Here is a 70,987-nt window from a genome sequence, read left to right as displayed (position 1 = left end):
ATTTAAAGAAGAATAAAAATGGAGAATTTGGGTTGAGATGGTGCTCCACCTTTCCATAATACTGATTCATGTTTGTTCTTTATCTTTTATGTATTGATGTCGTATGTCTATCGGCTTATTGTTTTCTTTATTTCTCCTCATCTCTATTGCCCTCTTAATATGGGTCTCTCTATTTGTTTTGAGTTTCATGATCAGACATAATCGAAGCTGTGTGTTCTTGCTTCCCGTCAACCATAAACACTACACACACACCTTTTTTTAAGTAATTGATGGTCAAAAACTAAAATGGATAAATCGTTCTCCCTTTTGTTTTCCTTTTAATTAGACAAACTAAAATAAGGAATATCACAATTTGAAATGCTTTTTCTTATTATTTCTTTTTTAAATCCGAAATTTCCAATAATAATATCACAAAAATTGTACTATTTCCTTTTAAACAAAACTTCAAAAATGGTCCATGTCATTTTCAAAAATATCAAGTATAGTCCCTAAGTTCAAAAAACCTCACAGATGGTCCCTGTGGTTTTAAAACTTTTAACATTTGGTCCTTCCGGCTCACTCCGTTACATTTTAGCTGTTAAATAAGGGGCATTTTTGTCATTTTACTATCCAGGGACCATTTATGAGGTTTTCTATTATTATTTTTAAATAAATAAAATTTAATATGTAAGGGTCCCACCCCATCTCTCTCTCTCTCTCTCTCTCACTCACTCACTCTCACACATCCAAACTGGTGGCTTAAACTTGCTGCTCAAATCAATGTAAGATTGTATTACAATTGTTGTTTTTTAGCTTCGATTTGCTGTATTGAAGAAAGAATTGGGAGCATTGAAGAGAGGCGAAGTGGTGTGTCTGCAACTTTGCATAGATATAAAACAAAACAATGCGACTGTTTCCGATGAATTCGTCCATAGAGCTTAGAAATGGAGGAAGTGATCATGCTTTATTGTATCTCAACTATATGATCTCACCCCTGTCAATAACTACCTCTACTGGTTGGGCTTTGGAATCATCCATTCCGGTATCGAAGGCAAACTAATCCCAAATTCCAAATTCAAAACGATTGAATATATAACATTTGAATTCGGCTTCTTCCAGATTCTTGAATTGATAAACTAGCCTAATTTCTATCAAAATCTAAGTTTTGATTTCAAGTTTTTACTACATCAAGTAGACATATGTTTCTAGATCTCCATAATCTACTCCTATCTGAGATTCAACATTTCCAGTTTCACTATATACTTATTATGATGAACAACTGTCGAATAATCGATACCATGTAGCTTACAAAAGAACTTTTATGAAAACAGGGAATGAAGAGTGAATCAGATTCATGTAGTTAGCAGCGATTTAACATAACAAAACCACACTAGGTTGCACTGCAGCAACAGTTTAGAGATAATGGGGCAAGGAAGATCACTGTAACAGCCCGGATCTCCAGGTATCTTTACTTTCATATTTTTGGTATTCTGTGAGGGGACTCGGCGAGTTGGAGGTCGAACTCACCGAGTCGGGTCGCGGTTTTGGACGGAGGTTCGCGTCCGGACTCGGCGAGTCCAAGGGATGGACTCGACGAGTCCGCGCTGTTTAATGAAACCCTAATTTCCCGGTCCTAAGCCCTATTTAAAGGACCTTATGGCCTTCATTTGTGGCCACCTTGAGCCCTGAGTGCACCCAAACGGCTGAGAGACTTTGTGAGTGAGATAAGAGGCTATTTGTTCATCATTTTGTGTGTTATTGCAAGAAAGGAAGGAGAAGATCAAGCTTGAAGAGTTGGGAGCTTGGATCTGCTTCTATTTCATCAAAGGAACCTTCTTGAGGTAACTTTCAGAGCTAAACTTCGTATTTTGGTTGATGTGTCAAATCTAGGGTTTCTTCTTGCCTTATTTGGCTTGAATTGGAAGTATGAAAGGTCCCATGGAGATATGGAACCTAGATCTGGACCTTAGCAGGTCCAGAAGGCCCCATATGACAAGCTTTTTGTCCATTCTTTTGAGTTGGAAGCTAGGGTTGCCATATTAGAGGTTATTTCTCCAAAATGAGCCTTGTATGCGTTGCATGGCGACCAAGACTGAGACTTTACGTGATAAATGAGCTTGGGAAGGCCGGATCTATGTATGTATGGAACGGATCTGACCGCAAAAGCCAGTTTTAGTTGATGCATGGCATGGACTCGACGAGTCGCTTGAAGATTGTCCTTGAGACCACCCAGTGTGTAGTCCTACCGAGTTGTGGGTGACTCAGTGAGTCACAGAGAGTTAGAAAGGTTTTTGACAGGTGGACCGAGTCGAGTTGGAACTCGTCGAGTTGTCCTTGCAACTCGGTGAGTTGAGTCGCGGTGGCCCCGTGATTCATGCCCAGGTGGAACTCGTCGAGTCAGGGGATTACTCGACGAGTCAAAGGGAAAATCCTTGCGAGTTGGAAAAAACGCGTAGACTCGCCGAGTCACTCTAGTGCGCTCGCCGAGTCCGGTCAATTTGACCAAAGACTGTTGACCAAGTTGACCAATGTTGACTTGATAAGGATGGTCAACCTTAGTGATACAAGTAATAGTTATAGATATATGATGTCATAGGAGGATTACAGCTCGGGGGTTCGAGCACGAGTGATTTCCAGGGTTCACGAGTTATCGAGACATACGAGGTGAGTCTTCTCACTATATTGTACCCGGAAGGGTTTGACTGTGTGACCGGAAGATCGAATATGATATGAGATATATGCTTTATGTGTAATAAGTTATTCGTTATATGTGCCATGTATGATATGCTTGATATGGGCCGGAAGGCAATATGTTATGGGCCGGAAGGCGTGGTAATATGGATCGTAAGGTTGATGTGCGTAGGACTGGAAGGTTTACCCAGGCGAGACGGAAGTCCCCTGAGACACATGGACCGGAAGGTCAGGGCCTGGAAAAGCGTATGTGCGTAGGTTGTATTTTGGGGAACTCACTAAGCATTTATGCTTACAGTTGTTGTGTTATGTGTTTCAGGTACTAGCGATGACCGTGGGAAGGCGCCGGCGTGATCGTACACACACTCGGGGAAACCATTTTGTGATCTTTGTTATGTAATCGGTCGTGACTATATTGTTTACATTGGAACCTAATTTATTACTCGATGTTTTTTATGATTGTAAAAATGAAAAAAATTGGTTTTGAAATTTATGTCGTTACAATCACAAGTGGTGATGAAGGTTTCTCGGTGGTGTTGGAGGTTTGGGTTGTCCACAGGAGGGAAGAAGTTAGAGGGGGGAGAGTGGTTGTGGTGGTGTTTATGCTCGAGTTGGTACCACCGAGATGAAGAAGAGAAGGCTTGGCCTTTGGCTGGTCAATAAGTAAAAGGGTGAAGACACAGGAGGGTGTTCGGTTTTTTTTTGTCCCGTCAGTTATAAAAGAAGAAGAAGAAGAAGAAGAAGAAGAAGAAGAAGAGAGAGAGAGAGAGAGAGAGAGAGAGAGAGAGAGAGATCCTTTGACATTGAATAATTATATTTTATTTTTAATTTTTTTTAAATAGAGAAAACCTCATAAATTGTCCCTAGGTATTGAAATGATGAAAATACATTCACTTAACGGTAGAAAGCTGACGGAGTTAGACGGAAGGACTAAACATTAAAAGTTTTGAAACCACAGGAACCATCTGTGAGGTTTTTGAACTTAGGGACTAAACTTGATATTTTTGAAAACCATAGGGACCATTTTTGAAGTTTTGTCTTCCTTTTATTATTGAACCCTTAAAAAAATCAACTACTTTTACATAAATAACCAATAACCTAAATAAATGTCTTTTGTAAAACAAAAACAAGCTAATAAATAAAAAAGAAAATTAATTTATTGTTTATTATATATCCAATAAATAATTAAAAATTAATTATTTTTAATTTATTATTTAATATTTTAAAACTTAATTCATAGGAATTAATTAATTATGCCTAAAAAATCATATTGATTATTTGAAATAACTAAGAGATAATTTTAAAAAGTATAACTACTAAAGATTAAAATAATACTACCATATGTTTTATACATTGAAATGATATAGTTCCCACTAGCATTAAGAAATCAACACTCCTTGAAACCCTAAAATTGGCCACCCTTAGTTCGAGTTCTCTTTTTCCCTCTTATTTGTCAATCTCATGCAGCCCATATGGTTCGTTTGGTCGAAAACATCATTGTAACACCTATTCCAGGTATGAGTTAATTTTTAAATATTAACTTTTATTTTTGGATGGTCATGACATGGAGGAGTTTCGACATGGCGTGGCTGGTGTTTTTAGAGGAAAACCATTATCTTTGGGTTTTGTGTCCTATTTAAAGAGCATTAAGGCTAGGGTTTCATGATCATTCAGCCTCCATCACCCTCTCAAGCTTAGAAACCCGAACACTAGCCTTCATTATAATTGTGAACATATTCTTGTTGTTTTTAGTGTTCTTTGAAGGAGAAGGAAGCCATTGGTGTGGTAGTTACCTTGCAATGTCACACCTTCAACCTAGCGGCGGAAACGTTGGGTGGCACGACGTTAGGATGTTGGCTCATAGATAAGGATTTCACCTGTCATTCATGACATAAATATCACTTTCATTCTATGATTAATAAACTACAAGAGAACTTTAGTATTATTACGTTAATTTTTGTCTTGGAAATCCTACACTTCGGTAGACTGAAATTCATTCATAACCTTTTGTTGAATGGTCTTCTATCTCCATTGATGACCTAGGAATACATGTGAGTTTTGAAAAGGGTCAACATAATGCTAGTGAGTTCACAGGTTTTTTTTACTTGTAAATACTTTATCAAGTTCTATTGATGTATTCTTATGTTACGTATTAATTGTTCCTTTAATGTTTTTAGTAGTGGGTTCAAATGGTTTAGTGACTAAATCTGAACCTTTATGGTAGATGGGTGTGTTGTATTACATTCGTTGATTTCGAAACCCATTGTTGGTACCAAGGTGATATTCCCCTAATATTCTTTTATCGTGTGGTATGTACTAATTTCTTATTCAAGGCATTTTAAGTTTGATAAGGGTAGTCTAAACTCGTTTCCTCGAGTTCGAGTGTACTATAACTATTTATTTAATTAGTAGTATTTGATAAATAGTTTCAGTTTAACAAAGTTATGATGAGTTCCTATAATCGAGCTATGACCGTTGGTCCCAAAAAACCATGATGCTTCATCGAACGTCATAAATGTGTTTAGAAAGTTATGCCTACTTCAACTTTCCATCAGGTTGTAGCTAGCAACCACGGGTGGGAATGTCAATATTGTATAGATCTATACATATCTCTCCCGCTCACTTATGATTTAACGTTTATAGGTCGGGAGCTAGCTGAAAATCTTTCAGCATGTTGATGGATCGTGTCTCATCTAACTCTTGTTGTGGGGGCCTCCCCTGGTCGGTTGTGTTGCTATTCTTGTTGTGTTTATACGGTTTTATTTATTATATATATGATTTATCTTATACATATGTATATAATAAGTGTGTTTTGCATAGCCGAGTATTTGGGCAGAGTAACCACTAGGTACTAAGCTTATCCAAAGGGAGGCTATAGTAGTGACTAGAATATCAGCATTTCCTGGCATCTGGCTAATAACTAGGTATGGTCTTATCTATCAATATGAATCAGTATAACAAGTAGGCATAATATTAGCTAAAGAGTTTGGGCAGAGTTTCTACCGGGCATAATATTTATCCTAATGTTATGAGAATATTATCTAACTATAGTTAGTAGGGAAAAATGACACAAATTCCCTACGAAGTTTCTAGGGTTGTTTCATTAAATCCCTAAACTATTTATGTGGTTTTATGAGGGAGCAAACACGCTTTTTTCGGGTCAATTATGTCAATTTTGAAGTTTTGAAGGGGTAAGTCGGTAATATTTTTGCCACCTCATTTAAGTGGGCCCCGTTCATCATTTCCCCATACCTCTCTTTCTCTATGATGTTTACCCCATAGTTATTGTTGATGAAGAAGAACACAAACATAAAATTGGACTTTTTTCAACTAAATGGAATCTATTTCTGAAATGTATTTCATCTTTTCTCAGCTTCATCCTCGCTGTTTCGAATTTGAAATCTATTTCATCTCCTCTCAACCATCTTTGCAAATCTGAGTCTGATGTTTTCTGATCACTGATGAGGCAACCTCATCATGATCTCAGAAGGCAACGAGTGTATTGACCGCCTCAGCTGCTCACTTGGCCTGAAGATGGAGATGAAACATCAAGCAAGTTGGTTAGACCAACTACTGCATCAACCATTGGATCCTACCCTTCCCGAAGACTTTGATTCGATTTCGTGAGGCAACGACCAAAACGCCTAGTCATCGAAAATTATAATCACTGCTATTGTGATTATTCCCTGTATGTTTGGAGAGGCTTTGAAGTGGCCTCATGAGGTTAAGATGAGACCTCTTGGTCTTTCACTTATGTCGATTTGAAGTCAATTTTAACATTAGGTTTACCTAATGTAACTCACAATCTAATCAATTCCACCTTTACTCAAGAATGTATATTTACGTTTGGCTGTATATACATCTGATTCTAAAAAGAGCCAATTTTGAAACCTTATTTTTCCAAAATTACACTTGTCATTTATGGTGATGAATCTAATCAACCGAATTGATGGATATGTGTTATAGTTGCTTGAAAATGCATGATTAATATCCATTTACCAAAACATATTGCAGAGTAGATACCTCTTCCATTATACTGAATTTTAGAAGCTTTGATTTCTATAGCAAATAAAGCCAAGCTATGTGAGTGGCTTGGCTTGCTCATTATAGTGTTATCTTTGATGTATGTTGGACAAAGGCACATAAAAATCTAAGCATTCAATCACAATTACATATATTTACTGTTCTTTTATTTTTGAAATAATGACTCGCACTGTAATCATACTACTTATATAAACACCCAAATTTGAAATGTGTTGAATTTATCAAGTGGTCATTCACTACGAAAAGAAGCAACAGAACACGCTTGAAGATAAACTAAAAAACGTAAACACAAAGCTTAGTGCGTTCCCTAAACTACCTCATATCATATATAAAATAATCATATAATGGGCCCTGCCCTGTCATCGGGCTCCGCCCGGCATCGGACCCCGTCTGGCGTCGGCCCTTGCCCAACATCAAGCCCCACTTGATAATGGATCGGGCCTCGACCATCATATATAACATATATCAAATAATCACATACATGTGCAATAATCACATAGATACATAGCATACAAACAGTCACCGAGCCCTAGCCATTCAAGCATATAAACACATACACATGCAAGAATCACGAAGACAACTAGCATATTAACATAACATAAGCATGGGCCGCCATTGGTTCCTTCGACTTGCTAAACCCAGTAAGGAAACTCACCTCGAAAAGCTAAATGAAACAAATGATCCCTCGCTGCTAATCCTACAGCTCTCCGAGCTATCAATTTCCACATTAAACAAATTATCATTTGGGATCTACGTTAACAAAAAATCTCTACTTGGGGTAAAAATGACCATTTACCCCTATCCTAGCTTGGTCCAAGAATGAAGTCCACAACGACAATCCAATGGGCCCAAAGCTAAACAATCCACCAAGGCCCGAAATATGGCCCAAATTCCAATTGGACTCAACTCCTTTACATGGGCCTTATCCCAAGGCCCAATCACATACTTGGCCCAAAAACCACTAGAATCAGACGGCCCAACAAACCCTAATCCCCCAAGCCCAAACCAAGGCCGAAACCGAAAGTCCAATAATGAAATGCCAACAGACTGAGTACGTTGGGCGTACTCATTTAGTACGCTAAGTGTACTGCATAGAGGGCTTATAACCATTTTAACCAACTTCAAGATCAATCTCCTAACCCGTTAAGACTTTTCTCCAGGATGTAGATCTGACCCCTTTTAGCTAAAATACTGCATAACTTTATGTCCATGCATGACCCTAAGAAGCTCTAAAGCTCAAAAATGACTTAATGGATGAATTACTCCCCTAAACTTAATAAAGTTAGTACCTTTATGCCAAAGGAGTCCACAAGGACCTTGGATTTGAAAGAATAAGCCTTTGGAATGTCATAATCCCAACATCCATACATACTATGGCTAAAAACACAACTATTTAACCAAAAAGGAGATATAAACATATAACAATCAAGATGAGAACTTGATACCTCACACTTCTTGCGAAAGGAGTAGAGGTTCTAGATCCAAGACCTCCTCTTCGGGCTAAACAATCTCAAGCTCCTTCAAAATGCATAAAGAAAAGTACCAAAAGATCACACACTCAACAGTGGAAAATAGGACTCAATTTTAGGGTTTTTGGACATAAGAGGCTGATAAGGAGGCCACCTCTTGGGACATAATGAAATTATATAGGGTGTACACCCTAAAAATTAGGGTTTTGGTCCCAACCACGTACGATGCGCGTACCACCCTGTACGTTAAGCGTATGTGCATTCCTCCCCGTTTCACTTGGGCTTGATTATCCCATGCGTACACCAGGCTTATGCCTAGCGTACGGCCTCAGCAAGCCCACACACACAATAAGGCCCAAATTCACTAAGTCCACACAACTTACACAATTAGTCCATTAAATAAATTATTAAATATATAATACCTTGAAACCATCGGGCGTTACAATTATCCCCCACTTGGATAACACTTCGTCCTCGAAGTCCTCTGCCCCGAAAAACTCTGGATGATGCTCTCTCATCTACTCTTCGGGCTCCAAAGTCCATTCCAACCCCTTGTGGTGCTGCTACTGCACCTTCACCAGCTCTACAACCTTGTTCCTTAATGTCTCCGTCCTCCGATCAAAAATTGCCATTGGTCTCTCGATATAATTCAGGCGGTCATCCACCTGAATATCCTCCAATGGTACAACTACGGAATCATCCACAAAACACTTCCGCAGCTGAGAGACATGAAATGTACTATGAACCTGACTGAGCTCGCTTGGAAGATCTAGATGACAAGCAACCTGTCCCACCCGAGCCAAACCCTGAAGGGACCAATATACATGGGGCCCAGCTTGCCCCGCTTCCTGAACCGGATGACACCTTTCTAAGGCGACACCTTCTGGAGAACCATATCTTCCACCCGGAACTGCAATTCTAACCGGCGCCTATCAGCATAACTCTTCTTCCGACTCTTAGATGTCTGGAGCCTGCTCCGAACCTGCTGAATTAGCTAAGTGGTTTTGAGCACCACCTTGGTACTCCCCGTGACTCGCTGACCGACCTCGCCCCAACAAATCGGGGACTTGCACTTCCTCCCGTAGAGCATCTCAAAAGGAGGTCGATCGATGATGGCATGATAACTGTTTTTATACTAAAATTCCACTAACAGAAGATACATATCCAAACTCCCACCAAAATCCAACATGCACACTCGCATCATATCCTCAAGAGTCTGAATCGTCCCCTCACTCTGCCCATCGGTCTGCGGATTAAATGCTATACTGAAATAGAGATGAGTGCCCATCTCATCATGAAACTGCTTCCAAAATATATAAGTAAAGTGAACATCTCGGTCTGAAACCACTAATATTGGCACTCCATGACATGTCACCACCTCCTGAACATAAATATCGGCTAACTTCTCCACATAAATACTCTCCTGGATCAGAATGAAATGTGCGCTTTTGGTCAACCGATCCATGATGACCCAGATAGAATCCACTTCGTGCGCAGTCCTGGCCCCAACAAATCGGGGACTTGCACTTCCTCCTGTAGAGCATCTCAAAAGGAGGTCGATCGATGATGGCATGATAACTGTTTTTATACTAAAATTCCACTAAAAGAAGATACATATCCAAACTCCCACCAAAATCAAACATGCACACTCACATCATATCCTCAAGAGTCTGAATCGTCCCCTCACTCTGCCCATCGGTCTGTGGATGAAATGCTATACTGAAATGGAGACGAGTGCCCATCTCATCATGAAACTGCTTCCAAAATATATAAGTCAAGTGAACATCTCAGTCTAAACCACTGATATTGGCACTCCATGACATGTCACCACCTCCTGAACATAAATATCGGCCAACTTCTCCACATAAATACTCTCCTGGATCAGAATGAAATGTGCGCTTTTGGTCAACCGATCCATGATGACCCAGATAGAATCCACTTCGTGCGCAGTCCTGGGAAGCTTCATGATAAAACCCATAGTGATGTCTTCCCATTTCCATAAACGGTTGCATCTTGTTGTGAGGTCACTGATGTTTAGCCTTGACCTTCCTACAGGTCAAGCACCACTCAACATACTAAGCTACGTCCTGCTTCATGCAGGGCCACCAATAATCAGGATGAAGATCCCTATACATCTTCGTCGCCCCGGAATGGATGGAGAACCTCGACTTGTGGGCCTCCTCCATCAGAACCTAGCGTACACTACCCCAATAAGGAACCAGGCCCACCGATGCAGGGTCAACAATTTACAGCTATCAAAATCGAAGGAAGCCACTTGTCCCATAATGTGCTCTTCCTTCATAGCCTCGACATGAGCCTCTCGGATATGCTCCAGCAATGGAGTAATCGTTGTCATCCTTAAGCATATATCTTGGATCGGAGTCGCGACCTCCTTGCGGCTGAGAGCATCAACCACCATATTGGCCTTCCGATGGTGGTACAGGATCTCACAATCATAATCCTTCACATCATCCAACCATCGACGCTATCTCATGTTCATGTTCGGCTGATCCATCAAGTACCTCAAGCTCATGTGATCCATGTAAATGGTACATCAAACCTTATAGAGGTAATGTCGCCAAATCTTGATGGCGAAAACCACAACCCTTAGCTCCAAATCATGCGTCGTATAATTTGCCTCATGAGGTCTCAACTGCCTCGAAGCGTAAGCGATCACGCGACTCTGCTACATCAATATTGCCCTCAAACCTGTGATCGAAGCATCACAATAAACCAAGAAGTCATCAACACCCTCCAGCAGGTTCAGAATCGGCACCTCACACAATCGCTACCTAAGAGTCTCAAAAGTTGTCTGCTGCTCAGGCCCCCAGCAAAAAGTCACCAACTTCTTGGTCAGTCGGGTCAATGGAATGATGATCTTGGAAAAAAACCTAGATGAATCTCTGATAGTAACCCCCTCGACCAAGAAAACTTCGAATCTCAGATGGATACCTCGGAACCTCCCACAGCATCACGGCCTCAACCTTGGCCGGATCGACTAGAATACCCTTCTAATTGACAAGGTGCCCCAGAAACTACACATCACGCAACCAAAACTCGCACTTGGAGAACTTTGCATAAAGTCTCTCCCTCCTTAAGGTCTCAAGCACCTCCCTCAAGTGTTCCGCGTGTTGCTCCTGAGTCTAGGAATATACCAAGATATCATCAATAAATACTATCACAGATCGATCTAGCATCGGTCTGCACACGCGGTTCATGATATCCATGAATGTGGTAGGAGAATTGGTGAGCCCAAATGGCATCATCAAGAACTCATAATGACCATACCGAGTCCGAAACATTATCTTTTGCACATCCTCATCCCGAACAACATCTAATGATAACCCGGTCGCAGATCAATCTTGGAGAACCAAGATGCACCCTGAAGCTAGTCGAAAAGATCATCAATCCTCGGGAGGGGATAAATGTCCCTCATCGTTACCTTATTCAACTCCCAGTAGTTGATACACATCCGATGAGACCCATCCTTCTTCGTCACAAATAGATTCGGTGCTCCCCAAGGCGAACTGATCGGCCTAATAAATCCCTTGTCGAATAGCTCCTGCAGCTGTATAGACAACTCCTGCATCTCAAGAGGAGCCAACCAATATGGTGCTTTGGTTTTCGGAGCCACACCTGGAACTAAATCAATCCTGAACTTCACCTACCTCTTTGTAGGTACCCTTGGAAAGTCCTCCGGGAACATATTTGTATAATCTCGCATTATCAGCATATCATCCATAGTCACCTTACCCCTATCCCGGGGGTCCATAGGAGACAAAACCCGAACAATCCTAATGAAGATAGCATTTGGCCCTCGCTGCAGAACACATAATTGGCCCATGTTGCGGTCTCTCACCCTGAATCACTAGTTATCCCCCGCTTGGGGTCTGAACCCGAACTAACTGCTGCTCATAGTCGATCACTACCCTATTAGGGGTCATCCAATCCATGCCCACGATGACCTTGTTCCTACACAGAGGAATGGGAACCAGATCAACCAGATACCGCTCGTTAAACAACTAGAGAGTACAATATCGATGAACTCTCACAACTCTAACTATCCTATCATCAGCAATCTTCACAACAACAGAATGATCCATCTCCCCCGGAGCTCTAGCAAATTTCCTGTTAAGCGCAAGCGACACCAAAGATTTGGTAGCCCCCTAATCAAATAATACCAAAGCAAAGATACCGTTCACAAGGAACGATCCTAAAATAAAACACATAAACATAAGCAACAATTCAATACAAATAAACAAATAATGAGAAGATACATACCCGTCACAACATCAGGAGATGCATGTGCATCCTCTGCTGCCAGTTGGAAAGCCCTGCCCTTCACCGTTGTTGCATCTTCTCTGCCCTGACGTCCGTCTGTAATCCTCAAAGTCACAGGGGCGGGTGCTGACACCGATCCTGCTACAGCCAAACTCGAACAATGGGCCTTCTTGTGTCCCCTATGATTAAACTGAAAGCAAATCAGATCAGATAACTAAGTGGTAGGGGTGATAGAAGTACAATCCCTGCTGATATAACCAGTTTGGCCACACTTGAAGCAACCAGAACCACCCACTATGCACGTCCCCTCATGCACCTTGTCGTACTTTCCATAGTGGCTACGGCCCTGCTGGCCTCTTAATCTAGCATCAGACGCCTTGGGCCTCTTACCTGAACCTTTAACACTTGACACCGAATATGTCTTCCTCTTCTTCTCCATCTCCAAGTCAATCTCCTTTTCCCTAGATCTCGTTATCATGTCCTCCAGCGTCTTGCAGCTGGATCGGTTAACAAACTGCCGAATATCACTCCTCGGCATCTCATGGTACCAGGAATTCTTTATCTCCTCGTCTGCCACATACTGCGGAACCATAAGTGCCCTCTCCCCGAACATAGTAGAAGTCTTAGCCACCGTCTCAATAGTCTGACGAAGATCCTGGAACTCTTGTGCCAGCTGCTACACCTCAATCATCGGTGCAAACTCAGTTGAGAACTTGGTCGATAAATCGCTCCAGGTCATCGAATCAATAGTAGCATCATCCCCTATAGCATGCCCTACCTCTTTCCACCAATCATGTGCCATGTCCTTCAAGGGGAAGGAAGCTACTCTGACCTTGTCCCCATCAGGACTTCGGCTGGTATATAAGGCATTAGCAACATCTGCTAACCAACTGTTGCTCTCAATGGGATCCCTCGCCCCATGATAATCTGGCACTCCACATGCCAAACACTCCCTCAAGGTCAGAGAGCATGTCCCGACCTAAGCCACAATATTAGCGCGAAAGGCGCTCAATCTCTCATCAAGAATCTCTAGATTACCCTCTTTGACCGTGCAAAAGATCACAAGGGTCTGCTTAGGGATACTGCGTGTAATCTTAGACGAGATGAACTCCATCGTTTGGTCATCAAGCTGTCTGGCTCCAGAACCTGAGCCTGAACCCTCCCCAATGTTGGAATTGCTAACTGGTCAGCCTCGCGATGCCACCATACTGAAAATAGACCATATAAACCATCAGAATACACATCAAATGGACAAAATTGCAAAAATGGCCCTTGCGGTTGTCAAATTTATTTGTTATTGGTCCAAAATGAAATGTTGGCGCACCACTAGTCCAAAGTTAGATCTCTTTATTGTTTTTGGTCCCTATCAACATAAAAAGACTATTATACCCTTATATTTGTTTTTTTTGTTTTTTATATTTATTCAAATATTTTCATTAATTGAAATTGAGAAGAAAGTCTCTCTCTCTCTTTATCTCTCTCTCTCTCTCTCTCTCTCTCTCTCTCTCGTTTCCATTCAACGAACATACCTAACAAATCAAATTAATAACATTCACCCCAAAATATCCCCTTGATCTTAACCTTTGTTGACATCTGAGTCAAATAGTTGGCAGTTCACAAATCCGTTTATGGGTATCTTCTCAAGTGTGTTCCCTTATTCCCCCTTCATCGGAAAGTTGTCACTGTTAAGAATCAAGCTAAAATTGATGTTTCTAAAGCCTGACAAGATTATTTTTCGTATTTATGGTAAAAAATCCAACATGAGGCTGCAAATCAAGCTAAGATTGATGTTTATGAATCCAAGATGAAGGTATTATGTTGCTTAGGTTTTGAATGGTAGATATTCAGTTTGTGATTCACGATTGATTGTTGTTTTAGGGTGAAATTGGATCCAAGCTTCGCCAAGGCCAGACACTTCAGAATGCAGCGAAGATAGACACATAAACGAAGATCATAGCAACACAGAGACAAGGATATGGGAGGAAGGAAGAGATAAATATGAAAACAGGGATGAAGGTGTTTGAGAACTAGAGGGAGGCTAAAGTGGCCGAAGCAAATGCAGAGTTTGCAATGAAGAAGGCAAAGTGGGCCAAGGATTCAAAGATTAATTTCTATCTGTTTGAACTAAACAAAGGTACAAGGTAATAAACATAACACAAATTAATCAAATGCGATTAATCACCTATGTTTCACGAAATTGAATTTCTATCTGTTTGACCTAAACAAAGGTACAAGAGGCAAATTGGGAGTTGTATAGAAAGCAGAAGGCAACTGAAGTAATTTTGTACGAGAAGGAGTAACAAGCGGAGGCTTAGAAGGCGATGGCAAGAAGTGCCTTAACTCAGTATTATGGATCCTCTGCTTCTAGTAGTATGAGCCCATACTACCTTCCACATATATCCATACTTTCCTCAAGAAGTGCCTTAACTCAGCCAAGTTACTTATATCCTATCAATTCCTCATAGATAAGGCTCCCAACACTAAATCTCATCCTAGGTTTTCCTAGGGTAAACTCCACACACTCTTCGTTATCAGTTACAAAAGGAATTCCTGCTAACTTCCTCTAACTAGCCCACGAATACAATTACATATTACAAAAACTACATAATTCTTCGAATGAGAGGTCCCACACTACAACGGTTGGACTCAAACAAGAATTGCGCAATAAAGTTAAAACCTACCCTCTAAAATTATTTAGTTCCCATAATATGTACTTAGCATATTCGTTTACCAATTAGTTGAAGCTAGTTAGAACTCTTAAAAGCACAAAGCAAGCAGCATTCGAGCATCGAGTAATCAGAACCAAACATAACCTAATCAGGTCATCCTATTACTAACTAATCAGTACTAGCATGCAAATCTATAGGCTCATATAGCAGGTATGCAAAGGCATCTCTCCTAGATCCTTAGCCCTAATCTAGCATGCGATTCACAGATTCATAATTCAAAACATATCATAAACATGTATGGGTATTTTGGGAAAACGTACTTGAGCTCGACTGATTGCATGCACCACACCCTTTTTCTCTTTTAGAAATCCTTTTTATAAAACGTTTTTCTTTTTAAAATTTCAACCAAGTCCTTAGTTTGAGTTCAGACACCCCCGAGAGTGTGCCTGAATCCATCAAACCAAGGCTCTGATACCAACTTGTAACATCCAAAAATAAGGTCCCCAAAATTTCGTTTTTATAATAGATACAATAGTATTTTCAAATATCATCCATACATCTCAACAAAACCAATGTATCAAATGTTACCAAAATCAGAGTAAATATCAAATATGGAATTTCAATGGTGTGTATGATGCAGTCAACTCGAGCTCTTCCCCTTGAAACATGAAGTACTTGAAACATAAACTAAAAATGTAAGCACAAAGTTTAGCGAGTTACCCAAACTACCTCATACCATACATACAATAATCATATAATGGTCCCCGTCCTATCATTGGGCTCCGCCCGGCATCGAACCTGGTCTGCCATCGGGCCTCGCCCAACATCAAGCCCTGCTCGGTAATGGATAGGGCCCCGCCCAGCATACATATAACATATATCAAATAATCACATACACATGCAATAATCACATAGATGCATAGCATACAAATAATCATCAGGCCCTATCCCGTCAAGCATATAAACACATACACATGCAAGAATCACGAAGACCACTAGCATACTAACATAGCATAAGCATGGGCTGCCATTGGTGCCTTCGACTCGCTAAACCCAGTAAGGAAACTCACCTCGAAAAGCTGAATGAAACAAATGATCCCTTGTTGCTGGTCCTACAGCTCCCCGAGCTATCAATTGTCACATAAAAACTAATTAACATTTAGGATCTACGTTAACCAAAAATCTATACTTGGGGTAAAAAGGACCATTTTACCCCTATCCTAGCTTGGTCCCAGAATGAAGTCCACAACCACAATCCAATGGGCCCAAAGCTGAACAATCCACCAAGGCACAAAATATAACCCAATTTCCAATTGGACCCAACTCCTTCACATGGGCCTTAGCCAAAGTCCTAATCATATACTTGGCCCAAAAACCACTAGAATCAGACAACCTAACAAACCCTAATCCCCCAAGCCCAAACCAAGGCCCAAACTGAAAGTCCAATTATGAAATGCCAACAGAGTGAGTACGTTGGGCATACTTGAAACATCCCAAAACTATAGTCCAAAATTTTCATTTTAAAATCATTAATAAAAAACCTGAATACCAATCATCGTATAAAAACCATAAGTCATGTAACTTAAAATAGCATAATATTTATCAATGTATCAAAATCATATCAAATATCAGAGTGAATCATCCCATGCTAATATTGTGGTGTGTGCCATGTAGTCATCCAAAGCTCTTCCCTTTGCTAGCTGAAGTACCTAAAACCAAAACTAAAAACTATAAGAACGGAGCTTAGTGAGTCTCCCCAACTACCACATACCATACACATATCACATAAGCATATCTTGGGCCCCGCCCCTATTATATCGAGTCAAGCTCTTCCCAGCATTGAACCCTATTCGGCATCGGACCTTAAGTCACCTCTCAAACTGGCTACTGATATCTCAAGTGAGGAAATCTCCGCTGCCTGCTCCAACGACTCCCTGACTATAAATTCACAAGGAACACTTAGTCAAAAACTGAAAATCCTTCTAAGGTTAAAATAACCATTTTACTCCTGGTTAAAGTCAATGTATTGGTCAAAGTCAAGGTCAAAGCCAACTTCCAGTTGACCCAACTCGTCAAGTTACCTCCTAACTCATCGAGTTCCTATGCTATTCAGACACTTCATATACTGAGCCAACTCGTCGAGTCCCTTTATAGACTCGTTGATTTCCAACTGATATGGAATCGGGACAAATCGAGTCAACTCGCCGAGTCCCCTTGTCTGTTTGGGCTATCTTGATGGATTCAGCCCCTACACTTCATATCCAAATTTCATACTTCACAAAAACCCCGTAAATGTCCTTTTGAGGGTAAAGTTTCCAACTTTACCCCTTAATACCTCTTCTTAATGGGTTTAGCTCAAACCCTAACTCCTTGGGATTTATAACTTGGTCCTGAATCCATCCATGCACTAAACTAAAGCTTAGAATCACAGATCTAACCCCTAACATTACTTGGACACGTGAAGCTCTTACCTTTTTCCTCATGCATGGTCTTTTGGGCTAAAAAGGCAAAAATGACACTCTAGGGCTTGCATGGGGGTTCTAATAGCATAAAGTTTGCACCTTTACGCCTTAGCAACCCTTAATGATCCCAGATATGAATGGATCCTTGCTTGGTGTGTCCAAATCCCAAATATCAAGCTCTTTGAGTCAAAATCCTCAAAAATGGAAGATAAGGAGATCTAAGAGATAAATGATCAAGTTATAGACTTGATTACCAGAAAACGAAAGGAATGAAATGTTGCTTCTAGATCTACAATATGCTCTTGGAGCCCTTAAGCTTCTTCTTTCTCTTCAAGCTTCAAAACACACAAAAACACTCAAAATGGCTCCCACACTCACACAATGCTCTAGGGTTTTGTGGATTAGGGTTTTGGACTTGAAGGATGGAAATGAGGCCATAAAGTGGGGATTAAGTTGCTTAAATAGGGTAAAAAAACCTCGAAATTAGGGTTTCATCATGTCAGGCCTACTCACAGAGTTGAGGGCTCTCAACTCGTCGAGTAGATGGCTTTAAACCGCGTCCAATCCCGCTTTTACTCAACGAGTCTGGGGCTCCTAACTCGTCGACTAGCTCTACTAAATAAACAAAATACAATTTAAATGTGTACCGGGAACGAGGGGTTATAATTTTCCCTCACTTATTTTATACTTCATCCTTAAAGTCTGCTTCATCTGGAAACAACTTTGGGTAGTGCTCTATCATCTCCTCTTTGGGATACCAAGTCCATTCTAAACCCTTGTGGTGATGCCACTGCACCTTCACTAGCTCAACCCTTTTGTTCCTCAGCTCAACCCTGTGGTGATGCCACTGCACCTTCTCTCGATGTAATTCAGGCTGTCATCAACCTGAATGTCTTCTAGACTCATAATTGTTGTGTCGTCCAATAAGCAATTCTATAACTGGGAAACGTGCAAAGTGTTGTGGATCTGATTGAGCTCTGCTGGAAGATCTAATCGGTACGCCACCTTGCCCACCCGCGTTATGACCCTGAAAGGGCCGATATACCTAGGGCCTATCTTGCCTCGCTTCCGGAACCGGATGACACCTTTCCAATGTGACACCTTCAGGAGGACCATGTCACCCAACTGAGACTCCAAGTCTGGTATCCGCTTGTTGGTGTAGTTTTTCCCCTGTGTGGTCTTGAGTACCACCTTATTACTCCCCATGACACTCTGACCAACCTCGCCCCAAAAGATTGGTGTCCTACACTTCCTCCCGTAGAGCATCTCGAAGGGAGGTCGATCTATGCTGGTGTGGTAACTGTTGTTATACAAATTTTTTGCTAACGGAAGATACATATCCCAACTGCCACCAAAATTCAAAACACATGCACGTAGCATGTCCTCAAGAGTCTGTATCATCCTCTCGCTCTGTCCGTCCGTATGGGGGTGGAAGGCAGTGCTAAAGTGGAGACGAGTACCCATCTCGTCATGAAACCGCTTCTAGAATCTAGAATTGAAACATACATCTCAGTCTAACACCACTGAAACAAGAACTCCATGTCATGCAACTATCTCCCGCACATAAATCTCGACCGATATACTCTCGTGGATCGGGATAAAATAAGCACTCTTGGTCAACCGATCCATTATGGCCCATATCGAATCAACCCCACGTGCAGTCCCGGGAAGCTTAGAGATAAAACCCATATTGATATCTTCTTATTTCCACACGGGAATGTCTAACAACTACATCTTTCCATGGGGGCGCTGATGTTCGGCCTTGACCTTCCTGCAGGTCAAACACCGCTCTACGTACCAAGCAATGTCCCACTACATGCAGGGCCACCGGTAATCAAGATTAAAATCTCTATACATATTTTTCGGCCCAAGATGGATGGAGAACCTAGACTTATGGGCCTAATCCATCAGAATCTGCTGTATTCTACCATATTACAGTACCCAAACCCTCCCATGCAGGGTCAACAGCCCACGGATGTCGTAATCAAAGGAGGCCACCTGGCCTATGATCCGCTCACACTTCCGACGCTCCTCCTTCAGGACCTCCGCCTACGCCTCTCGGATATTCTCTAACAATGGAGTAATCATTGTCATCCTCAGACATATGTCTCGAATCGGGGCCACTACCGCCTTGCAGCTTAGGGCATCAACCACCATGTTGGCCTTGCCCAGGTGGTAGAGGATCTCACAATCGTAGTCCTTCACCACATCTAACCACCGACGTTGCCTCATGTTCATATTTCGCTAATCCATGAGGTACCTCAAACTCTTGTGGTCCGTGTAAATGGTACAATGGACCCTATAGAGGTAATGCCGCAAAATCTTGAGGGCGAAAACCACAACCCCAACTCTAAATCATACGTCGGATAGTTAGCCTCTTGAGGCTTCAATTGCCTTGAAGCATAAACTATCACGTGACCCCGTTGCATTAAAACCGCACCCATGCCCGTGATAGAAGTGTCACAGTAAACCACAAAGTCATCGACTCCCACTAGCAATGTTAGAATTGGTGTCTCGCATAATCGTTGTCTGAGAGTCTCAAAAGTTTCCTGCTGCTTAGGCCCCCAACGAAAGGTCACCGACTTCTTGGTCAGTCGGGTCAAAGGAACTACAATCTTGGAGAAGTCCTGAATAAATATCCAGTAATAACCCGCTAGACCCAGGAAACTTCGAATCTCTGTTGGAGACTTCAGAATCTCCCACTGCATCACGACCTCTATCTTGGCCGGATCGACCAGAATACCCTTCTAGTTGACAAAGTGCCCAAGAAATTGCACTTCGCACAACCAGAACTCCCTTCTAGTTGACAAGGTGCTCCTCATGTTTCTCCTAAGTCTTGGAATAGACCAAGATATCATCGATGAAAACTATCACAGACCGATCTAACGTCGGTCTGCAAATGCGGTTCATAAGATCCATTAACGCAGTTCATGAGATACAATTTAAATGCGTACCAGGAATGAGGCGTGATAGTACTCATCTTGTATGCTAAATGTAATGCATAGAGGGCTTATATGTTTCACGTACAAGCTTGTACGCTCATCATACTCAACCATTTCAGCCAACTTCAAGATTAAGCTCCTAACCCGTTAAGACTTTGCTCCAAGATGTAGATTTGACTCCTTTTAGCTAAAATACCGCATAAAGTCGCTAACTTTATGTCCATGCATGCCCTAAGAAGCTCTAAAGCTCAAAAAGGACTTAATGGATGCATAAGGCCCCTAAACTCCATAAAGGTAGCACCTTTATGCCAAAGGAGTCCACAAGGACCTTAGATCTGAAAGAATAAGCCTTTGGGACGTCATAATCCCAACATCCATCCATACCATGGCTAAAAACATAAGTATTTAACCAAAAAGGAGATCTAAACAAGTAGCAATCAAGATAAGAACTTGATACTTCACGCTTCTTGCAAAAGGAGTAAAGGTTATGTATCCAATACCTCCTCTTCAGGCTAAGCAACCTCAAGCTCCTTCAACTCCTTCAAAATGCACAAATATAAGCACCAAAAGCTTTCCAAAAGCTCACACACTCAACAATGGAATATGGGACTTGATTTTAGGGTTTTTAGACATAAGAGGCTAATAAGGAGGCCACCTCTTGGGACATAATGACATTATATAGGGGTTGCACCCTAAAAGTTAGGGTTTTGGTCATGACCATGTATGCTGCATGCACCACCCTGTACGCTAAGCATATGTGCATGCCTCCGCATTTCACTTGGGTCTAATAATGCCCTGCGTACACCAGGCTTACCTCCAACATGCAGCCTCAACGAGCCCACACACACAATAAAGGCCCAAATTCACTAAGTCAACATAACTTACATAATTAGTCCATTAAATAAATGATTAAATAAATAAAACCTTGAAACCATTGGGCGTTACAATTTATGCCCTTATAAAGCATGGAAAAATGTTAAGGGATTAAATGAAACAACCCTAGAAACTTCGTAGGGTATTTGTATTATTTAGTAATAACTATGTAATAGTTGAAATTTAACATGTATTCCCCCGAAAAGGTTTGAAAAATGGGGTTGTGAACTCACTTGTAATTCATGAAACCGTTGATGTAGGGTGGAATGTGGGAGTTTAGAACTCTAGAGGCACTTCGGGAATGTGAGAAAGGATCATTCTGAGCTTGCTATTTGTATGATTTCTTGAGATGTGCGTCGTGCAGTACGCATGAACCACCAGGTGTTGACACATGTCCTCTTCTTATGGTGCCACATCATCCGTATCTTGACGAATCGGGGTGTCAGAACGCACACAGTGCGCTGCATGCGGGTGTGCGCGAGGATGTTTTATAATCTTTTAAAATTCGTGACTCTTGCATACGGACTCTATTTTCAACGATTCTTATATATCTATGTAGGTTTCGACGTGCTTTACAACTTTCCTTTTGATTGTTTTGGTTAGTTTTGACTTTCGTTTTACGACTAGTTTTTATTATCGTTATGATTTTACAAAAATCATAACGCTCTCATACGGTTTCCTTTTTATGCGTTCCTTGTTTCTTAATCCCTACTTTAAGTAGTACTATGATTGCCTAGTTGGTGACTTTTTCCAAAAGTCAATCAGTTTCCTTGTAGTTTTATTCGTTGTAACTTCTTACGTACAATAGATATTTATTTGTTATAACAGTCATGCTTCACTTATACTGAGTTGGATTGTTGCGAAATTTATTTTTCTGGGATTGCGGTAGCTTATATAATCTGTAAATTCTAATCTGCTATCAAAACGACATGACTTTTCATGCACTTATTTGTTTTGCCTAAAAGTTGGCGTATTCTCCCGGTTGTAACAAACAAGCATCATCTACATCAACCAACACACCTTCTGGACCTTGAGGTGAGTGTCCGAGCCCCAACCTTTTTCCTTGATAAGTTGCTACATCCTAAGATTTTGTTCTTTTTCTTATGTCTTGATGGGTTTGAATGGTGAGATCTTATAAATTTTGAAACTTTATGAATCTCCAGGCTATTTGGAGTATTTGGTGCTTTGGATCTGAATTAGAAATGAGTTTTGGTGTCATGCATGGATTTTTGGCCATTAACCCTCATTTTAACCTAATAGAAGGTCAATACATGCATTGGAAATGCATGTCTGAAAAAGCATGGGTTTTTGTGTTATTAATGGTGCTAGAAACCTTTATGGAATTGTTGGACAATAAGTCTTCAAGATTAAGTGTTTACTGAATAAGCCAAGTTGTGTTTTTTCCTTTTTTTAGACCTCGGAGTTGGGATCTTTATCTCTTGGAGAGTCTTAAGGGATAAAGTTGGAAACATTATCCATTTAGACCATAGATTGGACCATATCTAAGCTTTGGATCCCTTAGAATCAAAGAAAATGACTTAACTCATTAAGTTGTTAGAAACCTAGTGCCTATGACAAGGTCTTAGGTTGCCACGATGTGACATCCCTAATTTCACGGCCATAAAAGACCGATTTGTTTATGCTTTGTTTTATAAATCAGAGTATCCGCTTAAAGAAAATGGTTGCAGAATTTGTTCCCAAAACAAAATATGATAAGAATTTATCAAAGCATTTCTTTAAAGAAATGTATTTTCATTAAATAACAAAATCTCAGGATGTCATGTTCCGATACAGACCAAAAGCATAAACAATATAAAATAGACCTTACAACAATTATTTATAACTACTGATCTATAATCCAAAAGCACTCGTCAAGTCCACCAACTTATACTCTTGTGTCATTACCTATAATGCAAAGAAAACTGAATGGGTCAGGCTTGGGAGCCTGGTGAGCATATAGAGTTTTCGACCCACAATAATATAATTATTATATTCAATCATCAAACAATCAACCCAATTACACATCCCCATTATCTTCTTTATTTCTCAAGGTTTTACCCTATTAATCAACTATCCTTCCTTCATTCATTCCTAAGGATTGACCTAAGGAATTAACACAAACTTCCATTGCTACAAAAGACGCATCTGCCAACATTATCCTTTAAGCGCCTCTGCCAGGATTAAGACATTCACTATTAGGCACATCTGCCAATATTATCTTTAAGCGCATCTGCTAGTATTATGATATTCTCTATTAGGTGCATCTACCAATATTATGCTTAAGTGCATCTGCTAGCATTATGTCATTCTCTATTTAGTGCATCTACCAATATTATGCTTAATCATCTTTCATACCTCATCATTTTATCACATACCAACTATCTCATCTACCCATGTTCTACCCAACATATTTGTAGATATAAAATACATATACAGTATAACTCATTTAAAAAAAACTATATAAAACATCCATTCCACACTTATCTCAAATAAACAACAATATATAAACACATAGCATGTATTTCATAGAAAATAGTTCATATTTATGTGTTAGAAGAGAGTGACTACACACTCACCCAAAACACATACATTATACTTTCAAACAATACTTGTATTAATATCGTGTTTATGAAAGGGATTATACACTCACACATATAAACAACAATATATATAAACGCATAACACGTATTTCATAGCCAATACTTAATATTTATGTGTTAGAAGAAAGTAACTATACACTCACCCAAACATATACTTAATATATTTAAACAACACTTGTATTATACTCGTGTTTATGAAAGGGACTATACACCCACACATATAAACAACTTTATATTATACACATAGCACGTATTTCATAGAAAATACTTAATATTTTTGTGTTAGAAGAAAGTGACCACACACTCACTTGATTAGAAGATGATCAGACAGCACTACGGCTTGTAGAAGTAGTATTCTTCGGTAGATCTGGAAGATCTTCACAAAAACCGGGCTTCTCGTGGGCAGAGCTTCGGCTCGGAAATCTCACTTCTCGGGATCTTCGGGCTTTAGGACTTGATTTGGGTCTCAGGATGAAACCGGGGCTTCGGGGGTACTTCAGGATGACTATGGAGGGTATCGGGAGTGAGAGAGAGGAGTTGGAGCAACCCCAAACTCGGCTGGCCCTTCAAATCTATTTATAGGGAAAATTTTGCTCTTGCCACGTCGTGGTACGGTTTACCACGTCGTGGTGGCTGGGTCGTCACTGCATGCGTCATTGCAAGTGGGTCTGACAGACTCCAGAGCTCCTGCCACGTCGTGGTGGCTGACAGTTTTGGGGTTTCGCACCCCGAACTTCAGAAATTCATAACTTTCGCATACGAACTCTGTTTTTGACGTTCTTTATATCGACGCGTAGGTGAGAATATGCTCTACAACTCTTGTTTAGACTCCGTTGGCTAATTTTGAATTTATTGTTAATATATTATAAATATATTACTTTTATATTATTTTTATAAGGTCGGGACAGGATTCATAACTTCTTCATCTGACGTCCGTTTCCGCCTATCTTTTTATCGTTTCACTACTATAGATGAGATCTTCGATTCTCATTTAGATTGCTTAGGCTAAAAATCACTCGATCTCAAATCGAGGATTCGAGCTGTATACTGCTAAGTCGAAACTTCGGAAAAATCATAACTTCCTCATACGAAGTCAGATTTAGACATTCTTTTTATGCACGCTTTCGGTTTAACGTATTCTATGAATTTTTTTTTAGATAGCTAAGGCTAAATATTGCTCTAACATAAATTCACTTTTTACGTCATTCAGCCTCGTGCCGGTTCTGTCACGAAACTTCGACGGGTCATAACTTATTCGTTATAACTCGGATTTATGCGTTCTTTATATGCATGGAATCCTTGTAACATATATACTACAACTTAGTTAAGATTACTCCTTCTAAATAATCTTCCATCAAAAATCATTTTTGACATTTATCGTCTCTAAATTGACTAGCCCGGATCTACGGGCGTTACACACGACGTGGCGATTGGGCTAGAGCTCGTCTGTTTTTTCGTTTCTATGCCATGGAGTGGCCAAGGATGGCCACGATGTGGCGACCAGATGAAGATTGACTTTTGACTTTTAACCAACGACCGTTGACTCTAATCAAGTTTGACCTTCGGTCGTTTGGGGTATTTTGAGTAATAGATTTAGGCTTGGTCCTTATGTGTTGTACAGGTGAACTGTAAAGCCAGTGTTTGGAGCAGTGATCAATCCAACTATCATTCAGATTGTGAGGTGAGTTGTCCTTACTGTACTTATGGATTGAAGACACAAATATTGTCCCATTAAGTTATGTATCCTGGTATATAGGATAATGTTATGATGGTTATATGTTAGACTGGTAGATCGGTATGATTACCTGTATTTGTTGGTTATGTGTTTATCTGCTGCATATGTAGACATAGTGTGGGTGGGTTGGGGTGGTACTGCTTTGTGTTGTGGGCCAACAAACTCGGGTAAATCCAGCCGGGAGACCGTGGGCCAGTGTAATCCAGTCGTGAGGTTGTGGACCCAACATGCAATGTTTGTATATGTCATTTTGTGTGTGACATTTTGGAGGAAACTCATGAAGTTTTAACTTAGAGTTGTAGATTTCAATGTTTCAGATACTTCAAATGATCGGGGGGGGGGGGGGGGGGGGGGGGGGGGACGAATGTTTGATCGTACACATCATCCTACAGATTTTTATGATTTGAGAGATGTTTTGGATACTCTAATTTGTTATGATATTTTGGAAAATAATGGTTGATTGTTACATGCTTTTTATGAAAATGACTTTAAAAATCACTATGCTTTTTGGGATGTTACAATCCTACACCAAAACAAAGATGCTTGCTTGTTTGACTTGTCAAGGATGCAATATTGTCGGAGGAACTCTCATTTGGATCCTTGATCTTCCAACAATCTGTTAAATATAATTTGTAGAGTCTCTCTTAGGATCAGAGTTGTTATTTTTGGAAAAAAAAAATCATGATCCAATATTCAATCACACGTATTCTAGTTTTAAATGTTTCCATTGTTATTTGTTTGTTTATATTTTTTGAAAAACACGAAAAACACCTTATGAACCAACGTATATAGGAATACGGTAACATTTGAAATGATATAATATATGTTGAAAAATGAGCAACTAATCAATTAAAGAAAGAAAAGTTTCTCTCTTAAACAAGGAATATAAAATAAAATTACATTAAGGGCATTTGTCGATAAGCTTTTAAAACTCTTTATTGACATTAAAAAGCCATAAATTTATGGCTTTTGGAAAAAGTCTTTTCTTTTTTTGTCTAATTCTACCTAAAAATTTAATGTTTACCAAATTTTTTTTTTAATTTATTGGCTTCTTGAAAATCCAATAAATTAATAAATCATTTAAAAAACACTCTCAAACACCTCTAACAAAATATTATCAATCAGACAAAAAGATATGTTTTATTAAGATAATACTTTCTAATATGGAACCTAGAGAATACAATAATAGTATTCTTGCGAAATAATACATTCTTTCATTTATTAAAAAAACACAACTTTATAATATTAATAAGCCCACAATATATAATGATTTTTCTAAAAATTACTAGCTAAAATTTAAATGTATAAATAATTATTTATTTATTTTCCTTTTTCATAAACAATTGGCAAAATTTTATAATATTATTCTAAAAAAAGAAAAATTACGAATTTTATTATTAATTACCTTAATTTCAAGATGTCTTGTAAAAACTTTACTGAAAAATAATAATAATAACTATACTCTGGAAAACGAAAAATACTATCGTTACGTTGACAGGATGATGGTCTTCCACATTTTGGACTACGCCAAAAAGCCATTTTCATCTCCTAAATCAGTTGATGGATAGAAATACCAAAACACATGAGAAAAGGGTTGAAATGGAGTTCCTTCCTTCAACTGCCAACTTCCCACATATTAATGGCCGTTGCTGAAGCTGGCAGCACAAACCCCATTCTCCAAAGCATTAATGTGGAAGATTTGGCACCCACACCCACCCCTTTATCAACATCAATGCCCTTCTTCACTCTCCATTATCAAACTCTGTTTTCACGTTTCTGATTTTCCCCAATTTCTGCTTCAGTACAATCGTTTTTCCTCTCTCATTCTCTCTAGTCTCTCCCCCCACACACTTTCTCTCTCTACAATTACCAATGCCGATCGCCGGCCCCCTTTGAATCTGTGACTGTGATCAATCAAAATCCTTTGCGGTTGTCGGTTTTGATTTTCCTTGAAGAATTTTGACTGACATATACAATTCTTCAAACTTTGTAGTATCCCACACTCAAAAAGGTTCTCATTATCTTGACCCTTTATTTTATCGTTCTTCAGATTTATAAAATATTTTTTTGTTGCTGGGTAGATGAACAAACTTTTGACTGAGTTTACAAAGCAATTTCCATATAAATTTAAACTTTTTCGAATTAGGGTTCTTCATGCTTCACTTTTCATCCTTATTATAGATGACACACCAAAAAGGTAGCTCTGATTTAGGTACAATTCCTACCAGTAAAGTTTGTCTGCTTTTCTTTCATTAAAGTTTTACGTTCTTCACCCAAAACTCTAGTGTAGATGATAAATATACAAGTTACCTAAAAACTCTGCAATTCGTGAGAAATTTTCCATTTTATCTGGTGCATTCATTAAATTCAGAGGCGAGTGTTAACTCATTTGATCTAAAATTGCATATTCGAATCAAAACCATCTTGTTTTCTCGGAAGATATCATGGTTGGTAACATTGAAGTGATGACTTCCAGTCTATTCCAAAACGGGTCGATTTCAAATCATAATAGTTTAGAGGAAAAACTAGATGAATTCCGAAGAGTTCTTGGTAAATCCGATGATGATTTACTCAAAATAGTCGGAGTTGGGGCAGGTGCATGGGGAAGTGTTTTTGCAGCTTTACTTCAAGATACCTACGGAAAGTTTCGTGACAAAGTTCAAATCCGGATATGGAGACGGGCAGGTCGGGCAGTCGATCGGGAAACAGCAAAACTCTTATTTGAAGTGATCAATTCAAGAGAAGACGTGTTAAGAAGATTAATCAGGCGATGTGCGTATTTGAAATATGTTGAAGCTCGATTAGGAGATCGAGTTCTTTATGCAGACGAGATTCTGAAAGACGGGTTTTGTTTGAATATGATCGATACGCCACTTAGTCCCATGAAAGTTGTGACTAATTTGCAGGAAGCTGTTTGGGATGCTGATATTGTGGTGAATGGTGTTCCATCGACTGAAACTCGTGAAGTTTTTGAAGAAATTAGTAATTATTGGAAAGAGCGAATCAGCCCACCGATTATTGTGTCATTATCGAAGGGTATTGAAGCTGCTTTAGATCCTGTTCCTCACATAATTACACCCACGCAAATGATCAATAGAGCAAGTAAGGATTTTTTTTTTTTTTTCTTTTTACTTAATCATGATCTTGTTTCTTGATTATCTGATTATGATTATTCAAACTATAACTCCGATCATTGCACAAAAATGTTGTTTTTGGTGTTGAAATGTACTCCAACAATACTCCAAAAGCACACCATGTTCGTGAACAGTAACACACACAAATGTTGATATAAACTTATAATATTCACTTTTATACCAAAAACGCCAAACTTATTTTCTACACATTAAATCTTAATATATGTAACATAAAAAGTAGAAAACTAATTGGTATATAATATAATCATTAAAGAAAATCTGATCGAGAGCTTTAAGACGATTCCAATATTGAGTGTGATAGTTAAAACTTTTGGCGTACATTAAAAAGTTGTCATTTTAATTTTAGCAAGTTTTGATTAACATAAAATATATATGTAGTATTAGTTATTAAAAAATTGAATACATGTTTATTGATATTATATTTATGGTGAGTGTTGGAATTAAAATAGATATTGTTGCTAATAATTAATAAATCATCATTTTGCTGTATATTTTTTTTTGTTGTTGTAGCGGGGGTACCCCTAGAGAATATTTTATATCTTGGTGGCCCGAACATTGCTTCTGAGATTTACAACAAGGAGTATGCAAATGCTCGAATTTGTGGGGCCGAAAAGTGGAGGGTCCCACTTGCAAAATTTCTAAGGCAACCACATTTCATCGTATGGGACAATAGTGACCTTGTCACACATGAAGTCATGGGAGGTTTAAAAAACGTCTATGCAATTGGAGCCGGTATGATTTTATCTTCCTTCTTTGTTACTTAAATTCCCATTATTGCACTCAATTCAAAATAAAGTTTATGCAAAAGGGTTATTCTCTCAGCAAACCCTGAGTTGACCCACACTATATCCTATCAGCAACATCATGTCAGATGTAAATCAAGTACACAACAGTCTGCTAGGTGGCTGACGTAACACTGTTAATTTTTTTCTTGATGTGTATAGGAATGGTGGCGGCCCTAACTAACGAAAGTGCGACAAGCAAATCCGTGTACTTTGCACATTGTACATCGGAGATGATTTTTATCACTCATTTGTTGACAAAAGAGCCCGAAAAGCTTGCGGGCCCGTTGCTTGCTGACACTTATGTGACACTTTTAAAAGGACGTAATGCATGGTATGGTCAAATGATTGCTAAGGGAGAATTGAGCCTAGATATGGGTGATAGCATCAGTGGTAAAGGGATGATCCAGGTAGTATTTTACTAATTTTGGCAATCTCAATATAAATTTACTGTCTTTACCCCTTTAGCAAGAGCTTAGAAACTTATTAGGCTTTTTTCTTTTCAGGGAGTGTCTGCGGTTGGAGCATTTTTTGAACTTCTGAGTCAATCAAGTTTAAGTGTTTTGCATCCTAACGAAAAGAAACCAGTAGCACCAGTCGAGCTATGCCCAATATTGAAAACACTCTATAAAATACTCATAAAGAGGTGATGGTTTTCTTTACTTTGTACATTTTTGTGTTAGATGTAAGAAATAGCAATGTGTAGTTTTGTTTAAGAAACTATAACGAACAACTAAAAAAAAGTATTTTGTTATTTTTTTCACTTGTTCAGGGAACAAGGTCCTCGAGCAATTCTTCAGGCATTGAGAGATGAAAACTTGAATGATCCTCGTGAAAGAATCGAGATCGCTCAGAGTCATGCGTTCTACAAACCATCACTTCTTGGCCAGCCGTAACTGCTTATAAGATTTTTATGTAAACGGTTTCTGTAACAACTTATGGGAAATTATTTACATATATATTATATATAGCTTTAAAGCTTTCGAGCATGGGAGTGTACTTTCAAAAGTTAAGTTGAACACATTCGTATCTTTTTCTATTCATCTTAATTTATTAGAAGTAATGTTTGTTTACTGACTTGGATCACGTGTTTGTCCCATTGTTGATGGCTATTATTTGATTCTCAATCTACATCAATTTTTGTTGTATTCTTCAACTTCCTTTAGGGTTAATGTCATTCTTGGTCAACAAACTATTGGTGTGGTCATGAATGTGATGGTGACAATTGACAGGACCAGTATTCTTCAACATTGCAACCCTTTTTGTGAACTTGAAGAAGGTGGGAGATGGACAGTGTTCTACATATCTTGAACACCATTAAACATAACAATAGTAATAGATTTTAAAATCAATAATTAATTTTTAAAATTTAAAACAATTGATTTTTAAAAGGAAATACTCATATGGACACCGTGTCAATGACACGTGGACTAGGTCAGATGACCAAAAAGCCATGTGGCATGCCACATGAGTAAGGTAACCAGATGACCCTTTCACAGTTGTCAAAATAGCATTTTTGACATCGACTTTGAAAGTTTGTTGATATGTAATGCTTAAAAAAGATTGATTACCAAATAAGATCAAATTTGAATATTTTCATGGGAATCTCATATCTGTCAAGGGTTCCATGGCAAACTTTGGAAGGGAGGAACCAAAAAAAACTTAAAAGAATATTATGCGTGAAATTATAGGTGGCAATTTTATTATAAGTTTAAATGATACATAATTTTGATTAGGGTGGTGTTATAAGTATTAGAAAAAGTATCTTATGCTATCTTAATTTATCAAATAACTAATAAGATATAAGAATGTTTGTTTCTCATTTATCATGTTAAGTTGTTAAGTAATCATGATTTGACAAACATTACAAAAAAACCTTATTAACTTATTAGTGTGATATAACTAGTAACAACAATAATATATTTCCATTGGAATGAGGAAATTGTTGAATTCATATCATGGTCAATACAAATGAGGTAATCAAGGCTATCAAATTGTGGTTGATATGACATTGTATTGACACGTCAGACATTTAGACAAATATGACACCACATTGTTTTCCCATTTTATCTACTCAAACTCTAATTAAATATGATTGTGCGATATTGTATTTTATTGATTTTAAACTAAAATATTTTGTAAATGATTTAGTGGGTCATATTTGATCCTTTTTGCATAATGTCATCATCCAAATATTCTAGGTTTACCTTTGATGTCAAATACCAAAGGGGTTTTGTTTCAAATCCATTATCTTGTTGTAATGGTCTAATAAGAACAATTATACGGATTAACACAAACATCTAGACCCTTGGAATATCTACATCACTCCAAGAGAGGGGCATGGATCCCACTCAGCATGCACTCTTATCCGAAAACTTATATAAAAAAATGTGAACATAAGAAAATTTAACCCCTAGATTCCATTGACAAAAAATAAGACCTGCTCATTTTTTAAATTATAAAGATCTAGCTCCTCATTTCAATCAAGTTTGAAGAATTGTCAAATAAGGAAAGGGAAGAGGAAGTATCGAAATTTTTTGAAGGAAAACTTTATAAAATATTGGACCCAGTTCGATTTTTTCCTAAATCCACCACTAATTTAGACAACAAAATTATAAATCAAGGCTTTAACTGATACTGTAAATATGATTATTTTCTCTTTATAAAAACTATTAATGGGTCTATGTGGTGTTATTAGTTTACTTTTTCTGAATACAGAAGTATGTATTACCACATCTACCAAATGGCAAATGTTAGTGTATATTTACGCAGAATACAGAAGCAATACCTCCATATACCAACCAAGAATAACAGTAAACAACTATCAACATCACTATATCTCCCATAGGGTTCACTATCAAAACAAGTATATATATCTAGCATGTCAATTCTAATACCGATTCATTCTTTCACTTCTATATAATATACCCCTCTTTGTATATAAACAACCATCAACCAGCCATACCTATGAGTCAAACTATGTCAGTTTCACCACACCACCATCTCCTATCTTTTCTGCTTCCTTTTTCCTACATTCAAATCAAATTAAAACATATATGTATATAATGATAATCTCATAAAAAAAAAATTATAAAAGAAAGGGTACCTTCAACAATCTTGATTCCTAGTGCCTGTGCAAGTTCTATTTTGCGAAGTTTAGAGTAACCTCTTAATCCGCGTTGCCTAGCAATAGCCCGCAAATCATCTAGTTTATAACAATCCATACACTTGTTTGCCACATCAGCACCTTCAATTAATAGGCATGGTGATCTTGAACTTGTCTGCAACATTAATGGTGAATCATTAAGTTTCTCTCTCCTTTTGTATATCTTGGTAGAAACTGAGACATTTTGTTCTTGGAGATCATCTGGATTCAAGTTTCTGTCTGTATATGCCTTTGGTATGGATGATGATTCTATGGAACCTATACTTTCATCATCAGTCTGGTGCAATCAAATCAATAGAATATTAATAAAAATATATATATATATTATATTATACAATGAGATTCTTTAATTTTGTATCTAAGAATAAAAACCTACCTGGGACTTGATTTTAACTAGCTGATATTCCCACTTCTCCATGGAGCCCCGAGAAAGACTCTTATACTGTATAAAAAGTATCACATCAAAAAACAAACACTTGAATAGTACGATTTTATGTTATTGAAACGTTTTACAAATTTAAGCACCACATAACTTACATCTTCTACTTCTTCAGTCTTGACTCTTGTCTGTGAAATTTTATGTTTCTCCAATGAAGAAGTGTTGATGACTTTTTTGTTTTTCTCCATTTGATTAGCATTTGAAGAGCTTCCTGTTTGTTTTTTCTCACTAAACGGGATGTCTGAATGCATTTGACAGCTGGAGCTTGCAATACTTTTGATATTATCTGCAAGCTTTTGATTTTAAAGGGAAAATAAAACATAAAGGAGATTGTCTCTTTTAGAGAAGTATTTGTTACATATATGATATGTATCTTATGGCATAAAATATAGGTTAAGATAAGAGTAATATGCATTGTCAACCAAGTATACTGACAATAATGAATAAAGCATAAAGCAGATATACAGGCAGTACTAGTAGTCTTTCAAAAGTGGACCCCACAAACACTTCAACAACTACTTTATACCTTTTAACATATATCTTGAAAGATTAAGCATGGCATTGCACTTGCATATGCTTTATTGTTTAAATATCTGCTTTATACTTTATTGTTTGTATATCTGCTTTATCTGTACTATATAACATGAGAGAGAGAGAGAGAGAGAGGGATCTGGTAGTGTCCAAATACTAGACCTGTTTATCTTTCTTTTGTATGTAACGATGGAAAAGAGACATGAGCATATCAAGCATGCTTTCAGCTGGTTTCCTGGTTGTTGTTGACAAATAATCTCCAGCATCATCCTTTAATTTCCTTATTGATCGATCAAGAAAATCAATCTCCTTTCGCAAGCACATAGAATACATATTTGAAAACTCTTCATCAGTGCAGGCGAGTTGACTCAGTAAGTCCATAAGTTCATCTTCAAGCTCAATGATGTCAGTATCTGCTTTGCTTATCAAAATCCTTAGCACCTCTATGCAACTTATCTCATTTACAGCCGCCTCTTCTGCCACATCTACAGGTTCAGTGAAGAAGTTTGTAACATGAAACTAACATAAATAAATAAGTAAAAAGTGAAGTAATTTGACAGTGAATTACCATTAGCAAGACAAAATGCACACTGGCATCCATCATTTCTGCAATCAGTGTCTTCAATTGCTGAAAGCAATAACAAAATGACATAAGACATTTAGTGATCTCTCTTATAAATTTGAGATTTAGAGAGATAATAGAATGAACGTTGAAGGAAAATATATGGAAACCTTGATAATCAGGTGGGTCCCAAAGGCCATCCATAGTTCTGGAGACAGGTATCTGAAATACAGTTAAAGCAAGCTCTAATTAACCTTCATTTAAGTGATGTCAAAATTATGATCGTTCATCCTACCACATCAAGAGGTAATCTAGCAGATGTCCAAAAAATTCATCAGAGTAGCATGAAAACTAAAACGATAGAAAATACCTTGTGCTACAATAGTCCTCACAGTATGTTGTTTTGACTTTAATAAATAGAAGATATAAAAAATGTATAGAATCCAGATCCCATTGTAACAGTTTGAAGAGGATGGAAGGATTGCATTAGAAAAGGAAAAAGGGGGAAATGAAAAACAAGTAACAAATTGTTGTTTGGATTAGTAATGGAAGTCACTACCAACAAGGTCAGGTATGGTAATCAATCAGATTCTAACAAGAACATTAATGGAAAATTTGATATTCCATAAATCAGAAATCAAATGAATCAAGATATCACGAGAAGTATGAGGTAATTACAGAGACTCTACAAAGATATTTGCTAAAGGATAAAGCTTAAGTGTCAAAATCCAGTAGAACCGACAAATAAATTAGTAGTAATCCCCTCCCCCCTTCCAGAATCCAGGCCGCAACCCAAAACCCCGGACACAATAGGAAATTTTTAAATAGCCATGTCATTTCTTGATCACAGAGACTTTAATCAATCGACACACACGATGATCAAACACACATTAATGATACATGAACTGCAAAACTCATATCGATGACATCAAATACAAATTTCAACAGAACGAAGTAAACTGACATCGAAAAAATCAACAAGAACAAGAAATCTAGATGCAAATTGAAGATATTTGGATGATGTTACCTTCGATTCTGATCGGAAAACGTGCAACGGAAGGGAGAATTGTTTTGATTGTTCGGAGACGATGGAAATTGCGAGTATTTAGGGTTTTGAATTTATTGAAATTGTACGGATAGAGTGTTGGAGAGGAAGAGCAGGAAAAGATACAGTGCTCCGAAGGTACTGTTAAGCAAAGTACATGCAGAGCAGAGCAGGCATGGTGGCAGTGTCGTAATTTTCAATAAAAGGAAGTTTGTCGTTATTGTCACGTGGACCTATGCAGATATTGTGGGGACTATTGAGAATGATTGGTCAAACTTGATGATCGTAATCGGGTGTGATTCTGCTTACGGATAATAATGGGTTCTCGGACTTATAGCAAGACACGTGGATTAAAAAGAAACTCAACCCAACCTCATATGTAACGATCTAAATGATTTCATCAAATACGACTTATCACTAGGGAGCTAAAAAAATTTATCATATGCACAAGTTTAAAGGTTTTTTGTAATATTGTATAATTTTTTAAAGCATAAGTTATTATTTATGGCAAAAATTGTTATATATATATATATATATATATATATATATATATATATATATATATATATATATATATATATATATATATATATATATATATATATATATATATATATGACTTAAAAGGATATGTTACTTTTCTATTCTGAGTTATTGAGTCTTTTATAAGCATTCTAGTAATTCAATAAAAAGTTAGTCTATGAATGACTAAAAAATCATAGCGCTTGGCAACTGGCAAGGATAAAATTACCTATGAATCATTAAGTATTTCTCATAATCGGTCAACATTTGAAAAGCATCTGAACTATTAAAGTTTCCTAAAATACATCTTTTGCTCTAAAAAATGTATCCATCTCTTTGAAACAATATCTACGACGCATCACTTCTCCTTTTTATGTTCTTTAATCCACGCCTCTAAAGTCTCAAACTATAAACACCCTTTGTATGGGTTAAAAGGTATAATGTTTTCTTTTTTAAAATATTAAACCATTTTAAAATTCATCAAATGGAAAAATATCATTAATTACTTTTATTAGAAGAAAAATGGCAAGAGTGGTATGATACATGTGATAAGTTGTGGTGTTTTAGCTTAACCATCGACATAAATTTTTCAAGCTCTCATCGGCGTATGGTACACTACGCTGAATCATAAGGCTTTAAAGATGAAAGTAAGAAGAAAATGAATTGTTTCAGTCATACTGAGGTGGAATCAGCGTGAATCATCAACAGTGATAACTCATCAGCAAGAAATGGTTTAATCCTTACATCATAGAGTTAGTTACAATCTAGAATCAAAGATTCACTGTCAATTCATTATGGTACTATGTCATACCTCAGATTAGGAGGTCAGGGACATGAATAACCCTTTGGCATTTAAAGACCATACAAGTAACTATTACACTGATGACTATGCAATCAGGGTAAGTCATTGGGTTATGCTCAATGTTTCAGCAGAACATGAGACTTGATGCATACGGAAAACATGCTTTTAGGGACAAAGTCAAGTAAGGTAGTCAGGCGATGAGATGTTTGTTTGACATGGAGGGTTGTTTCTTTACGTGTTCTTGTCCAGATAACCAGAAGGTCAAGTGCGCCCTAAACCTTCTTAGGTTGGGGGCAAGGGATCGGTGGAGATTGGTGACTAGTTCTTATACTCCTTAGTAGGGGGTGCGAAAACTTGGGAATAGTTCTCGGAGATGTTACGTGCAAGGTATGTTCCCCTGGTAGAGAGGGAGAGACTGGCACATGAGTTTCTGGATCTGAGACAGACAACCAAGTCGATGACGGAGATCACCAAGATGTTCACTAAGAGGGCTTTGTTCAGTCCTAAGTTCACTGCTACAGAGCAGGCTCAGATGACTCGGTATTTGAGCATGCTTAAGACAAATATTCAATAATTCGTGTCCATCCAGCGTTATGGTTCTCTCGATGAGCTTCAGGATGCCACGAGGAGGCGAGAGATTGAGATAGGGACACAGGAGAGGGAGCAGTATTAGGCTCCGGATCAGTCCCAGCCTGCAGCGAAGCGGTTTAAGTCTGTCGGCCAGAGTTCAAGATCAGTTGGAGGGAGACACAGATCTGTTCCATGTCGTTAGTGTGGCGAGGAGGGCGATTTTGGTAGAGACTGCAGGAAGAGTGTGCGAGTTAGTTTTCATTGTGTCAGGAAGGCCACATTAGAGCTCACTGTCCGTTTCTCAAAAAGGTGTGGGATCCTACACCCTTAGCTTGGCAGTTACCCGATGGTCGTCAGGGGACCGTGGGGGTCCCGATGACCGAGACTTAAGTTGGTAGTTCTTCTAGTTAGATGTTGTGGTAGTATTGGTATTTATCTGTAATTTTTTTTGTTTCGAGGTTCAGATGTAATCTTAGATGATTAGTTGAATGGAATTATGTTATTAGCTCTATTCTGATTGAATTCTTAGTATGAATGGATTGATTATCTTTATCCTTGATTATATGTGTTTTGGAATGTATGAATGATTTGTGGATTCAGATCCTACCATGTATCAAGATATCAGGGGTTGGAAACGAGAGGCAGAGTTTGAGTTACTCTTGGTTTCGAAGGACTATGTAGTTCTCAATTTCTAGCATATTTCAAGTAGGGGTGAGTGGAACCTCGTGGCAGGGAGACTTTGTACCAAGGTTCGGTTCTCAGTCAGATTTCTCTAAGTTCCAAACTTCTGCGTAATTGCTAAATATTCGAGTTTCGCGACAAGATCACAATCAGCTGTAGGATTTTCCCTTCGATTCGTATTTATTTTAGTCGTGATAACGTCCATAGGACGTGCTTGTGCTTAGGCCCTAAGGTGTTAGGAGCTCAGGTTGAGGGTTTGCTTGTCTGTTATCGTCTGATCACGGGTAAGCCTTATTGTTGACGGTGGATAACTCATTTGGGCTATTGAATCAGAGTAAGAGTGTGGTTCAGTTCAATAGGAGATCAGTTAATTTTCATTGCAGTGATGCCCTTTTGGTGCAGGAGTAGAGTGTTGGTGTTTAGCTGAGAAGCTCGGAGACCAATTGATACTGCAAATTTTTGGTCGTCTTGGTCATTGTGGGGGAGTGCATCATGAAGTAGAAGCGGAAGCTGATTTCGAGGATGAAATCTAATTTAAGTGGGGGAGAATTGTAACATTCCCTTTTAATAAAAAAAATAATAATAATTAAATGAATAAATAATAATCCCTAAAACCCTGAGATGTATTTTTTTTTATATTTTATTTTATCCCTAAGTCGTATTAAATTAGCAGGGTGTACACATTGGGTATTAAAAGTTATATTTTCTAGTATATAGGGTCAAAATTGTAACATGCAGACTTGAAACGTAAGGAATTTTGTAAAGCAGGGGTTGTAGTGTAAATATTAGACCTTATCTAAACTAATATGTAAAGTCAGGGACCAAACTTGTAAAAATGTATCAAAGTTTTATTTGAACATAGGATTTGAACCCGTCCTTTTCCCCTCCCATTTTTAAGGTTCATGTAAATCGAAACCGTAACACTAACATCACCAGCCACCACCTTATCACCCCTCCAACTTCCATCCGCCGCTACCTTCTTATCATCGCCGTAAGCCACCAACCGAGTCGAGCAACCGTCGTTATTCCTGTTGTCGGCGAAGACAAGATCCGTAAGACCGACATCGTGTCGGTCAGGGAGATCGGAATCGTTGTGGTCATTGTTGCTGCTTTTCGCGGTTGGATCGCACACATTCTTCCTTGTTTCTTCCGTTTGCCGATGCTTCATTATGTCATTACTTTCGTTGCCCCTCCGTTGTCCTCCTCCTCTAAGACCAAAGTACAAGCGTGGTGGGTGTTTTTGCTCGTGTATGTGTGCGTGTTTCAGTATGTTTGGCGTGTGTTGTTAGCCGGAGAACAAGAAGACCACCATGGCAGCCAACCATGGTGGTTGCCGCCATTTCTGCTCTTTCTACCGCCATTAGCCACCATAAGTGGTGGTTGTGTGTGTTATAGTGTTTATGTGTGTGTTTAATGGTTTGAGATTGTATGAGCATTTCTTAGCCGAAGAATTGAAGGAAACCCACCACCACCACCACCACCACCATTAAAAATGGCGGTTGCCGCCATGGACCGTCGTTGTCCACCACTGCCCGAGGTGGCAATGGGTGGTGCTCGACCTATTAAGCACCAAATTATATAAACAATTAACTTTAATCCGAGTGGCACATGTTTGGGTTGGAAACCTTAATTAGGGTTTAGAAAACCCTAATGTCAAGAAACCTTAGTTTTTGGAGTTAGTGGAGGCTCGCATTAAAACTATTAATTGAACTTAAAATAATACTTAATAATTATCTACAATTAACTTAATGCAATGTTGGAATTAATGGATTAAGTCCTTAACGGGTTACGTGTGGAACACTAACCCTAGTTATCATTTTATGTGGAAATCCTAGAATCAGGAAGCTTTATTTTGGAAATTGATCGGGCACGTATTTGGGCTGTTGATTGGATTATTATTTCACCCGAGAATGACTAAGTCAAACCTTAATCAACCACACCTTTAAGTGATTAAGTCCTTAATGGATTAAGTGTTCTTACTTAACCCTAATCGTCATTTTATGTGAAACCCTAATTGTCATTTCATGTGAGGTGGTCACTGTTGCAAGTGACTATCGGGTATTAACTCAAGCATCTTCCTATAGGTGATTGGAAGTGAGTCGAAGCTGGTAGAGTTCTTCGTCACTATGGTGATTATCTATGCGCATATTGAGGTGAGTTTCGCCTCACTGTACCCACGGGTCGAAGGCACCAATGTTGGCCCACTAGTTTTGGTTATCTATTAGTAGAAGGATGTCCTAGGGACTGTATATAGTCATGTAGGATATACTAAGGACTCTTGATCTAAACCCTCTTACATGTTCCTTGTTTGGTTGTGATTCTAGAGTAGGATCACCTGTCCGGGTGATTATCTCACCTCTGAGTATATACAGCCATACATTCCTTGGATTGTTGATATTTAGTATGTTGTTATGCTATAGTGATCTGTGAGATCTGTGTGCTGGTATTGATTAAGTTGTTATGTTGTAATGATCTGTTAGATATGTCTCCTGGTATTGAGTATGTAGCTTTGTGGTAACAACCTATAGAACTGTATGTTATATGTGCTTGCTAATTATCATCTATGGAGTGCCCTTATGGACCGTCTGTGGTCATGTAGGATAGCCTGAGAACCATGGTCTAGTTTCTCTTGTATGTTCCTTGTTTGGTTGTGGCTCTAGAGTAGGACCATATGTTTGGGTGGCTATCTCATCTTTGGCTACAGTATGGTTACACATTCTATGGGGGTAGCTGGTAGTGGGACTGTATGTTGTGAGAGGATTAGTGGGTAGTAGTGAGTTGTATGATTACTGTTTTCATGTATTATGTGCCTACTTTATCCTGATTGTTTATATGTCGACATTTTGTGTTTGGTTTGGGTTGAGGCGGTCCTGGTTTGTGTGATAGGCCAAGATACTCGGTGTTGGTCGGCTGTAAGTTGTAGGCACGGAAGCTCGAGAAGAGCGGTGCGGTTGAGGCGGTAGGCCAACAAACCTATTAGTATGCCAGATATGAGCTGAGGGCCAGGGAAGGCATGTCAGACTCATACTGAGGACTCATGAGCATTCCATATACGAGCTGAGAGTCAGGAAGGGCATGCTAGACTCATACTGAGGGATTAGTAGTATTCAGTTCGATGACTGATCAGGTCGGGGAGCAAGCCATACATAAGATGTGGGCCCATAGGGAAAGCCAGACTTATGTTTTGGGCTCAGGGGTAATCCAGTCTGTTAGTTGTGGACACATTGCATGCTATCATTATATTTGTGTTATTTGTTTTGTATCGATATTTTGGGGGAAACTAACTAAGATTTAGGCTTACAGTTTTGGGTTATGTTTCAGATACCTCAGACGATCACGGGAAGGCGAAGGCTTGATCGTGCACCTCCTCGTGTTTTGTGTTATGATTTTGGAAAAACTATGATATTAAACATGTTTTGAAAACTAGGTTGTAAACAAATATGATTTCTGGTTGGTTTTAAAAAGTTTAAATTTTTCATAAATTGTATGGGTGTTACAACGTCGTGGCCACAAAATTTCCAAAACTTAAATAATGACACTTTAAGAACAACATGCCAAAAACTTAGCGTTACACACTTCAAGATATCCAGGCTTGAACTTGCTAATAGATCTGGAGAATAAGAGTTGCATCAAGTGTCGCCATCCATGGGACCACGCAACAAATGGTCACTGGTAGTGATCCAATCGACGACTCTTGTTCGATTCTGAGAATGCAATCTTTAGAAGTTCCTACAGACACACCTTAAGTAGCAACAATAGTAAAAAAATTGAAGCATGGTGACACCTTCCGGTCCGAAAAATTCAATCTATGGGAAACGAAGTGGAACTCACAACCAAAGAACAAGAAATGGAAGAATACAAAGCCTTTAAAAGGTATAAGGCCATGAAAAAACGACGAGTAGAAAAGGAAAATTAGAATGCACATATAGAGAAAGATTGGGAACTTATGTCCATTCATAGATATAGTTCAAGCAATTCTAAATGCAAAGCAGGAAAGAATCGACGAAATCACGACAAAGGTGAACATGTAGGGAGAGCGAAGAATGAACCAATGAAAAAGATGCCACAAAGTGTTGTAGAAGTTAGAGAATACAATAAAGCCTTTGATAACGTTAGCTTCAGGAATCCACTCATAGACGATATCAATGAAACGCCAATCCCGGTGGGGCTCAAAAGGCCCAAAGTAAGATGTATATTGGTACTGGAGATCCAAATGATCATGCCTCAAACTTCTAGTGGGCCGTCAAGATGATTCCTGTGACATCCCCAAAATCACGGCCAGAAAAGACCGGTTTTGTTTATACTTTATTTCAAAATCAGAGTTATCTTTTAATAAAAGGGTTGCGGAATTTTGTCCCAAAACAATAATATGATAAAGATTTATCAAAAGCATTTCCATAGAAATGTATTTCATTAAAAGACTCGGGATGTCATGTTCGTACAGATCAAAAGTATAAACAGTACAATATAAGCCTTACTACATTATTTAATATCTACAGGCCTATATCCGTAATCCCTCGTCCAAAACATCACACCTATGCTCATGCGCCACTACCTGTAATACATAAAACTGAGTGGGTCAGGCTTGGGAGCCTGGTGAGCACATAGGGTTTTCAACCCACAATAAATAAGTTTATTAATTTCATCAATCAACAATAACCCGATTACCCGTTCCCGTTATCCTCACTTGACGTCCCTAAACACCTATCATAAGGGACCTAGCCTAAGGATCATCATCGGGACGGACACTACTGCTAAGGAGATTCCTCAGCAATAAATGTCCTAATAGGTAACCATGTGGGGGATGGAGTACATCTGGTGAGCACACAGTTCAAATAAACACACAGTTCAAATAAACACCTACAGGTTGCGAGTCTGCTAGTGTTCCACTGGACTGTCTAGAACAGTCTGTGGTCGTCATCTATACTCCGCTAGATGACTGGATCAACAACAACAACATCGAGGCCTCTCATCATTTTATCACACATCACCTATTACATCTACCCATGTTTTACCCCAACATTTTCGTAGATATAAAATACATATACAGTTTAAATCATTGAAAACATGTATAACAACGTTCATCTAGCATAGCTAGCAAGTATTCAGATAATATGCACACATAGCACGTAATTTATATAAAATACTTCATATCTATGTGTAAGTTGAAAGTAACTATACACTCACTTGAAAAGGTGGTGATTCCGAACTCAGACAGCGCTTCGCTTCTTAAATAGAATTTTCTTCGACGAAACCTAGTATTATTACCACTAGAGTTTAGTGTATTATTCGCCGAGACTAATTAATAGTCTAGCTATTATTATTATTATATAAGCGTTAAAAAAAATACTTATATAACCCATAATAATAGCCCAAGTATTTATTATAAGTTCATAATAATAATACTAATTTTAAATATAAGCTATATTAAAATAAGGTAAGCATAACTTACTTACAAGGGGGTTTTAGCTAGGAGTCGGGCTCTGCAGGGGCAGAACTTCGTCGCTGAATCTTTCTAAGAAAGATTCGTGCAGCGCTTCAGCGCTCACCTTACTATACTAAACTACAGAAAGAGAAGTCGAATCACGAGGGACCGAAATGCTCGGGGGATAAGGAGAGAAAGACTCTTGAATCAAGAGAATGGTGCAAGAAATATGAGAGCCCAAGGCTCTTATTTATACTAATTGAATTTTCAAAAACTACCATCCATAATTACTTAATGACATTTTAGTTATATAAACAACTAAACACCCCTCTATAATACTATTTTAAATGGATTTAATGATATTTGTACTAAACTAATGTCGAAAGAACTCAACATTAGTCTTATAATGACCGCATCGTCGATACCTTTCTAATGATATATACATATGTATATATATATATATATATATATATATATATATATATATATATATATGTGTGTGTACGTATACAAGATTTATACTTTATTTTAATACGTAAATATGCTATTATAATTTGTAACTCGTTCATACGAACTCCGTTTTTGACGTTCTTTATATCCACGCGTAGGTGGGGACGTACTCTACAACTTTTGTTTAGACTCCGTCGGCTAATTTTGACTTTATTTTTAAAGTTATATTTTTAACAGGTCGGGACATGATTGGTCTGTTTAAAATCTCATAACTTCTTCATACGAAGTCAGATTTGGGCGTTCTTTTTATCGATGTTCTTAGTTTAACATATTCTACGACTTTTGTTTAGATCGCTAAGGCTAAATCTCACTCTATCATAAATTCACTATTTACGCTTCCCGGTATCGTGTCGGTTCTGTCGTGAAACTTCGACGGGTCATAACTTCTTCGTTATAACTCGGATTTCGGCGTTCCTTATATGCACGGAAACCTTGATACATATTCTACAACTTTATGTAGAGATATCGGAATTATCTCACACTTTAATTTTGACGCTCAGTTTTATTCTTTATTAATTATACATTTATAATTAAATAATAAACACATAAACACACATAATTCACATAATACTCAAATATTTCACCTTTATTACTTCAAAAAGAATTACAATGGTTGACCGAGACTATTACATTGACAAAAATGCTTAACCCTGAAACCCGGGCGTTACAATTCCTATGGATCCGAAGTTATGGAGCCTTTACTTTGTTGGAACACACATATGGGTCAACACAATATTGGCTAGCTAGTCTTCTTATGCATCTATAGTTTCGAAGAGTTGTATACATAGTTTTGTAATAATTTCATATAATAATGGAGAATTCAACAACATGCACATATTATTCATTTGTAGGCAACGGGACGGAAACAAGGCATATTTCAAATGGTTCAACAAAATAAGCACGAAGATGCCTACCCACGACAATCTCATGATTATAGTTGGGTTGTTTGGAGGGAAGTTGCTCAGGAAGATGGTGGGAAGAAAATGGCAGAATGTCGAAGAAATGATAGGAAGGTTAATAGTTTCCTCGAGCAAGAGGAAGAAAGTGCTGAGAAAGCCCGGGTGGAGAGAAGAACTAAGTCTAAGGTAGAAAAATATTATCCTTGGGCTCATAACCCATCCCTTGGAAATTCCCATCGTGTAGGAAAGTACCATAAGTTTGGTTACATAGGGAATCAAAGGAAATGAAGTTGTGGAAACAGTCAAAGACCCATATCCCAGAGATCCCAACCAGTATTGCGACTTTCACAAAATTTTGGGTCATGCTACGACAGACTGCGAGAGTTTGAAGAGGGAAAGTGATAAGAATAAAGAGTCGAAGCAAAAAAGAGATCTTAGACCGGAAGAAGGATAAGATAGTCTACGATGTGGAAGTAATGATGATTCGATGGGAAAGCAACAAGATGCCAATAAAAAAAAAAGTGGAGCAACTAAGAGTTCACACACAACAATCTGATATCACCAAACCATCAAGGCACCGAACCCCTCATTATCAAAGGCTCGATCGGAAAAACCTTGATCCACATGATATATGTCGATAATGGAAGCTCGATCAATATTTTGTACAAACATTGCCTGCACAGTTGCCAAAATATGTTAGAGTTTTCATTAAACCAAACGTCATGTGTAGTAGGCTTTGTCGAACAGTCGGCGTTTGCGGAGGAGGAGGTGGTGGTGGCAACGGTGGTCGGCGGTGGTGGAAAATGAAATCACATTAGGGTTAGAACTTAGAAAACGTCTATTAAAATCAATTTTTTTTGTGTTTTCGGAAAAAAAAATATCAAAATATTTTTATATCTTTTGTTTTTTGAGAATCAAACGGTTTTTTTTTTCTTAAATATCATTTTGTCTACGGACATTAAAAAAAAAAAAAAAAAAAAAAAAAAAAAAAAAAAAAAAAACTTTTCTCAAAAACAACCACCACTTTAATTTCTTTAGTGGCACTTTGATTAATCTTCATGTTTAGAAAGAGATTGGATTACATTGCAATTTTTATATAATAATATTAATTGATTATAATTATGTGTTCTTGGTGAATCTTCATGATTTGAAGGAAATTTGTAGATTAAATTACAGTTTTGTGTATTTTTGAAATTGTTTATGTGAGAATGATAAAATGGCAAACTTCCAACAAATTCACAGCTTACCAAACAACCACATATTTTTAGAGTCATTGAATCATTCAGCATTTAATGTAACAAGATATTAATTTCTTTCACCTATTTGCTTTTCATACTTTTTCACCACTTCCCGACTCCCTACAGTTTGGCCGGCAGGTCAAAGAGTGACAAATGTCACATTAGTTTACACTTGTCAATCAGTATAGTTAAACCACATCACATTTTAACCTTAATTAACCTCCGTTTCTTGTGTTTTAAATTTGATGAATTGATTGAATTCTGTTTAAATTATTTTTTTTTGGAATTCAAAGTTAGAATATATTCATAATGGATTCAGTTGGGAAAAAACAAATCAGGAGTCTGGACTCAAACTAGGCCCAAGGGGAGAAGGATGTCTAGGAGGGTTCAATTTTTCATAATATTAAACATTGGAAAACCAGTAAACAATCAATTTTTTTATTCTGTCAAGTTAAATTAGATTATCAATTTTCTTGAACACACCCCTAGTGTGACACAAGTTAAGTATAAAGCACATACCTTCGAACTTTATCACAGATTAATTTGTAAACAGTAAATAGGAAAATTGATTAGAATTTTCCCAAGTTGTGGCCTAAAGTCCTCTCATAAGAATGTGCTACTTGATTCTTTGAAGGCAACTTCAAATCACATAAAGCAATTCATTAGGGATCAAACGAAAATTCAAGAATTCAAAGTGCTATTTCAATACCAGAAACATTATCCACCATAAGAGTTTAACAAAAATCTCATTACCAATAATCTACCAACAATATCAAAACTTGATAAGAAAACATAAGATGAACATAACATTGTATAAAGAAATAGAAGAATTAATCAAAGAGTGAGAAACCCATGTCATCATCACTCTCCTCCTTCTCTTCCTTCTTCTCCTCAGCAGCAGGTGCTTCAGCAGCTGCTGCACCTCCAGCTGGTGCTGATGCTGCTGCAGCACCACCACCAAAAGAGCCACCACCACCACCACCACCAATTATCACCTGCACATAAGAGACTCCAAGTATTTATATGTAGAACAGTTTTTTGGTGTTTGAATAAACGACTAAAGAGTCTTACCTAACAATTTAACCTCACAAAACAAATGAGCTACTACTAAATTACTCTTAGCTTCAAATTTGATGAATAGTCAATTTATCAGTTTTGGTTAGAAATTTTATAAATAAATCTGATATTTAAAACCAAAAAAAACAAGGGAAAGTTGTAAACAGAATTACAGATGCTCAAATATTTTGATTTTATGTTCAAGAGATAGCAGAACAGGAATCGCTCGGATTAAATCAAAATACATAGTAAATTGTGCACAGTGATTGTCGTCTACTATGTCAGAGTTAGATCTAGCGAAATACGATACACAAAGATAATAGATACGTTTAGTTCTAACATTTAAATCAAATGTACAAAGCAAATTCACCATGATTAAGGACTAATCAACGATTTACCAGCATAACCAACAGCGACATTCAAAGTTGACATAGAGACAAACAGATATGAACAGATCAAAGCGAAATTATACCTGAAAAACAGCAGAATCGGGGAGGACATAGCTGAAAGAAGACTGGATGCCACCGGAAGAGTCGCAAGAATAAGCGGCCTGAACAAGAGACCTCTGAAGAGCGTAGGTAGAGTCGGCGGAGCCTTCAAGGTCTCCCTTTAGCTGCTTGGCAGTCCATTTGCCGCCGGAGGATTTGCAGACGAATGTGAAAACTCCCATTTTCCGGTGCTTCTTCGTTGAAATCACAAGCAGCGGCTGTATGTATAATTCGTGAGAGGGAGGGTCGTGGTGATATTTTTCGATTTATATAGGTGTGTGCTTTAAAGAGAAGCAAAACCCTAACTACCATCTAAAAGACAATTTTGTCCCTAGGGTTAACACCCTCGTGGCCTCGTAACATTGGCTCAAGATCCATAATCAACCTTTAATCTTGCTTTATTTTTATTACTATTACTATATTCTATTTATAATTAAAATAAAGGGTCTAACGACAACTTTATTTTACATTTGTTGTAACTCATTTATGTTAGCAGTGACTGATGGTACTTATGTAGTTTATAAGTAGCAAGTTATAATTATTTGCCCTCATTGTCTTATATAAAGGATTGTCATGTACTTTTGTATCACACATTCACATTGTCTAATGAAAATCTTTGCAGCATCATTAACCTAAGCTAATTTGCCTTACAACACGATATCAACACTTTGCTCGAGCTTTGAAGCATCATACTCCACATTTGTCGTTTTATTTTCTCTAATTGTGAAATAAATCTTTCTTGATACTCCTTAACTCCATCTTTTTTTTTTCCATTTGGTATTATTTTGGGAAAATGGAAAATTTTCCTACATCAAAAGGGAGATAGAAGAATTTATTGGGTATTGTTTATTTTGATGTTGATTTTTTTTTCTGTAAATGTTTTCAATGTCACATAATCACAATACGAGACCTCTAGGGATTTAAATTTCCTACATCAACAATTTTTTTGATGGACACATAAATTACAGTAATGATCATTGTAGTCTTGATAACTTATCATTTCTTTTGTCAAAAGATCATGTCACAAATACCCTCCATAGTTCATATCCATCATGCTTTACTATGATTATTACCAACGTTGGTATTAATGACATTGTATAAAACAGTTAGTGGGACAAACATAACTTGTGTCTATATATATATATATATATATATATATATATATATATATATATATATATATATATATATATATATATATATATATATTACCCGTGCTAAACGACGGGTGTGAATAGTTTTTTCAAAAAATTAATTTCTAAAGGCGATTAGTTCTTTTGTGCAGATAGTTTAATCCATCTAAATAATTACCGATAAAATCTATGCTAGCAAAAACGAAATTAATAAGAATTAAAAATGAAAAGTTTGGATTCTTTACAAATATATGTTTAAACCGGAACCGATGTGAGTGGTTCTGATTCCTAAAGTTTGGAAAGGATAGCGTTCGACTCTGGTTCTGATTTTTTTTTTTCTTCTAGAACAATTACCCATTGACTACCCGGTGAGCCGATGATTAAGGAACTGATGTCACCGGTTCGATTCTAAAATCTAAAGATCCGCTGGTTCTAATTTCAAAATTCTATAAACTATCGATTCCAAACATTTAAGGGGGTATCAGCCAACGCCCACCCCTTGTTTCTATTCGTTTGATTTTGATTGGTGCCTTTAAAAATAGAGTCAAGTTCATTATAAGAGTTTTAAAAAAATGGTTATATTAATCGTAAATTGGATCATTTCAACTTATGTAAATAAACACCTGTTAAATACATCAAATATAAAATAACTATAGATGTCACATTGAAATGTTTGTAACCAATTATAGCCTTTATTAAAAACCATTAGGTGACTGTATTGACAATGATAGTTTTTTTATAATCATTAATTGTCGTAAAATGCAAATTTCTTTCACCATTATATTACTATAATTGAATCTTTATTCATCCATTTATATAAAGACAATGGTTCATATGTGGGTCAAATATTTCACAAATTTTTATTTGAAAAAACATCATAAATGGTCCTTGTGTTTTCCCAGATTCTGAAGTTTAGTCCCCGTGGTTTAAAAATCTCATAGATGGTCCCTGTGTTTTCAAAACTTTTGACGATTGGTCCTTATTGCTAACTCCGTTAACTTTTGTTCGTTAATTGAGGGGCATTTTCATCATTTCACACCACAGGGACCATTTATGATCTTTTCAGTTATTTAAAAAAAAAATGAATTAATATGCAAATGAAGGGTCCTACCCTCCCTCTCTAAATTATTTAAATCCAGTTTATCCAACGTGAGAGAAGCTAAACTGTCAGGGATTAATTTGATAAGATCATTGCTGTTGATGTTGAATTCTTTGAGTTCAGTTAAATCGTCGATGGAATCGGGAATCTTGCCGGAAAAGTGATTTTCGTGAAGCCATAGTTCCGATAACATTAATGGAACCACTCATTCCGACTCCTGATTGACCATTTGGCCAAAAGATTCTTACACAGACTCGTTGAATGTCGCCGGAATTCCACCGGAAATCCGATTCATCAACAATTTTAGATCCCCAAGAGACTGCATAAGTACAAGAAATTCCGTCAAAGTTCAGGCCAAATTGTAACTCATCAATGAATGATTCTGTAATTGGGCGGAATTCTGAAGATCAATCGGAATCGACCAATCGGTGGTAGCTTTGAGAGGGTTGCTATCCAAAGCTAAAACCTCTAAACTGTCGAGTCCAAGGAAGAAATTCGACGAACCTGAATCAAATTGGCCATAACTGAAATACGCCCACCTCAAATCCATCAACCCATTTAACGGAGGTAAAGCTTCAATGAACTGATTCTTTTGAAACCTAAATTCGTAAGCCTTGACAATTGATTTAAATTACTCCGGCAAAACACCCTTCAAGTTCATACCCTCAGCAAAGCGGGGTCCCACCCTCTTCGAATTTCCTCCACCGTCGAATGAGAAAAACATCAAAATCTTGATTCTTCTTCTTCTGAAGCTTCATATCTGGAAAGGGGGTCGATTTTGATTTCATCTTCAAACCATATGCGTTTTGTAAACCCATATTGAAATCAAGTTTTTTTTTCTAAACCCTACACATTAAAACCATAGCAGATGACGAATTAACGCTCACAGATTCAATCTCACCTTTCGAACAGAGTCTGAATCTGAACACCGAGTGAACCGAGTGATGTTCGACATTTACTGGCTCAACAACACACCCACCGGAGTCTGCAGGCCTTGTTATTCTCCGAATTGTTCATTGTTTTCTTCTTCGTTCCATCTCGCTTCTTCGAAATTGTTGGAAAAACAAACAAACCCAAAATCCCAAATTCTTTTATAAACAAAGTTCTTAAATTTTGGTAACCATCGTCGTTGTATTGATAAGATTCGTCATCTTCTTCAAAATTTATAGTGGCGAAATGGATGATTGTAGCTAAAGACGAATAAACGGAAAGTGGGTGTTGTGAATCGATTTGGGAAACACCCATTTGAGATGGATCTGTGAATTGGATTAAATTAAGTGATATATTTGGAGAGAGACCCCTTTGCATATTATTTCATTTTCTTTTAAATAACTGAAAAGATCATAAATGGTCCCTGTGGTGTGAAATGATGAAAATGCCCCTCAATTAACGGACAAAAGTTAACGGAGTTAGCAATAAGGACCAATCGTCAAAAGTTTTGAAAATACAGGGACCATCTATGAGGTTTTTAAACCATGGGGACTAAACTTCAGAATCTGGGAAAACACAGGGACCATTTATGATGTTTTTTCTTTTTATTTATACTTTTCTATTTATATTTTATGTAAATTAGTATGTTTGAACTTAAATTAGGTCAACTAAATAGCGTAAAAGTCAATATGATTTAACTATAAAATAAAAATTTTACACCAAAAAGATAAAGAGTGCAAATAATACATCATAATTTGTTTTTATAAGGTGTTGTATGGAAGAAAAACTAAAACTCAGTCATATATATTTCCATGGGGCAATTTGACTTTGTTATTGGTGCCTTTGTAGGTTTTGTAATGAATATATTTTATTCTCTTGCACAATTTAATTCTTCTTAGTCTCTTACGTACATTGGATTTTGATAAAAAGAAATTTATGTAACCAACTTAAATGTTAGGATTTTTTTTTGTTTGGATATCTAAAGTGAATACGTGAAAAAAATAAATATTATATATCAATAACTTAAAGATGTTTAATACAAACTTCTACCGAATACAAAGAATAAAATGTAACATGGTTATATGATCATACCAATTCAGTAAAGATTGTGTTGGGTACTATGTACTGTAAATTCGAAAACACATTTGATTTTTTAATAAGTTTGGCAGGTATAAATTACCCCTAGTGCTCTTCTTTTCATGTTTGTCATATATAAAAATATTGTGTCATATTTACATTTTACAATGACAGTCTGATCATTACACACCGATCTTTCCAATAAGTTTGGCAGGTATAAATTACCCCTAGTGCCCTTCTTTCCACAACCCAATCCTCTGTTTTTCTCTATTTCCCCCATGTTTCCATAACAGCAAAAGTCATTTTTTGCTCAATTAATCTAAGAAATGTCTTTAAAGAGTTAAAAGATTGAAAAGTTAAAAAGTTACCACTTCACTCTGTTCATTAGCAGCAACTATGTGAAAGGCAGTAGTACGTTGAATAAGAGATGGATCTCACTCAAGAAGACACTTCACACAACATTTGTGGGTATATTATTCATGTTGTCCATTTCCATATATCCATTTTGTGTTTCATCATACATAGAATCAAGCATCAAACTTGCTTCACTTTTTACGGCCTGCATGTTAAAAGGAACAAACATCAGTTCTTCTTTAATCGAGTCTTCTACTTACCTGTTTGACCCATTGGGACAGTGAAGATAAAAAAAATACTTAAGTTTACATAGATACACAAACACACACACACACACACACACTCTTAGAAAAACATGAAGCTTGAATAAATTCACGTTTCAACTTCCCCCATTTTGATTTTTTAGTCTTTTTATAAAATTTAGCACACAAAATTAACACACACACATGTATCGAGAAAAAAAGGATGGGCCATCGATTTTAGGACAATTAATATAAGAGGTCAAACAGTCACTCTAGAAGCAGAACAATGGAGATCACACACCTGGTAAGTCTCAATTCAAATAAAACCATTTGCAACATATACATAATAATAGAAACCGATAAGTCTCACTTCAAATATGCAAAACCAAAATATATTCATAAGAGAAGAAAGCATGATTAAAATTTGATGACTTTAAACCTGAAAACACGTTTGCAAATTTTTAATAATTATCTTCATTTAGGAAATCAAAAAACAAAAAGTATGAAAAGGCAAAAAAAAAAAATGAAGTTCCAACCATGGAAATTAAAAACCAAAACAGATGAGAAATAAAAAAAAATGGAAAGATGCTTACAAGTTTAACTTTTGGTCTTCATTTGTAGCTTTAGAATGGAATTGCTTGAATCAAATCCGCAACAACTGAAAATGGTATTAATACAACAAAAAAGCCAACACAATTTAGAATTAATTATAGAGATTTATAGGGTATCTTACAGAGAAGGGTTTATTCACCAAAAAAATTGAACCTAAGATATCAAAAATTCAATGTTTCCAAAAAATGGAAGCCTGGATCCCGAAAATAATGAAATTAAGAAAAGTATACAAACCAGAACTTGATAAAGAAAATAATAAAAGAACAAATCAAAAAAAATATTATTAGTTAAACATTGGATCCAGAAAAAAAATCTAACCTAATGGAGCTCACCTTGTGGAGCTTAGTCCTTAATATGAGGTGGTCGGTTTCATCGAGAGACCAGAGTAAGGGTATGTTGGGTTGCAATTAGCCAAAAGCTAGAGACAACCAAACACTTTTTCATTCTACCAGGAGGGTCGATCAATTGAGAGATAGAGAGAGAGAGAGAGAGAGAGAGAGATTTGGGGGATGTGAATACCAAGATATGTAATTCTAAGGAAATATAAATTATTCAAATCCAATATACTAAAATCAAGCCATGGAAATTTGTGATTTGTGGCATACGGGGGAGATAAAAGTCAAGATAATGATTTACAAATTTCAAAAGACGAATGTAAAGAGAAGATTTGTTCATATAGATAATGTTTGACCGACTGAATGGGCTGAATGTTAGTTGAGTTAGTTGAATATGAGGAATACCAATTAAAAGAAACCTGCAAAAACAACGAACATAAATGTATGGAAAAAAACCTAAATCGTAAGAAATCCAGCTAAAAAGCGAATAAAAAACTAAAATTCTAACAAATACTTTCTTATCTTTGAGGGAAGAGGGAATATACTAAAATTTATTGTAGATCATGTGATTGTGAGCATAGGGTTTTGTAGGAGGCGACTGGTCTTTGGTGTTTAAGTTGTGCGGCTTTACATTGGTTGTGTGGTGTGATGATGGTGGTGAGTGTCAGAGGTGGTAGAGATGGAGAATGTGATGTTTGGTCAGCGCAGCAATGAAGAGGCGAGATATGGAGGAAAGCAAAGTACAAACATATGCAATAAAGATAAAAACCAAACCTAAAAAGATGGATGTATTGGTGGATGATGGAGATGAAGTAGGCGGTGGTGAACAGTGGTGGTGATGATGGTTGAGGTGGAGCAGAGAACAGTTACATAGTAGGAGGCCAAAGTTGGGTTTTTTTTTTTTAAGAAGATGTAATCACTGTGGTAAAGTTCGACTGTTAGGGTTTTTGGAGAGTCCCATGCCAGATCAATGTGATGAGGGTTAGGGTTTTTGGAGAGTCCCATGTTAGATCAATGTGATGATTGACTTAGTGAATGTGTCTTCAAATTTATATGAACAAAGAACAGAAACTACCACATATGGGGAAATGTCGAGATAAGGGAATGAGTTAGGTCAAAACAACTCCTTAGGTCCTTGATTTTTTTAACTGTCAATCAAATAATTTTAATGCTTAAAGTTATTATAAATGTTATTTTAAGGTGTATACCTCTTAAAATTCAGCATGTGAGGCTAAATACTTATTAAGGTATATGTGTGTGTGTGTGTATATATATATATATATATATATATATATGAACATGTGGTTACTTTTTTATGTGACATAAATGGTTTTTTTAACCTTTAAATTTTCTAAAAGTTGTTTTATAACTCTTAATAATGGTAGAATTTCAATGGCTTTTTTCTTCTCAAACATGAGTTTTACCATCTACCAAATACATATCACATTTATGTGGACAAATTATGGATCATCTTTAAATACATCAACGCATTGATAACAAATTTAGATGATATGCTTGAATCGACCCATTGTTCGATCAATGAGATTTTTTTCACACTTGTGTTTCTCGAACTTGTCGTTTCGAAAAACAAAGTTCATTATAGTGAATCTTTTGTTTCTCAAACAAAGTGTAGCAAATCATGTGTTTCTCGAGCCTCCCGTTTTGAAACACAATTTGTGCTAATGCAAACCATAAACATATAAACATGTTGTTTTATATGATAACTATTCTATTATTTTTCCTATCGTTGTAGGAAAATGTCGATCAAAATTAATTTCCTTATCTTGGATGTCATCAGCAAGAACTATTTGGATTGGAGTCAAGATATCCAGAATCATCTAGATGCCCAAGGCTTGTTGGATGTCATTTATGATGAGGATGATCATGAGGTTGAAGTTACCCACAAAATAAATGCTAAATTGATGATATTATTTCGTCGTCATTTGTCGAACACGATGAAGTCTAAATTCATAGAAATCACCTCACTCAAAACATTATGAGACTCATTAAACGAGTGCTTCGACCATCAAAAGACATATGGATTCCTGAAGCCCGCCAAGACTGGTTCAATCTACGATTCCAACACTTCGCTTCGGTTACTGAGTATAACGCTGAGGTCTATAGAATTTGTTCACTTCTCCACTATTGCGATCAACCATTAAATGATGTCGACTTATTGGAGAAGACTTACACCACATTTCCTAATTTTGACAAATTACTTCAAAAGCAATACTATCAGTCCAAGTTCACAACGTTCCCTAAGCTTATTACCCAATTCTTATTCGATGAGAAAAATAGCATCGTTTTAATGAGAAATATAAATTCTCGCAAAGGCAGTTCCAATGCCTAATGTTAATAATGTTTGTGGGCCTCAACCACGAAACGTGAACCGAGATAAGGGTCAGTCATCTCGAAAGCAAATGAATCATGGTGAGTGTAAATCTCGCCAAGCTAAGCAAGGTTAGGAATGTAATCCATACCAAAGACCTTCGGATCCTAAGCAATCTCGTAATAAGAACAATAACAAATAAGTCAGTCATCCCAACATAAGAGATCATGCCGACGAGCAAACTATTTGTTACAAATGTGATGGTTATTGAAACATTATGTAACGATCGAAGTTAAGGTAATTATTTTTCCCCCTTGAATGAATTTTCTTTTCAAAAAGGCCCCTACATACGTTGGGCATACATAGGTGTATGCTTAGCATACTGGGGAAGGCTAGTCGCGGGTATGCACCACGTACACGGGGCATACCAAGCAGTACGCGGGGCGTATGCGACTCAAAGCTAATACCCTAATTTTAGGTCAAGACCCCTATTTAAACACTTTTATGTTGCTTGGACCTTACCCTAGTCAGCCTTCATAGTCTATTATCATGCTAAAATCCCCAAATTCTCTTGAAAGGGTAGTCATTGAGCTTAAAAGTGTTTTAGTGGCCATTTTTAGTGGGTTTCAAGAAGAAGAAGGTGGTGATCAAGCCTTGGGTGTCATTGAGCTTCTAGATCCTGTATCTAGTTCATCTTGAAGAACTTTTGGAGGTAAAAGTATTAACCTTGCCATCTCTTTTGCTAGTTTGAGTTAGGGTTTGGTTATGAAGTCCATTTTTGGTTCACAGACCCTCTCTTGTGAGTTGAGCAACTCCGTTGAATAGGAATGTTAGATCTAAGCTCCTTGAGCATGTTTGATGCATAAAAATTCCATCTTGAAGGTTATATCGAGACCATGCATGAGTTTAAGGTCTCAAAAGTCGTCTTAATGGAAAAAATGAAGTATTGGGGACCTATGTGGCATGCAAGGGCATAAAGTTGCCAACTTTATGCCCTATGACATCTTAATAGACTCAAATCTAAAATTAGATGTTGAGATCTCAAGCATTAATCACTTAATGGACTTTTATACATGGATTGTTTGTACGTTGGACATAGGGTTGTGCACGCTGCGCGTACGGCCAAAGGGTTGAGTACGCTAAGCGTAATGATGTGGTACGTTGGGCATACGCACCATAGATGAGTTTAGCTTCGTTGGGCTTGTAATCTTATTGGGCCCTATTCAGCATTGGACATGGTCCCATTCAGATTTTTTAGGATTTTGTTCTAGTTTGGGACATTGATGTCATGATTGGACCTTATTAGGCCATGTGGCCCATTATAGTTTGGACTTTGATCTTAGGCCCATGAATGTAGGATAGACTTTTAGGGCTTAATGGAGGGCCTTAGACTGAGATGTTGGGCCTTTGTCCACGTTGTGTTATAATCCTAATTAGGGTTGTTTGTATATTAGTTCAGAGTAAGTTTTGGATTGGTAGTCGGATAGCTATTGTTTTCAGCAAACTGAGGTGAGTCTTCTTACTATACTAATGGGTCGAAGGCACAGAGGGTGACCCATTACTTGATATGAATTTCCATTAGTTAAATGTACAATGGACTTGTTCTTTAATGTGTTATGATTTATGTGAGGACCACGGGGGAGCCCATGGCAATTGGTAAAGACCATGGGGGAGCCCATGGTCTGCGATTGTAAGACCATGGGGGTAGCCCATGGCATATCGGATGAAGACCATGGAGGGAGTCCATGGAAATCCTATATGTATGTTGCTTGGCATTATGTGTTTATTTCTTTTGTGTATTTTGGGGACCTCGCTAAGCGTTAGATTACAGTTTGTTGGGTGTTTTAGGTACTTCGGAATCTAAGGGAAAGGGCCCGACTTGATGGCGTAGCAGGCACTCTCCAGTATTCTGTATTTCTTGTTTTAGTTACTCGGATTTTATGGACATAACCTATGTAAAGAAATTTGGAAAGACAAATGTGATCATGATTTCTAAATATTAAATGAAAATTTTTACTCAAATTTCCGGCTATTACAAGTTGGTATCGGAGCCTTGGTTTGAGGGATTCGGGCATGCTCTCGGGTGTGTCAGAACTCAAACCGAGTAAATGGTTAACCTTTTTCAAAAGAAACCAAAAGTTAAAGTTTTTCTTGAGAACAGTTTTTGTAAGTAAAAAAAGGAGAGTGCAATACGCGTAATCCGCTGAGCTCAAGTAAGTGTTCCCAATATATTAGCCATGCTATAGTTACCGTGATATCCCGACTCCCATGTATAAAAATTTAAAGTTTATAGTCATGTTCTTAGACCTACTCGACGAGTTAGATGCCATAACTCGTCGTGTAGAAACGATTAAGACCATGTGAATTTAAGGGGTCTACTCGACGAGTTAGAGGACCCTAACTCGACGAGTTTCAGGGTTTTACACCATATTTAAATGGTCATTAGTCTCCCTCTGCCTCCCTTACCGTCCCTATTGAGCTCAGAAAACCCTAATCATGCCTACTCTCCATTTTTGTGTGTTAAGAAGCTTCGAAGGTGGATTTTGTGAAGAAAGCTTGAAGTCTAAGGAGCTTGGAGCAAGAAGAAGCTTGTGGATTTGATTTCTACTTCATCTTGGCATTATCTTGAAGGTAACAAGTCATTACTGTTGGATTAATGTCTAAGTCCATAACTATTTTGGTATGTACTTAACCCGATGGTGCATGGTCCTTTTGGGTTGCCTTCACCAAATCAACTTGATAGGATGAATTATGGAGATAAAGGATTAAATATGATTTATTAATATTTTATGAGAATAATATATTAAAGGAGAAATCATATTGTTTAATTAATATTAGTCAATAATTAATTGGTAATTAGTTTTGTGACTAAAAGAGATTAATTAAATTTAAAGGACTAGAATTGTAATTATAAGATAATTATAATTTGGGCCATGGATTGCCTTATATTAAGGGATGGATGAATTCTAATGGGAAACCCATAAGGAAATCGTCCATGGGCTTAATTAAAGGAGTCTATGGGTTGCTTAGGGCTTAAGCATCCAAATTAGGGTTTCCTTATTAGATAACCCTAATAGCCCAACTATATAAAGACCCCTTAAGGCTCAAAAACGTGGCTAATGTTCTTGTTAGAGTTTCTACACGTTTTTGGCAGCCTCCAACCTCTCTCCTCTTCATCCTCTTGCTTATGGCGTTTGTGAACCATTAGAGGAGTGACACTTGTGACTCTAAGCATTCCAAAGTCAAATCAAGGAGATTTGGGATTGTTATTGCTACATAACAATCAAGCTAACATTATAAACTCATTCTTATGTTAATATGATTACTTGCATGCTAGAATTAGGGTTTATAGTCTTGGATTCAAAGCATGTACAATAGAGAAACCTAGATCTAAGCATTAGGGTTTGTATGAGCACATAGGATGTCTTATGACCAAAACCCCTCAGTGGTATCAGAGCCTAGGATGGTTTCAATTGTATTGATGCATTGTATATCTAAAAAATTCGATTTTTTGGTGTTCTAGAGGCTGGACTCGCCGAGTCCATAGCTGAACTCGCCGAGTCCATAGCTGAACTCGCCGAGTCCAGGCTTGACTCGACGAGTCAACTCGTCAGATAGTGCTTATCTCGGGATTTCTTGCTGTTTTTGCATATGGATAGTTACCTTATCATGTTAGATCAATATTAATCCGATTATATGATATATTTGACTATATTTTTGATCTAATTGAAGATATTTATCAATTAATAAGATAATTGTTTCCTTATAAGATAATTGATTAATTATTTTGAGTAAATTGATAAATTGTTTTGTAAGAAATCATTAAATAAATCAAATATGGATAATTATGTGATTAAATGTTAATTTAAAATTATTTGTTATTTGATCCTTGTTGTTATGAAAAGTTTCATATTTTCCCCTTTAGGTTTTATAGTTTAAATTTGAACCCAAAATTAAGTTTTGTTGTTTTGAAATTTAAATAGTTAAAACCCTAATGTTTTGAAAAAGGTTCAAAACTTGCCTTCAAGTTTTGGAATTTAAAAGTCGATTAAAAGTTTAATTAGGAATGTTAAATTCTAAAACTCTAGTATAGTTTTGAAAAAGTTCAAATCACACCCTTATGGTTTTATTAATTAATTAATGTGTATAATTAAAAGAAGTTTAATAAATCCATAAAAGTTTAGGTTTACAATTTAATTGAATTAAAAGTATAATTGTTAAATTTGATCACCTAGTATTTTAAAAGTGTAAAATGCACCCTATACTATATATAACATTAAAAGTCTAACATTATATATATGTATGAGTAAAAGTCAGTCTTACCGTTAGTAGGCCTCATTCACGAAGCTGGTCTATAAGGGGTGTTTAAGGAAATTGCCTATAATATGGCGATTGAATGGGTATCCACTCTTACCCACCGCACTCTTGACTAGTGGAGGGTCGTTAGCCGAACGGGCAGGATAGGACGAAACCCTCCATTATAAGTATAATGAAATACAAAGTAACTAAATGTTTTTCAACTTCCCAATCTTAGTTACTTAGGCAAAAGTGAATTGATGCAATTCCATGAAATTACACTTTGTGCCCTTGCGAAGACGTTAGTGGAGCGTGTGTGGTTTACCGGCACACTAAATGGTTCTAAGCAAAGGTAGCAAAGGGTGACTCAATGTTTGTCATAGTTCGGTGGAGCGTGTGTGGTTTACCGGCACATCGAATAGGTGACTGTAACATGTGAGGGCACCGTGTAAGTTTGCATGGTTATTCACACCTGCTTTGTGATCCTCGGCATCCCAGTCACAAACAAGAGGGGCATATCGAGATTTAAACATGCCATTGAAAGTTCAATGAATCTCAAAGGATCTAGGAGTTTTCATAGATTTAAAACTTAAATTTCTTTTTGGTTTTTCATGGTGGAAATTAGTGAATCGTCATTCACTTACCTTCAAATATTCTGCAACTAGATTACGGTATCCCTCTTCTAGGTTGTAGCGTATTGTGTTGGGTTCTAGCCTTAGTATCTCATTTGGGTGATTTACTAAGGACTCAATCGATCAACTAACTTGAATTTGTTTTCTCCCGTTTTGTAGATGTCAAAGTTCGACAATCATGGTCTTCCCGAATCCCGTGGAACAAGCATTCCACATGAAGATGATATTCCACGATTCGATCAAGGAACAAGAAATCATGCTTCACTTCCTCCTCTTCCTCCAATTATTCTCCATAACCCACAAGTTCGAAGGCTTGAAAAGTTCAAGCTCACTCAAGCCCTTTTGGCAAGTAAACATAAAGAAGGAAAGTCTGTGTGTGCACACGTCCTAGGGATGAAGTCACACATTGATAAGTTAAGAATGTTGGGATCCGTTGTCTGTGAGGAAATGGCTGTTGATTGGGTTCTTCAGTCACTTCCTAACTCATATAGTGAGTTTGTAAGAAAGTACTATATGATGAACCGCGATGTGACCCTTATAGATCTCACCTATATGCTTATTGTTGTTGAATCAGCAATGGTTTGGCGCAATAGAAAAGCAAAGTTGATAGGTGAATCTGCCTTCGAGACCTCTATGGATATAGACAATGGCAACGAAAGACCTGCTATGATTGAAAAGATTGATCATAAGAGAAAGGCGATGTCTGAAGTAGTTCCATGTCCTGTTCCAAAAAGAGTCAATTTGCTTTTATTGCCAAGAGAAGGGGCATTGGAGACGAAGCTACCCTAAGAGATCTAAGAGATGGGAGAGTTGAAACGTATGGCTCTAATATAGGTAAAATCCATTAACTAACTCTTTTAAGCTTCTATTCTAGATTCTTAATACATAATAAGATAAGATTACAATTGATGTCTTGTAAGATCGAAGAAAAGAAAGGAAGCTTAAGGGAAGAATTGAGTAGAATCTAACCGTGAAGGAATGGATTTCAATCGCGTTTCTCGAAGATTAGATTCTTGAGCTACTACTTAGAGTTAGAATTAGATTCCTAAGAAAGATGTATTAGCATAAGTTTTTCAATGAGTTGCATTGTAAGGACAAATTTTTCCGCAATAAAATAAATTTTGATTTTAAATTTTATTTATTTATCCTTACAATGGCGTGTATGAAAAATTGATGTTAAAATGTTTCTATTATTAGCAATAATGGATTTGGTTATTATTGTGTTATGGAAAGTCAAGAATTTACCAAATGGGGAGAGTTTCTCATCGCCCAAGTTTCAATTGGACGGAAACTTGGAATCATGCAACTTGGTTGCACGATGAATGAGAAATTTCATATTTTGGAAATTAGACTAATTCATTGACAAAGTGTTAAGTGAAGGACTAGGAGATCAAGTACACAAAGTTGCGTGTTGATCAAAGTCCACCATAAGAGTAACAAAGACATTCGTCATGATTTACTAAAGGTTTAGTAAATATGATTAAGTGTAATTCTGAATTGATTGAAAATGTTTAAATCAATAGCAGAACGAATAAGAAGAGTCAAGTAGGCATAAAGATAAAAGTTTCTCCATTCTAAGAAGAAGGGAGAGTACCTTTTATGCTTTATGATAGGTCTTAATGATCAAGAACCATATCTCAATTGATCCTCTAAGTAAGTCTTAGTACAATTGTATGTTTAAGAAGAGGAATCAAGGATTGAAGAAATGGTTAAATCAAGAAGTCTATCATACTTCGTTCCAATAAAAAGTCTTAAAGTTAAGATTGTGACAATGAGTGAAAAGTATTAAAGGTTTATAACATTCATCAAATGTGGAAAGTTGTGATGTCTTGGATAAGACAAAGACCAACTAGGACCAAATTTATGAAGTGTTTTGATAAAAACTACACTAACTCTTGAATATTTGTTTGTCAAGAAATAGTTATTTGTCAAGAAATAGTTATCGACAAAAGAATCTTATATGTCAAGGAGTCAGTGGGAGCCTTAATGGTCTTGAAAGGTTTCAAGAACAAATCAAATAAACCTTATTGATCATCACTAGCACACGAGTTGAGGTTTTGCAACCTATCGTGTTGACATTATTTTGTTTCTGTGCTATTCCAATTAAGTTAATTATGCATGTGAGTTCTTTGAGTTCTCATTTTGAACGCATAAAAGGCAAAGCACCTTAATCAATGAAAGGTACATTGATAGGAAAGGGTGAGCTGCTTAACTACTTGGAAGACATGGTGGGCAACTGTACTACCATAAGGTAAGAAATCAAGATTAAGAAAGTTCGGTCCATATGAGTTTGAATTTGTCGTAAACTTTGGTTTTAACAAATTCACATGGATAGGAACACATACATCGTTTAAATCTAAGTGTCATAAGATTTCCTCCTTCATGAAAATGATTGTGAGGAAATGCTTTCACTAAGAAAGATTTTAAGAAGATAGTGATTGTAACATTGCATTCTCGAATTCGATTATGGTTACGGTATCCCTTTCCATAATTTGAATTGTGAGGTTTGGCAATTAGTCTTAATTGTTAAGACACACATATGAACTATCTAAGGCAAAGGTGTATAAGTTCAAGAAGCCTTGATAAAAGATTATCAAAGCACTAAGTATTAGAAACATGGACTTAAGAAATTCAATAGGTATTGTCTTTCTGAAAGTTAAGATGTTTATGAATACATGTCGAAGCTAGTGGGAGCATAAGTGTTATGTTTTATAGTAATCATCATGAAAGTGGGAGTATAAAAGTTATGATTGTATGATTATTATGGAAAGTTTTGCAAGTTGGCAATATTAATTATAGAAAACAAGAGTTATACCTTGCAAAGTTGTAAGGGTTGTAAAGTTGTTTTGCTATAATTAAGGGAGAGAATATTATGCTTCATTTCAAATCTAAAGGCTTAGGTTGAGAAATGTTAATAAATTTAGTCAAAGGTACATAGTGTGTTCTTAAAATTTCGATTATGATTACGGCATTCCTCTTCACAATTCGAATTTTGAAAACATAGCAAATAAAACATTGTGCATTGTGTCCCATATGCTTCGGGTATAGGATCGATTGCAAATGCTTTAATATTTGACCATTCTAAAATTTTCCAAATGTCTAGCGCATTTAGAGGGAAAAGAGACTAGAATTGGTTTTGACTAAAATAATTAAACAAGTAAACAACTATCAAAGGACAATCCAAAGTTCGACGAGGATTGGTCGCTTGTGAGTAGTTGGAAGTATAGTATTGGAAAATATGGAAATGTTTCCATATTGGATGGACCATATCGACATTATTGTGAATAGATAAGATTCTATTAAGAAATGAGTCGTCATATGGAACATATGGAAGCGTGTCCACACTGGGAAGTAAATTATGAAAATTTATGACTAGATTAGAAACTTTTATGCAAAAGGATGTTCAAAGGAATGTACTTTGAGAGAGAGACATCATATCTAAGGAATTGTCTTGTAACAATCTCCGATAGAGGACTTTGTAATATCATTGGCAATAGTCTTTGTGACTTTGGTGCAGTGACATTACGAAAGGATCGTTGCATAAAGTGTTAGAATCTAGCATATTCTATAAGTAGCAAGAATTTGATATTCTTACACTTATGAAAAATGATTTGGAGTTGTAAAATGAGAATGATTGGAAATGTGTTCAATTTGTCTATTTCACAAAAGTAAGAACCATAGGTAAACATTGTGTGCATGCTAGGAGCATGGGACAAGTGTAATAATTCAAGTAAGAAGTTGATTACCCGAAACGAAAAATAATGAGTAATCAATATGGTGATAAATAAAAGGCGTTTTATTTATACTCAAAGGTTTGAGGCCATATGGGATTAGTATTATTCTTGTGTTTCACATTTGCATGTTTTGACTTCCAGAATAATTGAGTTTATTTAGAATAATCGAATTATTCGAACAGGCCACAATCATTCATATGTTGGAAGTAGATATGAATGAAGATTGTCGTGAATTGGTGTGTGGATTGTCTAGAAGAGTATTAGACATAGGAAAATGTTTGCTGCAACGTTCATGAGTGCTTATGAATATGATTTGAGCATTGGATTAAACCCACGCTCACTTGGATTACTCCATGAATTGTATCACGAGTAATTAGTGAGACGATAACATCTTATATTCTTGAAACCGAGATGTGTAAGTTGTATCTTGCTAATCGGTTGAACATTGATAATATGAAAACGCACTAGTAACTTGGTGTTATAAAACATATTGTTGTGTGTGATTCGGTGAGTGAGTGCAAGCAAGCATTGTATCAAAGTTTATCCGTTCCTTTTATTCAAAGAATAAAAGCGATATCTTTGGGCCCCTCGATGGTTTAGTGATGACAAACGTAAATGCTCGACCGGGCTAGGGCTAATTTGATTTGTTCAATTAGTCAGTCGTCATAAATCGGAAATCGAGATATAGTACAATGAGAATGGTTAGAAATCATATCTCAGACGATATCTAGAATGGAGGAATATATGATCCCTTATCTAAGGACACGCGTATCTGATAGGATCAGAATTGACAACGGCTTTGGAAAGCTACGATTGAAGATCAGGATCTGAAGTCATACGCATAATAGTTATTAGACTTATCCAAGTGGGAGACTGTTGGATTAGTGTCTAAGTCCATAACTCTTTTGGTATGTACTTGACCCGATGGTGCATGGTCCTTTTGGGTTGCCTTCACCAAAGCAACTTGATAGGATGAATTATGGAGAGAAAGGATTAAATATGATTTATTAATATATTATGAGAATAATATATTAAAGGAGAAATCATATTGTTTAATTAATATTAGTCAAAAATTAATTGGTAATTAGTTTTGTGACTAAAAGAGATTAATTAAATTTAAAGGACTAGAATTGTAATTATAAGATAATTATAATTTGGGCCATGGATTGCCTTATATTAAGGGATGGATGAATTCTAATGGGAAACCCATAAGGAAATCGTCCATGGGCTTAATTAAAGGAGTCTATGGGTTGCTTAGGGCTTAAGCATCCAAATTAGGGTTTCCTTGTTAGATAACCCTAATAGCCCAACTATATAAAGACCCCTTAAGGCTCAAAAACGTGGCTAATGTTCTTGTTAGGGTTTCTACACGTTTTTGGCAGCCTCCAACCTCTCTCCTCTTCATCCTCTTGCTTATGCTGTTTGCAAACCATTAGAGGATTGACACTTGTGACTCTAAGCATTCCAATGTCAAATCAAGGAGATTTGGGATTGTTATTGCTACATAACAATCAAGCTAACATTATAAACTCATTCTTATGTTAATATGATTACTTGCATGCTAGAATTAGGGTTTATAGTCTTGGATTCAAAGCATGTACAATAGAGAAACCTAGATCTAAGCATTAGGGTTTGTATGAGCACATAGGATGTCTTATGACCAAAACCCATTAGTTACCTAGATTTCTCTCTGGCTAGATCTCTTCATGCAAAGGTTTAGGGCCATTTTCTAGCTGGTTGTGGGTTTTTTCGGGTATTGGTCATGATCTGAAGTTGTAACTTCAAATATGGACTCCTCTAAGCCCTTATAGTCATAAAGTTTCAGTCTTTGGCAAATTATGGCTTTCCCCTTACCTAAAACTTCTCCAGTAGCTTGGTTTTGGCATTTAGGACCTTGCATGTACGTAAAATTTGCAACTTTACATGGAAACTGTAATGCCCCATTTATGGTATGTAATTTAAATAAAGTATCTTTCAATTTTTAAGGGGGTACTCGACGAGTCTGTAGCCCTACTTGTCGAGTTGAGATGGGATAATCGCGCATTTGGGGATATGGTGTAACGACCCAATTTTTTTACGTCCGAAAATTTCATTTTAAAATATTACTTTAGAAAACATTAATAAATAAAAACATTGTTTGATCACACCATAACACATCGTAACCATGTTCTAAAAGGTCAAACCATACATCCCATCAAAATATCAGAGTATAATCCCAGTAAATCTCGTAAATGCGGAAACCGAAAAGTGTGTGTATGATGTGCCGCTACCGCGCCGGCTCCTTCCCCTTCGATGCAGAGGTACCTGAAAACAAAACTGTAAACGTAAGCACAAAACTTAGTGAGTTCCCCCAACGTACCACATACCATACAATCACATAACATACGCACTGCCAGGCTATTCTGGGGTGCCTGACTACCCGGTACGGCCATTCTGGGGTGCCGACCTACCCATACGGCCATTCTGGGGTGCCGTCTTACCCGTGTCAAGCCATTCTGGGGTGCTGACTACCCATGTCAAGCCATTCTGGGGTGCTGACTACCCATCGGTCCTAACAACCGATCCTCGGGGACTGGTCCCCTTCCGCTACCTCTATCGCATAACATAATAGACCAACATACAAGCATACCATCACATACAGTCAGATAATTCTGGGGTGTCTGACTACCCAGCGGTCCTAACAACCGAACTCTACTACTATTGCATATAACGTATCATGATAGCATGCAACATAACAGGTAATAGCAAACCTAGATGATATCACAAAGACAATCATCTATCATACATCTCCTACTGGTGGACCGACCGTGTGGCCTTAGACCCACTACTACTGGAAGGTAACTCACCTCAAAGTAGCTGCTGAACTGATCGGGAACTAACTGACTGCTGCTGCTCCGGGAGTCCTCCGGCTGCAATTCCCACAACATACTCAATCAAACACTGCTAACTGTCCTTTAGGTAAAATGACCATTTTACCCCTGGTCTAGCTCTAAGCCAATGCTAGGGTCAACTTTCAGTTGACCCGACTCGCCGAGTGGATCACCACTCGCTGAGTCCCTAGCAAACCATTGTCCTGGGTCCCTGGTTCTACTCGTCGAGTCGGGCTATGACTCGACGAGTTCACCTTCTAACTGTCATTCAACTCCTTCATCCTACTCGCCGAGTTGTATGAACAACTCGTCGAGGTCATCTTCATCCGAAGAACACTTTATGCTAAGACTCGCCGAGTTGTATAAACAACTCGCCGAGTCTGTTCTTGATCTATGAAGATTGCCTTGGACTCGCCGAGTCAGGGCATTGACTCGCCGAGTCCTAACATGGGTGAGTTCAGCTCCCAACTCACCGAGTCACCCCCTGTGACTCACGGCTCAACTCGACACATCATGAAGGGACCAAATCGGTGACTCGCGACCAGACTCGCCGAGTCACCTATACGACTCGCCGAGTCGTCGCCATGCATCCACCAAAAACACAGATTTACTCGATTTCAGTCCATGCCATTCATAGATCTGGACTTCTAGGACCCAAATCACACGTAAAGTTTCCAACTTTACGTGTGGATATTCACTAATGTGGATTTTAAGGTGCAAAATGCCTCAAAAGGGTAGATCTAGGATGAACAAGCCACATGGGGCCATAAAGCTCACAGATCTGAGCTCCTGGAGCTCAATCTTGCCTAGATCTAAAGGTTAATCCGCTTATTACGAAACATTAAGCCCAAACAAGCTTGAAGAATTGCTCAAGAGTGTCCCAAATGAAATCCTAAGCATAGAAACAGGGGAAAAACGAGATATACCTCAAGGAAAATGTTGAAATGACACAAGGATGATTGATCTCCTTCTCCTCTTCTTGATCTACTCCTCTTTCTCCTCAAAACCTTCAAGAACACACCAAGAACACTTCAACCTCTCAAGGAAATAAGGGAAAACGATGTTGGGGGAGTTCTGGGGGTGAATGGGGACGAGTTGGGGCGGAATGAGGGTTTAAATAGGGTGCAAACCCTTGAAACTTAGGGTTTCATCCAGCAGCGGTGACTCGCCGAGTCCAGGATATGGACTCGCCGAGTCGCCCACTTAAACGTGTCCTGAGTCTCGTCACTACTCGGCGAGTCGGACCTTATGACTCGCCGAGTCCAAGGCTAAAATAGGGCAATGCTTAAATAAAATTCACATACCGGAAACCAGGTGCTACAAATCTCCCCCACTTATTTTAGACTTCCTCCTCGAAGTCTGCTGCCCGGTCCTGAAACAGCTCGGGGTAATGCTCCATCATCTCGTCCATCGGTTCCCAAGTCCATTCCGAACCCTTGCGGTGCTGCCATTGCACCTTTACTAGCTCTACCCTCTTGTTTCTCAACGTCTTGGTCTTTCTGTCAAGTATTGCGACTGGGCGCTCAATGTAATTTAAGCTGTCATCAACCTGAATATCCTCCAACGGTACTACTGCTGAATCGTCCACCAGGCACTTCCGCAGCTGCGAAACATGGAAGGTGCTGTGGATCTGACTAAGCTCGGCTGGCAGATCCAGCCTATACGCCACCTTGCCCACCCGGGCTGCAACCCTGAACGGCCCGATGAATCTTGGGCCCAACTTGCCCCGCTTCCTGAATCGAATGACACCTTTCCAAGGTGAGACTTTCAGGAGGACCATATCCCCGACTTGGAACTCCAAGTCGGATCGACGTCTATCGGCGTAGCTTTTCTGCCGACTCTGAGCAGTCTGAAGTTTGCTCCGAATCTGCTGGATCCTCTCGGTCATCTCTAGCACCACCTCGGTGCTTCCCATGACTCTCTGGCCAACCTCCCCCCAAGATATCGGGGTTCTGCACTTCCGCCCATACAACATCTCGAACGGGGGTCGGTCAATACTCGCGTGATAGCTGTTGTTGTAGGAGAACTCAGCCAAAGGAAGATAGGTATCCCAGCTACCACCGAAATCTAGTACACACGCCCGCAACATGTCCTCCAAATTCTGGATGGTCCGCTCACTCTGACCATCTGTCTGCGGGTGAAAGGCGGTGCTGAAATGCAGACGAGTGCCCAACTCGTCATGAAATTTCTTCCAGAATCTGGAAGTAAAACGCACATCCCTGTCCGAGATTACCGATACTGGCACCCCATGCTGTGCTGTCGGCCAATTTTTCGGCCGATATGCTCTCCTGAATCGGAATAAAGTGAGCACTCTTGGTCAATCTATCCACGATGACCCAAATCGAATCCACTCCCCGTACGATCCTGGGAAGCTTTGTGATAAAATCCATCGTGATATCTTCCCATTTCCACAGTGGAATGTCCAACGGCTGCATCTTGCCATGCGGCCTCTGATGTTTGGCCTTGACCTTCCTGCAGGTCAAACACCGCTCGACGTACCATGCCACATCCCGCTTCATGCAAGGCCACCAATAATCCGGACGAAGATCCCTATACATCTTCGTCGCCCCGGGATGAATAGAAAATCGGGACTTGTGCGCCTCCTCCATCAAAGTCTGACGCACGCCACCGTGATACGGCACCCACACCCTACGGTGTAATGTCAAAAGTCCTCTGCCATCATAATAATCAAAGGAGGAAACCTGACCCACCACACGCTCGCTCTTCCGATGCTCTTCCTTGATAGCCTCCTGTTGAGCCTCCCGAATCTGCTCCAACAGGGGGGTCACCACAGTCATCCTCAAACAGACGTCCCTGATCGGCACCGTCTTGCGGCTAAGCGCATCGGCCACCACATTGGCCTTCCCCGGGTGGTAAAGGATCTCGCAATCATAATCCTTCACCACGTCCAACCACCGCCGCTACCTCATATTCATATTCGGCTGGTCCATGAGGTACCTCAAACTCTTGTGGTCCGTGTAGATGGTACACCGAACCCCGTAGAGGTAATGCCGCCAAATCTTGAGGGCAAAGACCACCGCCCCCAACTCCAAATCGTGCGTCGGGTAATTTGCCTCGTGAGGCTTGAGCTGCCGTGAAGCGTAGGCAATGACATGCCCCCTCTGCATCAGAACTGCGCCCAACCCTGAAATGGACGCATCGCAGTAAACCACAAAATCCTCTACGCCCTCAGGCAGGGCTAGGATCGGTGCCTCACACAATTTCTGTCTCAGCATCTCAAACGCAGCCTGCTGCTCGGGTCCCCACCGAAAGACCACGACTTTCTTCGTCAGTCGTGTCAGGGGTACAACTATCTTGGAGAAATCCCGGATAAATCTCCGATAGTAGCCTGCCAATCCCAGGAAGCTCCGAATCTCGGATGGAGACTTCGGGACCTCCCATCTCATCATGGCCTTGACCTTGGCTGGATTAACCAGAATCCCGTTCTGGTTGACGAGGTGTCCAAGAAATTGCACCTCGCGCAACCAAAACTCACACTTGGAGAACTTGGCATACAAGCTCTCCCTCCTCAGGGTCTCCAATACCTCCCTTAGATGCTCCTTGTGTTCCTCCCGTGTCTTGGAATAGACCAAGATATCATCGATAAAGACTATCACAGACCGATCCAGCATCGGTCTACACACGCGGTTCATGAGGTCCATGAACGCGGCAGGAGCATTGGTGATCCCAAACGGCATCACCACGAACTCGTAATGACCATATCGCAT

At 38.0% G+C, this 70,987-nt stretch overlaps 3 protein-coding genes across 3 annotated transcripts; 1 reads left to right on the top strand and 2 right to left on the bottom strand.

Moving 5' to 3' along the window:
• The first annotated feature begins 27,308 nt into the window (after positions 1 to 27,308).
• On the top strand, positions 27,309 to 30,760 carry LOC145015495 (putative glycerol-3-phosphate dehydrogenase [NAD(+)] 1, cytosolic). The gene is made up of 5 exons (XM_078973976.1): positions 27,309 to 28,847; positions 29,411 to 29,632; positions 29,845 to 30,092; positions 30,189 to 30,328; positions 30,455 to 30,760. The coding sequence occupies exons 1-5, from the start codon at positions 28,190 to 28,192 to the stop codon at positions 30,576 to 30,578; spliced, it is 1,392 nt and encodes a 463-aa protein (XP_078830102.1). The 5' UTR covers positions 27,309 to 28,189; the 3' UTR covers positions 30,579 to 30,760.
• A 1,696-nt stretch (positions 30,761 to 32,456) lies between these two features.
• On the bottom strand, positions 32,457 to 35,580 carry LOC145014076 (uncharacterized). The gene is made up of 8 exons (XM_078972445.1): positions 35,408 to 35,580; positions 34,551 to 34,602; positions 34,387 to 34,446; positions 33,981 to 34,303; positions 33,386 to 33,580; positions 33,225 to 33,290; positions 32,789 to 33,125; positions 32,457 to 32,711 (listed from the first exon to the last, which is right to left on the bottom strand). The coding sequence occupies exons 2-8, from the start codon at positions 34,582 to 34,584 to the stop codon at positions 32,689 to 32,691; spliced, it is 1,038 nt and encodes a 345-aa protein (XP_078828571.1). The 5' UTR covers positions 34,585 to 34,602; positions 35,408 to 35,580; the 3' UTR covers positions 32,457 to 32,688.
• An 11,172-nt stretch (positions 35,581 to 46,752) lies between these two features.
• LOC145017922 (60S acidic ribosomal protein family) lies at positions 46,753 to 47,876 on the bottom strand. Its single transcript, XM_078975868.1, has 2 exons — positions 47,601 to 47,876; positions 46,753 to 47,067 (listed from the first exon to the last, which is right to left on the bottom strand). Exons 1-2 carry the CDS (start codon positions 47,796 to 47,798, stop codon positions 46,903 to 46,905), a joined length of 363 nt encoding a protein of 120 aa, XP_078831994.1. The 5' UTR covers positions 47,799 to 47,876; the 3' UTR covers positions 46,753 to 46,902.
• Positions 47,877 to 70,987: the final 23,111 nt, after the last annotated feature.

Source organism: Lactuca saligna, chromosome 9 (assembly GCF_052625555.1).
Source record: "Lactuca saligna cultivar CGN05327 chromosome 9, ASM5262555v1, whole genome shotgun sequence".
In the NCBI taxonomy this organism is placed as follows: Eukaryota; Viridiplantae; Streptophyta; class Magnoliopsida; order Asterales; family Asteraceae; genus Lactuca; species Lactuca saligna.
Note: the sequence above shows the minus strand (reverse complement) of the source record. Positions and strands in the feature narration are given on the sequence as shown.

What these genes read in the sequence shown, in the direction of transcription:
- LOC145015495 (XM_078973976.1), top strand. Translation starts at nt 28,190, where the DNA reads ATGGTTGGTAACATTGAAGTGATGACTTCCAGTCTATTCCAAAACGGG. An exon ending in CGTCTATGCAATTGGAGCCG is followed by an intron (nt 29,633 to 29,844) that starts GTATGATTTTAT and finishes TGATGTGTATAG; the next exon opens with GAATGGTGGCGGCCCTAACT. An exon ending in GTGGTAAAGGGATGATCCAG is followed by an intron (nt 30,093 to 30,188) that starts GTAGTATTTTAC and finishes TTTTCTTTTCAG; the next exon opens with GGAGTGTCTGCGGTTGGAGC.
- LOC145014076 (XM_078972445.1), bottom strand. Translation starts at nt 34,584, where the DNA reads ATGGATGGCCTTTGGGACCCACCTGATTATCAAG. An exon ending in GGACCCACCTGATTATCAAG is followed by an intron (nt 34,447 to 34,550) that starts GTTTCCATATAT and finishes TATTGCTTTCAG; the next exon opens with CAATTGAAGACACTGATTGC. An exon ending in AGGAATCAAGATTGTTGAAG is followed by an intron (nt 32,712 to 32,788) that starts GTACCCTTTCTT and finishes ATTTGAATGTAG; the next exon opens with GAAAAAGGAAGCAGAAAAGA.
- LOC145017922 (XM_078975868.1), bottom strand. Translation starts at nt 47,798, where the DNA reads ATGGGAGTTTTCACATTCGTCTGCAAATCCTCCGGCGGCAAATGGACT. An exon ending in CCGATTCTGCTGTTTTTCAG is followed by an intron (nt 47,068 to 47,600) that starts GTATAATTTCGC and finishes TCTTATGTGCAG; the next exon opens with GTGATAATTGGTGGTGGTGG.